We start from the raw sequence: 72,089 nt of genomic DNA, 5'->3' as shown, positions 1-72,089 counted from the left end.
ATTGTGCTCAGTGCCTACGTAGAGGTAAGTTCCATTGTGTTCAATGGGGCTTACTCCCAGGAAAGTGTGGCAAACTCTGCCACACTTTCCTGGGAGTAAGCCCCATTGAATACAGTGGGACTTACCTCTGAGTAGACACTGTCAGTCAGAAGGCGAAGAAGGAAGCATCTCATCTTCGTCACTGAGGCTGCGATCCTATCCACACTTTCCTGGGAGTAAGCCCCATTGAACACAATGGGGCTTACTTCTGAGTAGACATGCCTAGCATTACATTGTCAGTCTGGAGGAGAATGAAACGCAGCCCTGGGACCTCCAAGGGGCACCTCCTCCTTCCAGCTCCAGACTGCAGAAGTTTTTGGAGCTCCCCCTCCACCTTTGATCCAGGCAAGAGGGTCAGTCTCCCAGTGTCTCACCCCACCAGTGGCTCTCCCCAGAAGACTTTTTGCCCCTTAGGGACATCAAACCCCCCCCCCCATCTCTCACACAGGAAGGGACTGAAGATCGCTTATGTCTCCCCGGCACACTTCTCCAGCTTGGATGGGCTCAAGGTCCCCAGTGAGAGGAGCCAAGGAAAGACTTGCCTTCCCCTGTGAAGTGCAGGTGCAGCTCCACGCCTCCTGCTGCTGCTGCCCAGAGCAGATGGGTTGCTAACCCCTGAACTAAGCTAATTACTGGGCTGGGGCACCTTCCTTATGAGGAAAGGCTACAGCGTTTGGGCCTCTTCAGCCTAGAAAAGAGATGCCTGAGGGGGGACATGATTGAGACATACAAAATTATGCAGGGGATGGACAGAGTGGATAGAGAGATGCTCTTTACACTCTCACATAATACCAGAACCAGGAGACATCCACTAAAATTGAGTGTTGGGAGGGTTAGGACAGACAAAAGGAAATATGTCTTTACTCAGCATGTGGTTGGTCTGTGGAACTCCTTGCCACAGGATGTGGTGATGGCCTAGATGCCACCTGGCCTAGATGCTTTTAAAAGAGGATTGGACAAATTTCCAAAGTCCATCACAGGTTACAAGCCATGACATGTATGGTGCAACCTCCTGATTTTAAAAATGGGCTACGTCAGAATGCCAGATGCAAGGGAGGACACCTGGATGAGGTTTCTTGTTATCTGGTGCGCTCCCTGGGCATTTGGTGGGCCACTGTGAGATACAGGAAGCTGGACTAGATGGGCCTGTGGCCTGATCCAGTGGGGCTGTTCTTATGTTCTTAACTACAATTCCCAGAATGCCTTGCAGGTCTCTTGTTATCTGGTGTGCTCCCTGGGCATTTGGTGGGCCACTGTGAGATACAGGAAGCTGGACTAGATGGGCCTATGGCCTGATCCAGTGGGGCTGTTCTTATGTAGCCCTGACCCCCTCTCCCATGCAACCCTGACCCCTCCCCTATTTTAACAGTAATTATTGCCTACTCTTTATTCTATAATTTCAGGGAACAAATGTTCCCTGCCCCCTGCCACAGGATGCAGTGCATGCCCTATTGGTACAGCTGCACTGGCACTGGAAAATTGGATAGGATTAAGTCCTAAATCCTCTTAACTGTAACTTTCCAGCACCAAGTCATGGAGGTTTCCTTGTGACAACGAAATGTTTGTTCCCTTACCTCGGGGCTGCATTGGCTCTGGAAAGTTGGATAACCCTTAGGCTGCAATCCTATTCACACCTGGGAAGCAAGCCCAATTGACTATAGAATGTGATTTGCTCCTGTGTAGGCTTGCATAGGATTGGGCTGCTATTCCCAGTGTCCTGAGTATGGTACAGTTAGCATTGCTCCTTCTCTCAAAGAAAAGTTCCTTTAGGTTATTCTCCCTCCCCCCACGCAAGTGAAATGCCAGGCTGACTAGAAATTGAAGATTTTTTGAACAAGTTTGCAAATTGGGTTTAGGTCTTATCACCTAATGAAAAAGAACTGGAGAAGCACTGGGAAGAACTTGTGATCAGGGTGAACCTCAAAACCTGCAAGGCTTGTTACATGTGCTCTTAATTTTCATTTTTGGGCTGGGTTGTGGGTGCTGGGCACCTACACAGCTGCAACACTTTCGAAGGACTGTGGTGGGGAGGTTCTGCCTCACCTGCCTCCCCACCCACTGCAGGCCCCTGCTTTGCACCCCGTGGTCAGTAGCAACCCTCAAACTTGTGGGAGACTCGCCACTAGAGTAGACCAAAGTGATGGGTATCTGCTGTTGCCTGTCGGAAAGCAACCTAGAAAAATAGTCCCCTCATAGTACCTTTTTGCTCATTAGTGAAACTGTCCTTCAAGGCTGCCATTCTCTCTCAAACCCTGGAAGTCAACAACTCCCCTTGAACTTGTTGGGCTTCTGAGTAGACGTGCATTGGATTGCAGAGTTGGAAGTTGGAGGGGGAAGCTTTAGAGTTCACTGGAATTCTTTTTGGGGCTGGGTGGTAAAAGCAATAGAGCAGCATTTCTCAACCAGTAGTACTCATACTACCAGTGGTACTTGAGGTGGTGCCCAGTGGTACTCATGGCAGGACCCCCCCCCCAGACCTCCACTGCCTGGCAGTGAGACCAGCAATACGATGCAACAAACAGTGGTAGGAGGCTCAGTTCTGCTTTTCTTGCACTCAAAAAAGCCTTCCCATCTACCCTGGGAGCCCAATCCTATGCATGTCTACTCAGAAGTAAGTTCCATTATAGTCAATGGGACTTACTACTAGGAAAAAGTGGATAGGATTGTAGCCTGAGCCTCTCTCTTACCGTGGTTTGTTGCATCATGTCTGGCCTCTTAGTATGGAAATAACTGGTGATAAAGTCATTCCAGTTACTTCCAGTTGTACTTCCCAGAGGTGGGCCATGCAAAATGGTACAGCGGGCGAGAGGCAGATGCTGAGGAATGCTGTAATAGAACAAAAAAGAAGGGGAGATATAAAGATGTTACTATGCTGTTGTTGCTTTTGGTTGATGATGAGGTGTCAGACTATGTGCTCAGTGCACTTTTGCTGACCAGATGTTCACCACTAAAAGTGAACCAGATCCTTGAGAGGATTGACTGCTCTGGTAAAAATCACCAAGTTCCCACTGAGAAGGAAGGTGGCCCAGCTCAAAGCCCAGTGCAGCAAGTTGGTTTGTGCAGATGTGAAGGTGCTATGCTGCTGTGGTGTCTCCAGAGGTTGGTAACCTGGAGCCCTGGCAGTTCCCACCTCCTCTTCTTGGTGCCTTCCTGATTTCATTATACAACTGCCTTGAGAATTCAAGAAAAAATGTCCATGTGAAGTGTGCATGTCAGCCGCATGTTTATCCTCCTTGGAAACTAGTGGCCAGAGGCCTGTAAGTATGACTATAGAGGACAGAATTGCAGCCTTGCAATTTGGATTTAGACATTGGGTTACAGTAACTTGGTTAAAGTTACAGTGCAATCCTATGACTGTCTACTCAGAAGTAAGTCCCATTATGTTCAATGGGACTTACTCCCAGGAAAGTGTGCACTGTACAGTATAGGAGTGCAGCTGTAGTCTTTCAACTTCCTTTGCAGCAGACAATTGAAGCTGAGTTGCTCATTAGGACATAGAACCTGTTGTTAATTTATTTGAATCCCACCACTGGTCCCATCACCAAGAGGGTAGCAGTCTATCTGCAGCTGATGGTGGCAGGTAGACCCAAGAGAGGCTATCCAGTATATTTTATATGTTAGGCAACTATGTTTTATATGGGACAAATATACCTGACTTATTCAGTTGTTATGTATTATAAATCATAGGCTTGTACTCACTACTGTTGTTCTCTTTGTTGTGTTGCTTGTGTTTAAGTATGCCAATAAAGGTATTATCTTAAAAAAAAAAAGTAAAGCAAATAATTAAATAAGCAGAAGTCAGCCCTGGTCCACCAAGTGACTTTGTAGCCTGCCTGCAATAACACCCCCTCCTCCAAAATCAGTAAGGTTTTCACCCTACCCAGTGCCCAGTTCAGTTTAAGACCTGTTTAAACAAGATCACTGTCAGGATCCACCTGGTTTTGCAAGTCTCAAAAAAAGGTCACCTTATCAGTTGAAGCCTCTGTTTTGATCCTTTTTAGTAAGGGGAGGGAGGCTGCCTTCTGGAGTATTTGTTGAACTCCAGTTCCATCAGATCAGGACCATTCTGGTAGCTTCACATTTCCCTTTGCCTGGCCTGACCACCAGCCAAGGCACATTTGCTTACTCATGAGTAAACGCGACTGTGAGGCTTAGTTTCGCTTTCCATAGGGCTAAATACATTTGACTGCTTGGAGGGAGGGATTTCCTTCTCAAGTGTTTCTTGGGGCTGCTTTCATTGGATCAGGACCATTCTGGTGTCGTTGGATTCCTCTCAGTCTGCCCTTTCTGATGGACTAAGGTAAGGTTGCCTACTCATGAATAAACGCGTGATACAATTCAGTTTCACTTTCCATAGGGCTCCATGCATTTTTTTTCCTCCGGGTTTTTGGCCATATCTTTTGATAGAAAGAAGACATTTCATTCTAGTCTTTTGCATTGCATTTAGCTGGAAATTCTGCATCCAACAGTATATAACATGATGGTATTACTCCTAACCACCGCAATTTTAACAGTGCGCGTCAACTCTCCCTGTGCGCGTCACCAGGTACGGCCCTCACCACCCACACCCTCCTAGTGATGCCACTGCCCCAGAGTCTCCTTGGATTTACACAAGCAAAATAGCTGGCATAGGTCTGAGGAGATCCATTGGAGGCCAGGTGGCCTACAGGGAGGGAAGAAAAAGTATTACCTCTTCTGGGTTATCTGGCCACCACCACCACCATAGCATGCAGCAAGTATTCTGCCAGCAGCGCTTTGTGTACTATGGTCTGGCAAGGGATAGGACTAAGCACTACATCTGGTACATGGCAACTGTTATCCTGTCACCTGCTGCCTTTATGTATATGAAGTTACTTTACAATGGAATTGGGGAATTGATCCATCTTGTTCAGTACTATCTCCTTTCACTTGCAGAGGCCCTCTAAGATCTCAGGCAGGAATAAGTTTCAAATCTGTTTCTTGAAATATGGACATTGGTCCCTCACCGTCTGTGGTCTCAGCATCCACTGATTTGATCATCCGTGGCAGACAGGGGACAGTCTCTGGCACACTCAGAAGCCACTTCAAGGTCCAGCCAGACCCCCCCCCCCCCAAAAAAGCATTCCCATTAAAGAAAGAAAGAACGAAACACCATGCTGGCTGCAGGGCAGTTCTGGCATACCAGAAGCCACTTCCTGGTCACACTTAGCCTGCAACCCCCTCCCTTGGCCCTGGCATACCTCAGAATGCCAGAAAACATGCCTCAGAATTTGGAAAACATAATGTGCCCTGAAGATCTATGGCACAAATTGTACTTATACTCTAAAGTAGGGGTGCCCAAACCCCGGCCTTGGGGCCACTTGTGGCCCTCGAGGCCTCTCAATGTGGCCCTCAGAGAGCCCCCAGTCTCCAATGAACCTCTGGCCCTCTGGAGATTTGTTGGAGCCCGCTCTGGCCCGACACAGCTGATCTCAGCATGAGGGTGACTGTTTGACCTCTCACATGAGCTGTGGGATGAGGGCTCCCTCCACTGCTTGCTGTTTCACGTCTGTGATGCAGTAGTGGCAGCAAAGGAAAGGCCAGCCTTGCTTTGTGCAAGGCCTTTTATAGGCCTTGAGCTATTGCAAGACCTTCATTCATTCATATAAGTTCATCTTTAATATAGTCATTTATGTAAACTTATGTAAATTTATTCAAATTTTAATTGTAAATTAATTCTTTTATTCCCCCGGCCCCCAACACATTGTCAGAGAGCTGATGTGGCCCTCCTGCCAAAAACTTTGGACACCCCTGCTCTAAAGCTAGAGTTCTTGGGTTCAGGACCATGATCTGAGACTCTGCCTGTGTGATTATCAACATGAACATCTGATCAGCTTGACCTGAGAACAGCTGAGTAGCACAACACTCAATTTGAGAAACAGGAATGCCTATCAGCCTGTTAAGTCAGTCAGGGCCCAATCCTATCCAACTTTCCAGCACCGGGGAAGCTGCAATGCAGCCCCGAGGTAAGGGAACAAATGTTCCCATACCTTGAGTAGGCCTCCAAGACTGCCTCCCCAGCACAGGAAACAGTGTATACCGTATAGGCACAGCAGCACCAGCACTGGATTGTTTTAGCAAGGCCTGCCAAGACTTTGGAATGACAATCAGCCTGAAGAAAACACAGGTCATGGTTCAGGATGTGGACTCACCTCCCTGCATTACAATCTCTGTGCATGAACTGGAGGTTGTCCATGACTTTGTCTACCTTGGCTCAACTATCTCCGACACACTTTCTCTCGATACTGAGCTAAACAAATGCATCGGTAAAGCAGCTACCACGTTTTCCAGACTCACAAAGAGTCTGGTCCAACAAGAAGATCCAGGTCTACAGAGCTTGCGTCTTGAGTACATTTCTGTACTGCAGCGAGTCATGGACTCTTCGCTCACAACAGGAGAGGAAACTGAACGCTTTTCTCATGCTCTGCCTCTGACGCATCCTCGGTGTCACCTGGCAGGACAAAGTTCCAAACAACACAGTCCTGGAACGAGCTGGAATCCCTAGCATGTATGCACTGCTGAAACAAAGATGTTTGCGTTGGTTTGGTCATGTCATGAGAATGGGCGATGACCAGATCCCAAAGGATCTCCTCTATGGAGAACTTGTGCAGGGAAAGCACCCTACAGGTAGACCATAACTGCGATACAAGGACATCTGCAAGAGGGATCTGAAGGCCTTAGGAATGGACCTCAACAGATGGGAAACCTAGGCCTCTGAGCGTCCCGCTGGAGGCAGGCTGTGCAGCATGGCATCTCCCAGTTTGAAGAGACACTTGCCCAACAGACTGAGGCAAAGAAGGAAGGCCTGTAGCCAGGGAGACACACCAGGGACAGACTACATTTGCTGCCAGTGTGGAAGGGATTGTCACTCCCAAATTGTCCTTTTTAGCCACACTATTCCAGAACCACTTTTCAGAGCACGATACCATAGTCTCTCGAGACTGAAGGATGCCAATTGATTGATTGGATGGGTTAGGGTTCATGTTTCTTCTGGTTCATAGTTCACTGGTTCAGATGCCTGCTTTGGAATCAGGAGTGTCATGAGGCAACTCCTTATCATATGATGGACAGACGTCAACAATAGAGCTGTTTATTTCCAGTGAAAAAGATAGGATTTCAGCCTTAGTTTCCATTCCTATAATCCTCACCTGACCATGCATGGTTCAGTAGTGCTGAAATGGCCACTGCAGTATTGGGGGATCTACTTAAGGTAGACCTCTTCAGCTGGAGGTCTACCTAGGTAAGATACATTGGTTCCCTTATCCGGTGTATGTCCCCCACAGCCCTGATGGGTCTACTCCAGGGGTGCCCAAACCCCAGCCCAGGGGCCACTTGTGGCCCTTGGGGGCTCCCAATTAGGCCTACAGGGAGTTCCCAGTCTCCAATGAACCTCTGGCCCTCCAGAGACTTGCTGGAGCCCATGCTGGCCCAATGCAACTGCTATCAGTATGAGGACAACTGTTTGACCTCTCCCCTGAGCTCTCTCACCTGATGAGGGCTCCCTCCACTACTTGCTGTTTCATGTCTGTGATGCAGCAGTGGCAGTGAAGGAAAGGCTAGTCTTGCTTTGTATAAGGCCTTTTATAGGCCTTGAGCTATTGCAAGACCTTCATTCATTCATATAAGTTCCATCTCTAATAAATTCACTTATGTAAATTTATTCAGATTTTAAATGTAAATTAATTCTTTTTTTTCCTGGCCCCTGACACAGTGTCAGAGAGATGACGTGGCCTCCTGCCAAAATGTTTGGACACCCTTGGTCTACTCTATCGCTGGTGCAGAACCAAGGAGACTCATGTCAGGTTCTAATGCTCAGGATGGGGGATAGGATCCAGTACCAGCTTCTGCCATCATCCCTGCCCCCCTCTCAGATCCAATCCACCTCCTATTCCACCATCCCCTGCACAGTTTCACCTTCTCACTGCCTTTGATTTCTCAATCAAAGTGAAACACGTTTATGGCTGTTATATTGAACACACAAGCATCATTAAATTTAATGAAAGTTAAGATTAGTCTGTAAGACCCATCAGCCTTGATCAGAAAGTTGTAAGGCAGTATCCAACACAGAGAGTTTGAAACACAGTGGCTAAGAGAAGACCAGAAAGTTCTCAGGTCACATATCGCCTTTGCTATGAACTTACTAGTTGATCTTAAGCAAACAATTAACTCTCATGCTTTTCTCTCCCTGACCCTCTACCTACAATATGGAGTTGGTAATAATATTGGCCAACCTTAAAAGGTTGCTGTAAGAATTGTAGGTGTTATGTATGTGACAGGTTCATATTATAGTGGTATAATTAACTCTCACAGGAAAATCAATGGGACTTTAAAGTGCTTAACTTTGGCTAGATTGTAAGAACATAAGAACAGCCCCACTGGATCAGGCCTTAGGCCCATCTAGTCCAGCTTCCTGTATCTCACAGCGGCCCACCAAATGCCCCAGGGAGCACACCAGATAACAAGAGACCTCATCCTGGTGCCCTCCCTTGCATCTGGCATTCTGACATAACCCATTTCTAAAATCAGGAGGTTGTGCATACACATCATGGCTTGTACCCCGTAATGGATTTTTCCTCCAGAAACTTGTCCAATCCCCTTTTAAAGGCATCCAGGCTAGAAGCCATCACCACATCCTGTGGCGAGAAGTTCCACAGACCAACCGTGCTCTTTAATTGTGCTCTTAATTTAATTGTGCAGACCAACTGTGCTCTTTAATCCTTTATCCCATTCTTCCATTCAGTCCAAAAGTTGGTTCATTTCATCATTTCATTGCTCCTAAGTGCTTCAAGAAAATATTTTAGTTCAACTGAGAAGAGGCCCTAAAGATGATCCCCTCTTGCTCAGAGAGCTTCCAATAGTTAGAACTGCTTTGTATTGAAAGACTTTGTATTTCCTTCTGGGAACTTCAGAACCTGGTAGTCGGGGCCAATGCTATTCAACACAATGTGGTCTGCATGTTGAACCGAATGAACAACTTCAGGATGCATGAAAAATGGAACAAAAATGTCTACTCTCCCTTATTTCAAATCACAGCATTGGCTCCTTTTGACACTCCAGTTTGGTTCCCTATCATCATCACTGCACACCCTTGGCAACAAGAATGTGACAGAAATTGACATTAATGCAGTCACTGTTTGCTCTCCTTACAGAGGCAGCTGTCAAAAGCCATCATACATTAAGCCAAAGTACTAGTCATCATGAAGCTTTTCCAGCATTAACATTTAAGAATATAGCTTTGGAGAGTTTAAAGTAAGTTAGGATTGTCACTTTGTGATAAAGAAAGAGACAGACAGAAAGGCAAAAGGGATGGCAGAGTGGATACGAAGTAACTATAGTAAGAACAGTCTCTTTTGAAATCAAACACATGCCTCCTGCCAGTCCCAATCTTCAGAAGTTGAAATGAATTAATTTTAGGGCAGCACTCAATGAAATATTCCATGCATGGATTTATATTGCATGCAGGACATACAATGGTCTTTGTCCACTGGAGATTATGAAATGCCTTTATAGGATTCAAAGGCCGGGAAATATGTGCATCTATTACTTTATTGTTTTTGAAGTAAAGTTGCTAGATTTGCCATCTCAAAATAGTCTAGGATTTTGCTCTTCCAAGAATAAAACTGCACATTACGAGAAAGATGGGGCTGCTATCAAGACCAACAACACAATGGCTGGGTTCAAACATAACAGAAAAACGTTTTGTAACAGAAACCATGGTTTCTGTTAACTGTAATTAGGAACAAAGCATGATTTGAGCTTCAGGCTGTATAGCAGACAAACCATGGTTTATTGTTGCTTAATGCTTTTGTTTCCTATCTGCTCAGAAAGCAGTTCCAAAAGCTCATAAGTTCACTCTTGTTGCTAGAAGTGCCTTTTGAAGGCCTCCAAGACAGCAGCCCAATCTTAAGCCCCAGCAACTATCGGAGTGTCCTTGGAGTAAGGCAACAAATGTTCCATTGCTCTGTGTAGAATTGCAATGGCTTCCGTGGGTCTCCTTGGACCTGTGCCAGTTCTTGAGGTGCGGCAGCAGAATAGAGGAGGCCCATGTAGGGCTCCATGGCTCAGAAGGGGGTACAGGATATGGCAGTAGACTGCTGCCATCTCTGCCCCCTCCTGGACCTCATCCTCCCTCCCTCCACCCAGTTCAATGTATATTATAATTGTTATATAATAAATGTTTAAAATATATAATAATACATTGTTAATGTTTATGATAATCTTATACATTCCAGATAATTTAATTATCCTCTTCCTGAAAGATGCTGCTGTTATTTATGGACCATATTTCCACAGTCCTGTAAGTCAGTTTAAGAAACTGGGAAAAGATACTTGAAAATTTTTTCCTATACACACTACATTCTATTGTTGAAGGTATGCGGCAATATTCCATTTATTAGTTGGCATGTCAGGTTAAATGAGCATTATTGGCAGAGTGTATCACAGAACAGAACTTGGGTCTATTCATTTAAGCATAGGAGAAAGCAAATACATTCTTTCTCCTCATCCCCAAGGCATTATTCTTCTAATAAAGAAGATGGGACCATTTGAAGTGAAAGTCTCCTCAGGGGAACACTTTTGAAAAGGTTGACCAAAGCAGAATGATTACTCTGACAAACAAGAGTAATCCCCAGAGACTCCCCAGAAAGTCTCACCATGTTTGCACTCCTGGAATCAAGAAGTTCAAAAGCTGCTCACAGTGCTTGTAGACCACCTTCCCCACAAGTGCTTTCCCATCCACACCAATAGAGGTGAGACCTCAGTGCATGCAGAGCTGGTCCCTTCACAGAACTAAATGGAGAAGCTCACTTATGGAGGCAGGTGTGAGTATTGAGATGCAAACATAGCTCTGGTTCTGGTCATCAGCTCTCTGACACTTGCATTGCTCTTGTAAATTGGTGATGCCCTGCCAGTTCTGGTTATCAGATTGTGTTCCCCTTTTAGCATGACATCCACATAAAAATGTTTCTCTTCCATCTGAACCCTTTATGCATTATACTTTCTCCTGACTGCAAAATAAAATCAGCACAGCTGGCCATAAGAAATGCTTAGTGTCCCCTCCTCCTGTTTCTTGAGGAAAATGCAGATCCCCTGTAAAAGAGAATGTACCTTTCTGAGTGCTGATGTTCCTCTACTGTATCCATGCATATCAAAAAAATGGTGACAATATATAGAAGGACAGGAAGACTATTAAATATCCATCATGCCACTTCGGATCAGGCCTAATGCAATCAGAAACACATGACTACATCAACTTATCTCCTTTGATCAAATGTGATTAAGTAAGTCATTAATTTTCAAGACAAATAAAATATGCAAGATCATTTTATTATAAATGTAAATGCCTGTCTTCTTAAATGATTTTTTCTAAAGGAAACCTTCTAATACAGAACTTTGTATGCTTCAGAGAACAGTTGTTTTAACATTGGTTTTAATTTTAATGAAAGATTATGTATTTGTATGCATGTCTTCTTTCCTTTTTTCTCACACTGCTCATGTTGTCAAGCAAAATTTGTGCATCAGCTTGATCAAGATAATTTCATTATACCATTGTTACCATTATGACTTGGGCAATTAGTAGTTTATAAGAATAAATTTATAGCAATCAGTGATTGAGGCACATTTGCAGTAGTCAGGGTGTAATAAAGCCCAATCAATTTCTTTCATTTAATATGTAGGCTGTGACCCTAGTTTTGATGAGAACTCTTAGCTATTTCATCTTTAAATAAAAAAGAATGTCTGCAAGCAATTATAGTGGTGTGTTAATTAGATATTCCTTTTTATCTTTTATACTCCAGAATGCATTGCTAACGAAATCCTTGTTTTCCTTCTCATTCCCTTTCTCTCTTCCTCTCTGTAATAAACTGACATTGACTGGTGTATTTTTTCTAAGACAATGGGCCAGATTTTTCATTTTCCGTAACAGTGGGGTAAATCTGGAGTAGCTCCATAGAAGTAATTGGTATTATTTGGGATTTACATAGACATAATTAAAGACAGAATCTACACCGCTGATTTTCTTCTCTCCCTCTTTCCTTTTTCTTAGCTTTAGGATCTTGCTTGACTAGGTTCTTCACCCATGTCTTGTATAACACTCACATGATCTGTCAATTTGGCCCGAGTCATGTTGCAAACAGATTCAGGATTATGGGCAAGGGTATATTTTGGGTTTCCCAAGTACCCCAATAATTAAGTATCTTGGCAATATCAGGGTAAATGAAAAATAGGCAAGTTTAGCAACTATGCTAAAAGAAAGTACTTACAAATATTTATTAACTAATGGAGGCTTACAGCCCAATCCTATGGATATGTTACACTGTTGCCCAGCCTGACTGCCATTCTGCAGCTCACTAGTGAAGTGTGGCAACCAGGAAGCTCCATTCCAAGAGCAATGGACTGTGGATTGCCCACTGAAGCAGGTAAGGTAGCAGCTGGAATGGTTTGAGGAAACACTGGGGCAGGGATCAGAACGGGTCGGGATAGGAATGGGATAGGAGGGGGAGGATCTTGGCGGTAGCTGCACACACCAAGATCCTACCCCCTTTTTTCTGCCCTGAGTCTCCCTGGATTAATGCCATGTGGCCCATGGGATGGTAAGGAAAATTTTTTTACTTATTCCTGGGCTCACTGGTCACACCCCCCCTCCATAGCATGCCATCCATGCTCCATCAGCAGTGCTGCATAGTCTGGGCTAACTAGAGATCGGATTAGGCTGTTAGCTCCATTTCAATTCAAGTAGAGCTCATCTCTCAGATCTCCTAAAGCACTGAGATCCTCCAGCTCTGTCTATTTAGCTGGACCTGCACATGGAATACTGAAAATATCTAAAAATGCTACCCTTGACATCCATCTTCTTGCCTAGGAACTAAAATGTGGCTTCCAGGATTCTCTGACAACCTTTATTCAACATCATTGGTGCTGATATGCTGCATGATTGCTGCCTCCTCCCTGGCACTGAGCACAGCCTATCTACAAACCCACCACTCACATTTACCCCAGAATGCCAGATGCAAGGGATGGCACCAGGATGCGGGTCTCTTGTTGTCTTGTGTGCTCCCTGAGGCATTTGATAGGCCACTGTGAGATACAGGAAGCTGGTCTAGATGGACCTTTGGTCTGATCCAATGGGGCTGTTCTTATGTTCACAAACCCACCTCTCTGTGTTTCTAGTGACCAAACCTAATGATCAAATCACCAATGATCTTAATAATCAAACCACCACTTGAGCCCCCCCCCAATGGAAAAAAACAACACCTTGGCATCAGAGATACAGGTTCATCATTCACATAATCGTTTCCTTCTAAACAAGGGGTGCCCAAACCCCGGCCCTGGGGCCACTTCGACCTTCGCGGACTCCCAATCTGGCCTGTGGGCAGTCCTCAGTCTCCAATGAGTCTCTGGCCCTCCAGAGACTTGCGAAACCTGCGCTGGCCTGACACAACTACTCTCAGCATGACAGCTAACAGTTTGACCTCTCGCGTGAGCTGTGGGATGAGGGCTCCTCCACTGCTTGTTGTTTCACATCTGTGATACAGCAGTGGCAGCAAAGGAAAGGCCGGCCTTGCTTTGTGCAAGGCCTTTTATAGGCCCTGAGCTATCGCAAGACCTTCATTCATTCATACAAGTTCCATCTCTAATATATTCATTTATGTAAATTTATTCAAATTTGAAATGTAAATTAATTCTTTTTTTCCCACCCCCCAATTTAGTGTCAGAGGGATGATGCCAAAAAAGTTTGGACACCCCTGTTCTAAAGTAAAGGATCATTTCCTTCTTCCTCCTTCCCTGAGACTCCCGTTCTCCATGGCAACAGTGGGACTGTCAGAGTGGGAGTAGAATTCCTCTAACACATCCCTGAAAGCCTCATTCACAAACCTCTCTGACTATGGGCCCAATCCTTTCCAATTTTCCAGCCCCGGTGCAACTACAGTGCAGCCCCATGGTAAGGGAACAAAAGTTCCCATGCCTTAAGGAGGCCTCTGTGACTGCTGCCCCACTGCAAGGTGCAGTGCATGCCCCATTAGCACAGTTGCACAGGCACTGGAAAATTGGATAGGATTGGGCCCTTTATCAGCTACTCCAGGTCAGCTACCTTGGTTTCAAGGGAACTTGTTCTCTGACACCCTGGAACTCATTGCACCAAGGACATGTTCACAACTTATGCCCAATAGACAGGTAGTCATACATGTGGAACTTAATGTAATATAATGATTTCTCAATCCTACCCAGATTGTGCTATCGGGGGCAGGGCTTTATGAGAGCAGAAGAGCCTTCCTCAGTCATAAAATGGGTGCTGACAGAGCATGCAGCGCTCTGTTGGCGGCCATTTTGGGAGCACTGCCACAAGAGGCAGCAGAGCCTCCATGTGCGTCACCAGACCTCACAGTGCCTGCTGGAGAAGGTAAGGTAGTGGTAGGGTGGAAGTGGGCAGGGATGGGGGAGGAATGGGGTGGGGAGGCTGAGAGAGTGAGTGGATCCAGCAGCGATGGCATGCGCTAGGTTCTACCCCCTCTTTTTGCTGCTTCCCTGCCCATTTCTTCTCCTCAAACTTGTGCCAGCTACAGAGCTGGTGTAGGTCTGTGGAGACCCATTGTGGGGCAGGAGGCTTATGGCAGGGTAAGGGGAAAGTTTGAAGTTTCCCAATCTGCCCCCTCCCCCCACTGGATACAGTATGCTCCTTTTTGGTGCAGCCATGCAAGGGGAGGGACGAAGATAGGGCTGGAAGAAGCATCCAGTCTGCGTATCTGATTGCGTTTTAATCCAGTCAATCAATCCTTAACTGCTACAGGTGAAAATTTATTTTTTACAATAATTCATATCCTTCCTTTCTGCCTTCCAACAAGGCAATCAAGGCAGCTTACAAGATTTAAAACATATGACAATAATAAACCATTTAAAACAAGACAAAACCCAATGGTTCACATAAAAATAACTAAACATTATATTTAATTAAAATGCCAGTTCATCATGTCAGCTATTGAACACCATCCTGATCTTAAGGCCCCACTGAATGATCTCCAAGGAGGTCATAGCTCCAAGGGAAGGGAGTTCCATAACTGAGTCACCACCACCAAGAAGATCCTATTCCTCACCACAATCCCTCTCACCTCCATCAATGGCAGCATGGTTAAAAAGGCCCCCTCTGATTACCTCAGAGGATGGTTGGATTACAAGGAAGGAGGTGATCCCCCAAATGCCCTGGTCCCAAGCCATAAAGGGCCTTAAAGGTCAAAACAAGCATCTTGAACTGTGCCCGGAAATGAACCAGCAACCAGTGTAGCCACCAAAGCAGCAGCATTGAGTTGAACCAATGAGCCTTTCCAAGCACACACGGGAAGTTGCATTCTATGCTGACTGCAGTTTCTGAACAGTCTTCATAGGCAGCCCTAAGTAGACTGTGTTGCAGTAATCCAGCAGTTCTCATACTGCAGGTAAGGGACACACCAGTGGGTCAGGACACAATTTTTGGTGGTTCATGAATCTGACAGGGTATATTAGACTATGTGCATCAAGGGTTAAACAAGCACTGCTGCCCAGTCACCATTATAGCCACACACCCCTTGGTATTTATAAATCAGGCAGCAGGCTCTAGGGGAGCAATTTTCAATTTTTTTTATCTCACAGCACACTGACAAGATACTAAAATTGGCAAGTTACAGCATCATTTTTTGACAATTGATAAGGCATACCATGTTTCTGGTAGGATGCTCACATCCCTCAAAGGCCATATTAATAAATGACCCTCCCCCAAACTCCCAAGGCACTCCTGAAGGGCATTCATGGCACACCAATGTGCCATAGCACACTGGTTGAAAATCACTGCTCTACAGCCTCTAAAAGGTTTGAGAACCACTGCAGTAATCTATTCTAGATGTCACTACAGCATGGGTCACTGTGGTCAAATCTGAACAATTCAGGTATGGTTGTAGCTATTGGATCAGATTAAACTGAGCAAAGACTCCCATCACCATAGCCACCACCTGGGAATCCAGGAGCAGCTGTGCATCAGAAAAGCCGTAAGTTTCTGTAGAATTAACACCCTAGGAATCAGCTCCTGATAATCAATGCTCTTCCTTGCAGTGCCCTTGTTTAAGTTTCAGATTCAATCAAATCAGGTAAAAAGCAAAACAGTTTGTGAAGTACTCCAAGCTGGGTAAATAGGCAGACAAATAGTAAATATAATTCAATGTAAATAAGTATAAAGTGATGATTTTAGGTCCAAAAAAAGGTCAACTTCAAATATACATCTCTGGGATCTGAATTGTTGGTGATGAACCAGGAATGTAATCTTAGGGTCATGGTGGGTATCTCAATGAAAATGTCAAGCTAATGTGTGGCAGCTGTGAAGAAGGCAAATTTCATGCTAAGGACCTTTAGGAAACAGATCAAGACTCAGACTGCTGATATTATAATGCTCCTTTAAAAATCTATAGTGCAGCCATGTTTGGAAATACTGTATACAGTTCTGGTTGCCACACTTCAAGAATAATATTTTGAGCTGAAAATTATTATTATTAACTTTATTTCTACTCCGCCTTTCTCTCCGGAGGGACTCAAGGCGGCTTACAACAAGGTTAAAACAAATTTTAAAAAGTACAAAAGAAGGCAACCAAAATGATCAAAAACAGAACCACCTTCCTTATAAGGAAACACAAGACTTATTATGCATGGGGGGAAAAAATAGAGAGAGAAGTTTTTCTCCTTCTCTCCCAATACTTGAACAAGGGGTCATCCAATGATATTGATTGGTGGGAGATCTACACTTCTTCACTCAGTGCATAATCAGTATATGATAGCACAAGCCTATGAACGTCTATCAGATATAAGTCCCACTGTGCTCAATGAGGCTTACTCCCAGAAAAGTATACAGAAATGCAGCCTGAAATTCTTTGCCATAAAATATGGTGGCAGCCTCCAGCTTTTAGAGGGGATTGGACAAATTCATGAAAACCAGGTCTATTATTTCATTTTAACCTGATAAAAAGATGTCTTTTCTGACTCACACCCACCCCTACTGGAGCAAACTTTCTTATATCAAAGGAAGGAAAATAGAAACTCTTGCAAAATCTGCTCCCTGAAGCTACTGTTTCATAGTATGGGTGGCCCTGCTCTTTTTTTTAACAAGTGCAAAGGTGGATTATAGGTGACCTTTTACTATGGGTCATTAAGAGCCTTGCTCCTTCTCTCCATCACACAAAACTCCAAAAGTGATAGTCTTGCACCATACAAGAGGTTTTTTGTTTTTTTCCTACCTATCTAAATAGGAATACCAGTGGCTTCTGCAGCCCTGAAAGAAAAAGGAAATGGCTTTCAGCCTGCAAGGGAGGGGATGAGAGGTCCTTTGAAACCTATGAGCTGTTGATTTTTGACAGCAGAGCACAGAATCCTGGTTTTAGAAATGGTGAGCAACCACTGAGGTGGTTTCTTTGATGAAACCACCACCAGCCTCTGTGTAACACTCAGTGGGCGAGGAGAGTTCTTTCAAGTACTGAAACAGGGTGATCATCAGTCAATAATTTTATCATAGAAATAACAGAGAAAATACTAGTTTCTCTTGCTTTTGTTCCTTTTATAAAATGCAATGATAATCGCAACTGCAAGCTTGAACTTAAACTTACTATAACAGCTTGTGTTCCAGTTACAAATGCTGTAGGTAGTCCTAAAAATTAAAAAAAGATAATTATAATATCGACCAGCTTGTTGGGATGCCACTAACTCAAAAAACATATATAAGGAGAAATCAGATAGAATTGTGTGTGGTAGCTAAACATCTAGAGATCTGTTTAAGGCAGGTGTTCAGTAAATGCCTTTGCTTGGTGTTAGGATGCAACAGCTGGAGCTTATTGATTTAAATAATATCTGTTTCCAAGATAGGAGGAAATCAAATCAGCTCTCCTGTTGTCACAGTTGTTTTGTGTGCCTATTGATGTGATGAAGCAACTTTGCATGTGGAATACTGCGCAGCAGCAGCAGCCATTTAATGGAAATAGAATACTTTAAGAAATTGCATGCATAAAAGTATCTAGGTGTTTAAATCTCTGGTCAAATGAGACAATTTATAATGTTAACAAACTTAATTCCAGAACAAGCTGTATCACAATTGGACCTGCCACCCAACTACAAGTAGTTGTCCCTCATGATTCATTATGATCCGGCCGGCTTGACATGTGGACAGAGTGTGGCGAGCGAGTGGGGAGAAGGGAGATAACAGAGATAAATCTAAATTCATTCTGGAAGCAGTCACACTCAATGACATATTCACTGACTTCTTCAACAGCTCATTTGATAATGTTCTTTCTGCACTATTCATTTTTCTGAAAGATGAAAGCTGGCTGAAGATCTCATCTGCTCACTGATGCAGGAAGAGGATTTGAAATTAACACAAAATAAAAAAGGGAGAGAAAGGGAGGAGGGGGAGCCGGGCATGTGTGTGGAAGCAAGCACTTTCTGATTAACCGTGTCTTGGTCCTGACTTGGAAGGCTAAGAATCCTACTTATCAGGTCACCTTTAATTAGATATGCATTATAACTCCATAGAGTGTCAGTGGAATCACTGCGCCTGGCAGAATTGTGTTTGGGAAATGGGAAGCACATTCATCACCATAATTAATTGCTGGAAGAACAGAAACATTGTTTTCTGTCTCAGCACCATGATGTATATTTGTATACGTTTCTGATTAATGCGCTCCAAAAGCCTTACTCGAGGAGGTTAACAATGCAATTACATGAAAATTGTACAATGTGTCAGTGTAATTGTTTCCGAGTACTTTTCCTTCTAAAGAGAACTTGAAGATGAAGCCAGCAGAAGATGGCAAACCAGGCAAGATGACATAGTTCAGTGTTTAGAAACAAGACATGATTGTTCCCTGTTTCCAGAAGTGGTCAGAAGTTCAGAACAACCTTTACAGTTTTCTTTGGTGGAGAGAGACATCACTAGAGATGTGTGTAGTTTTTGTCAACAACTCCAGTATTGTAATAGACAGGCTGAAAAAGCATCACAGAGGTGGAGAAGCACATACACAAGCAGTACCAATTCCACAGCAATTGCCACTAGCTCAGAATCCAAACATCTTAAGGTCCAACTGGGTGTGAATGCAAATGCATGTTTTGAATCCCTGAAGTTTTGTGTTTTCATAAATAGTATGTGTATGTGGGGGGGGGGGGAGATTTGAGCAAAACAACCTGAAAGTATGGCCAGGGTGGGGCTTTAGCACTTAGTCCCGCCATCATTCCTAGCCTTGAATTGTTGTATTTTACAGGCAGCATGAGGAAGGGCATGGAAAACAATCTGACCCCATGGCATGAGGTAGGACGGCTTTAGCACTTGGCCCCACTTTCATTCCTAGCCTAATCACATGTTCTCCATGCACAATTTATAGTTTGAAAATAGCTTCTATTGAAAGCCAATAGAAGCAGGGTTTTTAAAAAAACAAAACAAAAACTATAAATAGCATTTGGAGGGCATGTGATCAAGTCAGGAACCTTCTACCCTTCTACCCCATGCCATGGGTTAAGGCTGTTTTGTGTGTACCCAACTCATGCTACTTGCAAAATACCATAACAGTTCAAGGGTCAAAAACACGCACTGGCGTGCATGTCTAGTTTTGACCACTAGGAAGCTAGATTCCAACCAGATTCAGTTCAGTGCACTTAGGATTCAGCCAGATCAGGCAAAACCATTTCTGAAGATGGGTATGACTCCCTATGCCAATTCCTGAAGTGGCAAAAGGCAAATGGGCTATGGGAAACCAAAGCTCTTCTAGTTTACTATGACTTAAACTTCTGGAGGACAATGATAGCTCTCTCTGTCTGATTCTCTCCCCAGCAACTGGGGTATCATGTATTGAATGAGTTTTGGCAATGTCTTACTGTTATGCAATAAATTTCCTGCTCCATAATAGCAAAATGATTTAAGAAGTGAATTCAGAAAGCACTGAAACTCAGTGGCAGACCTCCCATTTAGTCAATGAGGCAAATGTCCCAGGCATGGAGTTTCGTGCACCTTTAGGACCTGCAGAAGCCTCTTTGAGGCTCCCAACAGGGATCAGAAACTGTGCTTCCAGTGTAAAGCATCAGGGAACCTTAGAGAGGCTTCCCTGACACATCATGGAGTTGCATCTGTGAGCTCCAGGTAAGTGCGGTAGGGAGGTGGATTTGCACATGGGGACAGTGACATCCTGCGGGGGAGGGTGTCATTGCAGACCTTTGCCCCAGGGTGCAGGGCTGGGGAGGTCCACCACTGCTAAAACTTCACTCATACTTCTCTATGTATGCTTTAAGAGAGAACCAGACATATCCTGCTTTATTCTGTTCCTCTTCTAATGCCACTGTAAGACTCCTCCTTCAAGCCACAGGTCCTCACACATTCTATGCATGCAACTGCATGAAAGGGGCTCTGCATAAACAGTGGAACTGATCACTAGTACTATGTCAAGGATCTCAAAAGTAGTACAAATTTAGAAAGGAAGGTTAGGTCCAAAACAAATCGAGTTAAGCTAGTGGTTCTCAAACATTTTTGATTGGTGGCTCCCTTTGACCTACTGAGCCATTGGCTGCAGCTCCCCATTAAGATTACAATCCTATATATTGTATAGAGCAATGGGTTTTTCACGAGGATTCTACGGTTTCCATGGCTGGTTTCCATGGCTCCCTGGGGAGCCTCATCTCATGGTTTGGAAATCACTGGGTTAAGCTAAAAATGGGACACTTTTTCAATATTTTCAACCTCATCCTCTTCTCATTCAGCACATGCACCTACATGCCACCCCATCATGAAAATAAGAAACGCATTTTATCTCAAGGATTCGCACAAAACAGATCAATTAATCAGGCAATCCCATTTGTCATGGTGGCATAGAAAATGGCGTGAGGAACTTTTAAAGGAACTTGTAGAATAAATTTTATCACGTACTAATAATATGCGACTTCTTAGTTGCAAGAACATAGCAGGAGGAAGAAGCTAGATGGGGTGGAAAGGTTAGGCTGGAGAACTGCAAGATAGGTCAGAGAACTGTGACTCTTCAGTTTGGCAGTAAATATGCAGCTAATGCTTGAATTGAACAGGACTGAGTAGAATGACTGTAAATGAACCTACTAATAACGAGGTAAATAATTGACTTTCAAGTTGGCACTACCTACATGTTTTTACAGTGGATGAGAGACCCTGCACATCATGGCACTAGAAGATAATCCTTTAAATAGGCCTCCATAGTGGAGATAGGCTTTCTCATCACAGTCATTTCTAGCATTAATTAAGACACAACACACAATATTCAGTCTAAAATAATGGAGGCGCATGAATTGCAACAAGACAGTTCTAATGGGAGCGCAAGCATTAACCTGTATGCAAACATATGAAATCTGAAGGCTATTGTAAGGCCAGTGTCACAGACAGCAAAGACAGATAATTGCTTCTATCAGTCAAGATGTTGTATTTAGTGTCAACCCGTGTTTCTCCTGTCAGAAAGGAAAGCATGTTCATATGGATTAGGGTCCTCTGGCTGTCTGACACACAGGGCCAAGACTCACTCCTGATGAAAAGGTACACACTCAGAGAAAAGAAACCATGGTGGTTTAGATAAGGCTTGATCAGCTTTAATCCAGTAGTAATTTATTGAGGAGAAAAAACAATTAATACATTCCCGTATTTTTTGTACTAGTTGGTGTCCTGGTTTGGAGTATATGAGTTAATTTGCAGGTTTAGTCTTAAAATTACACTTGTGGAAATAATCAGCTCATCAGACAATAGTTATATAAGAAGCATGTTCTTCAGCAAGAAGTCTGAATCATGCATTTTGCAGGCAAATATATTTACATCTTAATTTGACAATGTAGCAAAGAATCTTCAGTTCTTAACTAGCTGGATGAATAGCTTTAAGGGAATGCCTTGCGATAGCATTGTTTCCCCCAAAATCTGCCTTTTGCAAGAACATCTAGAATAATCTTCTTTCAGCAAACAAGATTCTTAGCTAAAATAAACTTTGGACCAGATTAAACAAATAAGCCTTGTCCCCAGATTAATTCCATATGTGTTGGAGATCAAGCTAGCACCTTCTCCTCACTCTAACAGCCCAATCCTAATCTGTGCTAGTGCTGATGCAGATACTGAATACAGCGTGGGCCATGCAGCTCCACTGCACCAGCAATGAAAAGGATTAGGCTTCCTGTCCGTAATCCTGAATACACTTACTAGACTAGAGGGTAAAACCCACTGAACACATTAAGACACAGGCTACAATTCTATCCTCACTTACCTGGAAGTGAGCCCCTTTGACTATTATGGAGGTCACGTCTGAGCAGACATGCATAGGATTGGACACCTACTTTGGAGTCAATATGTTTATGCTGTAAAATTCCTTCCACTCTGTCGACATCCCTGGACATCCATTGGGGAGAGGTTAAAATAGGGCCTAGACATAATAAAATCCAATGCACACAAGCCCAGATTGTGTGCTACACAGGCGTAAAAGTAGTAATAGATTTCCTTTAAGTATGTCAAGTTTTTACATGTTTTCTCCCTGGGTTTCACTGCTCCTGCCATTGTATTCTCTTAACATATAAGGGAGAAAAATCATTTTCTATGTTACTCAATGGTACAGATGCTGCTGCTATGGAAACTACCCATCATGAGCCAGTAATAAAGACATATCACTGATGTACAGTAAGTAACTGCAATGCAGAGCAGCATTACTTTTTAATTTATTTCATTTAAAATCCAACACGAATACCTGAAACACTGCTTCAGTGCATAATGTATTTTTCTAACAAGCCAGGCAGGATTTTTCCCACTCATTCTACTCAGTGTTGTAAGGTCTTTTGCAGAAGCTGTTGGGTTATCCTTTGAAACATACAAAAGAATGTTAGGTAACAGAAATTGGTGCCTACAATACTACTAATTGTGCCTACACAATTACTATTATGTAATACTTTATATCTTTTTAAAACTGAGATGATGACCATGAACTAGTTCCATGCAGGGATGCTCAAAACTCAAGAAACAAACGAACAAACAAACAAAAGTCCTGATGATTGCAAAGAAACCCGGCTTTTAGCACTGACTAAAAGGGTTCCAGATGATATTGGAGAATGACAAACAAATTACTTGAGAAAAAGGTGATGGCAAACATTAATTGAGCTACAAGAAACTCTAATAATAATAATAATAATAATAATAATAATAATAATAATAATAATAATAATAATAATAATAATAATAATAATAATAATAAATAACAACTTGGTATTTATATCCCGCCTTTCTGGTCATCGGATTACTCCTCTGATTTTATTCAAGGCGGTTTACATGGGCAGGCATTTCTAAATCCCTCAAGGGGATTTTTACAATCACAGAGGTTCTCTCTTTCAAGAACCAACAACATTTCAGAATGGATCTTCCTGGTTTGGTCTCACTTCTGGCCTCCAGTTCTCCCACGCAGGCTGACAAGCAGCTCCATCTCTCACATGGAGGGCAGCCAAGACACTTCTTGCTCACACTAAGAGCAGGTGGAATCACTCAGCTCGGCTTGTCAGCTACTTCAAGGTCTCGCCGGTGTCCTTGAACTGGCGACCTTCTGATGTTTTCGGGCTAACGGAGGCTCTACCTCTAGACCAGACCTCCTGCCCCTAGTGAAACTCTAGTGAAAGGCATTCCTCTTTAATAATATTTAACATGTATGTACTCTTTTTGAGAGTTCAAAACACATTCTGTGCAGAATTTCATCCACACCTATATCCGCTCTACAAGTAGGCTGGTGTAAGTATGATCTTCAGTATGCAGGCGAATGACTAAGAAATAGTGACCTGCCGCAAGACCTCTTCAGACACTTGTTCTACCACAGACAGTGTGGGGGCCCTGGGACTGCATGCCCCTGTGCCAGTGACACCAATGCTTATCTATCAGATTCAGCGTTGTCTGCACAGTGAACCCACCTCCAGAAATGGTGTTGAAAAATCAGTTTTATCTGATCAGGCTGAACACTAAGAAAACTGAATCGAATATGTTTGGAATCAGGTTGTGACCATGAGGAGAACATTCTCTGCATGCAATGTTTGCCTCTGGCAGCAGTACAGCTTTGCTCCAATCGCCGACAAGTTGAGAGAAGCCCAGCTTCAATAGTATGGCCATGTTCTGCGCATCAGTGGCAATACACTGGTGCAGAAGGGCCTTCAGTTGGAGGTCAACAGCAAATGACCAAAGCTGACTGAAGCAGCATTGGCTTGACATGCTGCATGGTGACATGAAAATCATCTGCCTACACCCAGACCAAGCCTGTGACTATGAGAAATGGCGACTCCAATTCAAAACAGCAGACACCACCACCACAGGGGGCAAACGATAAAGAAGAAGAAGAAGAAGAAGAAGAAGATGTCTCTGCAGGTGCATGCACATCCTGGGGTCCCCTCATGCATTCGCTTTCCCTTGGAGAGAATCTATCTGAAGACCTTTCATGAACTTGTGGGTGAGGTAAGATCTGAACCAGTGTGAACAATGCACACTCCTTCAGCTTGATCTTATGCGTGTTTGTTCAAAAGTTTCAGCCCACCCTGAGTTCAGTGGGACTTACCTCCAACTAAGCATGCAGAAGCACTTCACCAGCTCAGGGTGGCATATGACTAGTTGAACTAGGACTTGGAAAACCCAGGATCAAAACCCCTTCAGTCATGAAGCTTTCTCACTGACCTTGGATTAGTCATGATCTCTCAGCCTACCCTAACTTATAGGATTGTTGTGAGGATATAGTGGGGAAGGGGAGAAAAACAATGCCTATTGCTCTGAGCTCCTTAGAGAAATGCTGGGGTAGAAATTTATTAAGTAAAAGAAAAGCTTTTCTTTGCTATATTAGCATCATAGAAATGATCGGTTTGCTGCTTTTGATGAATTTCTCACCTTGTAATATATTTTGGTTGCAATTCTATACTCACTTTCCTGGGAGTAAGCCCCACTGGACATAATGGGACATACTTCTGAATAGGCTTGCCAAGAATTGTACTGATCATCTCAATTTTCTAGCTGCTTATTATCACACTTTTCCCCTCCCCAGTACTGGTGCCTACTCCAGTCCTCATATGCTCTTTTTGGCCAAGATGTTCAGAGCACTGATTCTGGTGCTGTTCTACTGATGTCCACACCAGGACATCCAAGAAAAGAATCTGAACAGATTATAGTCGACTGACCAACAGCAATTGGCAATCGGCGTGAGGAAGGAGAACAGATGTCTCTGAATGAGTATTTGCAGCAACAAACCTCAGCAGAGAAGAAAAAGTCAGAACCTAATGGGAAGTGAGGGTTGCAAAACAGGCTCCTATTACTTTGTTCCAGTCCATGTGCAGCAGCCTACTACTCTGACAACCAATAAGAGCAGCAGCATATGTACTGCCTTCAGCTAAGAGGGTTACCCAGATTGCAGTGCATAAATGAATTCAGGACTGTATTCATTGAATACAATATCATTGTATCATTGAATATACTGTAGGCAAAGCCTCAAGGACAATTGTATGATGTTGCCAATTCCATATGATGCTGCCTCTTGCTGAGTCAGAGCACTCTGGTCCATCTAACTCAGCACTGTCTACACTGACTGGCAGTGGCTTTCTAGGGGTTCATACAGTGGTCCTTTCCAGGCAATGCCAGGGATAGGATCCTTCAGCATGCTAATCAGGTGCTTTCTATCACAGAGCGACCTATTCATCCTATGAAGCCTGTGACTGTTCTTATGAGTAGCACAGGCAGAGGTAGTTGCCTAATTCCTCTCGTGTGTGTACCAGCCAAAGCAGGGCAGTCACATCTCCTAATTGAAAGAGTGGCTCATGTCCTGTGTAGACATGCATCCTTCAAGTCTTCAACAATGCAGCACAGTGGCAAGGGGCATATTGCACCAGTCATGCTCTTTTCCATTAAGTGGGACTCATTTGCCAGCCCTACTTTCGGCTTCTATTAGTCAGTGTTTATAGTCAGACACCAATCCAAAGCATGGAGTTATCCAAACCAGTTTAACCCATTTGCTAGAGAGAGCACAACTTCATTAATACTTCGAGCACTTTAAATCAATATTTAGACATTTAATAATTGTGCTCATTTTACTTGAATATATTAGTGAAGCTGCGTGGAACTATTAGAACTCCCTCTGATTAACATACTTGAATCAGCAAAAGGTGGCAATTAAATAAAAATCTACTTGCTTCTTGGTCTACCATAAAAATTTACATAATTTAGCAATTATTTTATCATTTTGAATATATATTAAGAGTGGGGTTGGAGCATTTTAATTGTGGCCTATATTCTGCAGAGTTTAATGCTGACTGCCTTCAGAACACGCTTGGAGTCAAAATGTATGTGTGTGTCTGCATGAGAACACGCAAGCCTGATCCGGATTTATAAAATTTGAATTGCTTATCTGCAAAAGGTGCCCATAAACCAACAATTATATTAAGCATCATTCACTCATTAATCTGTATTTACAGGCTCCATTAGAATTTTAAGGTTTCAGGAGGTAAAATATTTTTTTCCAGGTTTCAACACTCTTTATATACCTAGGATAGCATTGTTTAATGAGATTTCTTGCTGCATATAGCATGAATATTCCTTTTTCTCAAAATAAATTTTTATCAATATTTTTAGCTGATTGAGATACTATATCTAAATAGTGAAGCGCAGATGTTGAGCTGAAACCTATCAATAGTTGAGTGGACTTTTTTTTTTGGAACTGTGGTTCGGAAGTGAGTTAAGGTGAAGTACCTACGTTTAGGTCCTTTAAATCCTTTTAAAATGGTACAGTCCTTTAAAATAATCTAGGTGGGTCACTGTCATAGAAAGAGTTCTGTGGCACCTTAAAGACTAGCAGATTATTGTAGTCTAAACATTCGTGTTCTAGAGTCCATTTCATCAGATGTCTGAAATGTTATCTTCAGCAGATACACACACATGGTACAAAGAAGAAAATGTTGACAGTGGAGGCCTGTAATTCTTTTTATACATAAGTATAAAGACCTTTAAGTGCCACAATGCTATTTCTCTTTTCTTTTTACAAGCCATACAACTTGTTCAACTGAGACTGGATTCCTACAATTGCTCAGTGAGCAGAAGAAAAAGAAGTCAAAGCAAAAAGGGAAGGCAACCTTTTATTGTTTAATAAGTTTTTGGAAGTCGCTCTGAGGGCCTCACCAGTACTGTAGCTACGGGGGGGGGGGGCAACAGCATAGTAAGTATTGCAGGTGCCACAATGTTCTATGTCAGGGGTCTTCAAACCCCGACTGCGGCAAGCCTCTATCCGGCCCATAGCCAGGCTCTTGTCCCCTGAAAGCCTCTGGCTCTGAAAGCCTCTGAAAGCTGTGCTCTGGTTGTGTCTGGAGGGTGTTCTGAGGGCCAGAGAGGTTGAATGAATGAGCCCATTCATTCATTTATTCACTCATCTACAGTTCCATCTCTAATTTATTTATCTAAAATTTATATTTAAATTTTTTTTTCCAGCCCTCAACACCATGCCAGATATTTGATGCAGCCCTCTGGCCAAAAAGTTTGGAGACCCCTGTTCTATGTAACCGGCCCCTTCCACTCACTGTTGCAGCCGTTCTGGGTAGTGACAGCAATATCTGTTGCTGTTGCTGCCCAGACAGCTCTGACAGCAAGTGGGAGGGACCAGTTACATGGCATGATGCAGCACCTGCAATACTTAGGGTGCCGCCCCTCTGTAGCTATGCTACTGGGCCTCATCAACTGAAAAATGTGGTACAAATGCTTACAATGAATAATTGTATAATGAACTGAAGCTGGGAGTCAATTTTCTATATGATGAAGTATGCATAAAAAAAAATCATTTGAAAAGTCTAGGCTGAATTACAGTGACATGGCCCAATCCTATCCAGGATTGAGCTGGCATGTGGAGGGATTTACAACAGCGGAGCACAGTCCCACTGTTGTAAAATGGCTCCTGGCATCCATTTTAGGAGCACTGCCTCAAATAGCAGCAGTATAGGAAGACCACTGCTGGACGCAGCAAGATCTCCGGCAGCAGCAGTGGCAGAGATGGGTGGATACCCCATTGGCACAACTGAATCTGCTCTGGGGGAGTTGGGTAGGATTGGGCTGCTAAAGGCCCAACACAGTATAAAAAGCATTATGGGTAGGTTCTATTGAGCTATATACACATTTCATATTCTGAAAAGTTTTCACATCAAAAAGTCAGGGCTGACCTTGGGATGTTCTTTGTGCTATTTATTAGAGCCCTCACATAGCATTTACTAGGTGGAAGCATCTTAGCTTCAAAAATGTTCTGCAGAGATATACAGTATGTATGATGAGACAGAAGCCTACTTTGTAGCTGTAGCTCCAGAAAATTAAGCCATTTGAAACGTAATTTAATTTCATAAGGGAGAAATACACCATCAGACCTTTGCAGGATTTGAAATCAGAGATAAAAAAAATAGTTATAAAATGTTGGGCTGTAATGAAACCTGTTATATCACAGGTTGAAGTCTCTAAATATGAATTTGCTGTTATTTATTTAAGATGCAAAGCCTTTGCATATGCATCAAAGTCTTTAGCTCCGTAAAACCGTGCCGGTTGAGATGGAGCTCTTGAAGTTGGGCTGTTTATAAATAAACAATTTTAACACGGTGTTCGCTGTCAGGAAGCTTAAACTAAAACTGGTCAGAGACCTCAAGCAGTGATCATGGTTAAACATTTATGCAAATATTTAACAGCTAGTCTAATTGTCAAAGGCTGAATAAAAGGAAGATTTTTCTTCCCTTCCTTTCTTATAAGACAAGGACCACAAGAAGTTGGTTAGCAGAAGCTGCAGGACAGGGAAAAGGAAAGTCTTCACATAACTCATAATTTTGACATTCATGACAATAAGGTATGGTGATGGCCACTCTGCCATTAAAATGGGCCATAGTGGGTCACTTCCTGTTGCAGAACAGTTGGGTTGAGCTTTATTGGGAATCAGCCGGGAGAACACTGAAAGGCTGGGTTCATGTATAACACCAAATCATAATCAAAACATGGTATAGAGTTATTGGCACCAGAATTGTGGACATTTGCTGTTTCCTGGTTTAAAACAAAACACAATCAATTATAAATTGTGGTTCATTCAAACTGCAGTTTGAAATTGCACATGAATTTAAATGTGCATGAATTGAAACTAGGTATTCATAATTAGTCTTCTTTGGAAAATATCAGATTCTAGCTTGAATAGCTAATAAAAAGATTAGAAACATTTCTGAAGGTTCAATCAATCAGTGGTCTGGATCTAGGACATTTTAAGGCAGAATGAGGTGGCCCAGTTTATTACAGGGGCAAGACGGTTTGATACTGTTGAACCACTGCTTTAGCAGCTACCATAGCTGCCCATTCGTTTCTGGGCCCAATTCAAGATGCTGGTATTGATCTTTAAGGTCCTTCACAGTTTGGGTCCAGGCTGTCTTAGGGATCGTCTTCTCCCATACATTCCAACCTGTCTTCTTAGGTCATCTGAGGGAGTTCTCACTACTTCCCTGGATCAATGTGTCCCCAGTCAAAGGTGCGGCAATGTGTGTTGGGTATTTTTGTTGGTCTGTTGGGTTTTAATGTTAGTTTGTTACTTATTGTTGTGATACATTGTACATTTAATTTTGGAGCTGTGTATGTCACCTTGGACATTTGCTTCAGCATGGGAAAGACAGCATATAAATTTTTCAGATAATTTAAGAATGTTACATTTGTATTGTATTTAACTGTTTTTTAAAATTGCATTGTAAACTGCTCTGAAGCTGACAGAGAAACAGATCATAATTTTTAAATTAATAACAGCCCAATCCTGGGCTGCCAGAGCGCCCAGGCTCGGCGGCACCAAGGAGGGCTGCCGCCAAATCCAGCACCTCCCACGCTACTGCAGGAGGCGCCTCAGGAGGACATTCATCCCCTTCCCCCGAGTAAGGTAAGCAGCCCTGCAATGGGGCTACTCACTTTAGTGCTCGTGTAGGGTGCGCAGCCCTCCATGAGCGCCCTGGATCCTGTGGAGCACAGCTCTGCGGATCTGCCTCCCACCCACCCTCTCTCCACCCTCCGCTGGCCTCCCCCCTTCCCAGAACGCCTCCTCCCTGTCCCTGTATATGCCCTGCCTCCCGTTCCACTGCTCTGCGGTCTGGGAGACTACGGAGCCACAGAACCTGGGCGACCACCCCACGCTAGCCTAGCACCAGCTGGCGCTGGGCTAGCACCAGCGGGAGCCCAGTGGTGAGCCCCACAAATGTGCCTTATGGCACATTTGCGATTGTGATCGGCAGCACAGCTCCGTGCCGCTGACCACAGGATTGGGCTCTCAATCAGTGATAATTAATAAATTAATTAATTGTTAATTAATTAATTACCTCCATGTTCAATACTTCTTAATACTAAATGCTGAGAATAAACAGGGCGAGGAAGTTATATCCACCATGTTCTGCTTGTAAGATGTTCATATGCATTGGCCTGGCCACCTTGGGTAAAAATGTGCTCTCTTGCCTTTGTCTGATTTGGTAGTTAAATTATTAGAAAGATTGATTCAGAGCTAACTTGAGGAAGAAATTCTACCCAATTCTACTGATGGCCAGTGACTCTACCATACACAAAAGGGAACAGTCACAAGGGACTATGATGGTGAGGCACAGTAAAATTAATACAAATAAATAAAGCTTCATTGGCTTAGCCTGAAATAAAAAAAAAGTGAAAAGTTACTCTTTAAGTTAAAAAAAAAAAAAAGCTGTGATTAAGGAAATACAAGCTGCAAAGGAAATACAAGAATTTCTTGTGAAATTAAACAGTGTTTTGCCCCCACCCCTGCCTTCACATCCTTGACACGAGAGGAAGTCAATGAAAATGATAGACTGACGTTCAAGGGACATAACTTGATTATTCTAGCAGCCATGAAAAAAGAAAATGTTGCAAATAATTCATCAGTATTCTGGAGAATCAAAAAAGTGCAAAAGAAAAGCCCATGACAATATATGCTGTATATTTTGGCATGATAAGTCACTTTGGATAGCAGATAATTTATCCAACTGTGTGATACATCTCATTAAAGAAGCAACCAGCAAAAGTAACTTTTGATTTGCAATGTGCAGCTCCATCTATCAAAGAACACCCCCCCCCCTTCCCTATAGATGGTGGTACTGTGAGCACTCCTGGAACTTGGGAGGTTTATTTTGAAACATCTTGTAAAAAAAAAAAATGCTGTATTCTTCAGTGTACAAAACACATTGTTAACTGAACAACAGAATTGTGGCACATTTTAATCAATGCAACAAACAGGGATGCATCTCATTGATTTGGGGTGGGAGGGAAGCACACTGCACAATCAGGTGTGGGCTGCACTTAATGCTTTTTTGTCAGACAAGATCAAGATGTTGACATGATCCCGCCTTTCAGATGCCTCATTAATATGATGGATTGGAAAATACAAGACAGTGGGGGAATAAGATGCCACACTCCAATTGTGTAAGGTTTTGAGAGAGAGAGAGAGAGAGAGAGAGAGAGAGAGAGAGAGAGAGAGAGAGAGAGATCAACTATAGTAATGGAAGAATAGCTTGTGCATGAATTTTTTTGGAGGGCCACAGTACTGCACCCCTTCAACAGCAGCAGTCTGGATACACATTTTCTATAGAAAACATACAACAAACTACTAAGTACCTGAAACTGCAACATGAAGAATTGCCTGCTCTTTCCCTCTGGATCACCTTATGGCAGCCTGATCATTGTGCAGCAGCAAGTGTGCAGCCTGTTTAATGGTTCCTCGATCTGGACTTATGCAATGTGGCTTTCCCTTTTCAATATCATTACCTTTTCCATATAGCACATGTGCTACAGTGCACATTGTATGTTTTGATCAGTATGTTTTGTAATTGCTCTCTGTTTTCTTGGTGCCTACTGTGTTCAGATCCCACTGCTGCTGTCTGGGAATGAATTTTCTTTTTTGGACTTTTTCTTTCACAGGGCTGACTGTAGGGTACATGTCTGTCTGTTGTGGGGGGAATTCCTATATGACCATAGGCTTGCCATGCTATGAAGATTTACCTACATGGCCATTAAATGTGCATGCTCACTGCCTGACTTACAAAATAGTGTATTGACTATAACAGTCCGAGAGAAACTTGGGATTCCTTGGAAGTTTATCAGGGATCCTCAGTAAGAAGATCCATAATGATCAACTATCTTCCCTAAAAGACAGCTTTCCCACCACAACTCATTTCCTCCTGCAGTGTCTGTGCAGTAAAGTTCATGATCTCAGTTCAAGCAATGCAACAGTGAGGCTTGATCAGGGAGAGCTTGGCCAGTAACCTGCATAAAATAAGTGTTCACCCTTGAACAGTGATGGTGAACCTATGACACGCATATCAAAGGTGACATGCCACGTTTTGATGACATGCCAGAGTTCACCAACAACAATTGAGTTTGTTTTAATTGCATTTCATTTCTGTAATTATTTGACATTTCTTTATAATACTTAGCACCACACAATTGGACAGTGTTTTTTTTAAAAAATAAATAAATGAATGAATGAATATGTAAAGAATTGTTTCTCTTTTGTTCAGGGGTGTGGGGTGGGACATGACAGCAGAATCAAGTTAAGCATTTCTGAATTTTTGACACACTGACCCAAAAGATTTGCCATCACTGCCCCTAGAATATGCTACAGAATCATCTGCAATGTGCTTTGGCTCCTTGGCAGATGAGTTAGTATGGAAAGGGTTTCTTGAAAGTAGATAGTTTGAAAATTACATTGTATCTGACATCAGTCAGAGGAATTGGGACTGGCAGGAAGGAAGCAGGCAGGCAAGGGTGATTTATAGGGCTGGGAGAGGTCTGTATCCTAGGGAAATATAGGGGCAGGCTTGCTAGGTCCAGACCTAATAGAGGAATTTAGCCAGTTGTAGCTTCTACTGGTTACTTACAGCATTGTGACTGGTAACCTTAAGGGTGCAATGAGGGGCAAAAAAAAAGCAGGTGGCAGTAGCAGGGCTAAATTTCTCAAACTGATTTGAACTAACTTGGCTGCAGCTTCTAGTGCAGATTAAAATCACGTACAATTTAAACAAGAATGAAGGCAAAGTCAACTTGGATGTCAGACTTATGGAAAACAGGGGCACTACTGTTCACAATAAGTTGTTTGAACCATAGCAGCAATTGTCTTGCTCCCCAGACATTTGGACATGACTGGAAAAGTTCTGATGGTACTGGTCTAACAGGTATTCTAATGATTTTTCTTTTAAAATGGAATTAGCACTGAAAAGCTCCATACAATACAATATTTGCCACTGTTCAAGTGTCTGATATTAGCAGGAACACGAGTCCGGTGACTCCTGTCCAAGTCACAAAAACACATATTTTTTGCTGACTTATGTACACTCAAGCCACTTGTGTCGATGACTCTGGCATTTACTTGAGTCTGAGGCCACTGACTGGGCACTTGGTCCCCGCACATGCAGTCTGTGACTGGGTGTGCTTGCTTACATTTTTCATGGGGTGAAAATCTTTGTGGGGTCATCATTCAGACTGGGAAATTCCAGCCAGGAGCAGGGGAGGGCTAGTGTTTGCTTCTGAATTGAGCAGGAGGTGGGGAGGCGGGACTGGGCTGTTTTTTCTGTCTTTGAAGGAACCAATGGTTATTGGAAGAAGGATGGGTGGTCTGATTTTTTTCTTTGGATGAGGGAGGACAGGAGGAGGAGCCCCAGAGGGTTCTTGCCTTAGAATTGGCTGGAGAAGCCTAGGGAAAAAGGGGGGAGGGGAGATTCGTAGCAATCCTGCTTTCCAACCTCATGGCTACTGTGAGCACCGTTGTTACTTGGGAAGAGGTAGCCCCATTGAATGGCCGGTGCAAATGGAACTACTTCTGAATAAAGTTGCAAAGGATTGGGTCATCCTCGTAAGCCTCACAACTGCAGTGCGTGACCCTCTTCCCTCTTGCCACTTCTGTCCTGGCTCGCATGCAGTCCGTCCCATCCCACCTTGCTTACATATAGGATGGGGACATTAGGGGAGTGATTAAACAGATATCTGACTCACAAACACACACACCGGCAGCAGCTCCCTTTTTTTCTGTGGCACAAGATCCAGCTTATTAAAGGAAAAGACTCAGAACTTGAATCTTTTCAAGTCAACAAAATGCTCGGGGCAATTTGGAAAGTCCCCCCGTTAGGACTGGTTTTCAACTCAAGTCATGGGGGAGGGGTGGAGACACATGTTTTGAGTCCGGCCGTGTTGGACTTGTCCATCCTTAGATATTAACTATTATTATTAATATTATTATTAACAGTATTCATATACTGCTTTTCAACTAAAAGTTCACAAAGTGGTTTACAGACAAAATCAAATATCTAATGGCTCCCTTTCCCAAAAGGGCTCACAATCTAAAAAGATGCAAAAGAACACCAGCAGACATTCACTAGAAAAGACACTGCTAGGGTGAGGTGGGCTAGTTACTCTCCCTCTGCTATCAAGAGGAGCACCCACTTGAAAGAGTGCCTCTTACCCAGTTAGCAGGGGTTATTGCATTTCTCTTCTCTGACTTTGTTACACATTGAGAATGAAATACATGAAACACATAAGACTTCCAGCTCCTTATTTTGTGCATATGGTGTACAGCTTTACTTCCTTATATGGTTTGCTTTTTGTTACAGATCGGGCTTTACAGGGAAAGTGCAATTGAAGCTCCATTATGTTCAAAAAAATCAAGACTTTCAGTTATGAAACATAGAACATATAATTAACTTTATTGAGCAGAACAAAGCATTTTATAAAAACTCACTCAAACTGAATTAATATAAGGATACTTAGCATAATGTCTATAGTTTAAATTGCTGCCTACTAATCATCAGGCAGTTGAGTGGTAAAGTTGTTAGACTTTCAATTTGCAAACAGTACTGCAAGAAAAGCCCTGTTTTACTTTTTGATGATTTAATAGCAGATAGCACTGACTGGTCTGTCTGGAATAATTTTTGGACTAAATGATCTGCCTCTTTATTTTATAGAATTGCAGAATAATCGCCTGTAGTTCAGTCTTCTGAAGAGGGTTCCAAATTCAACACGCCAGACTGTTTGGTTTCTCCAGATTAGATTGCACATGCCCCAGTTCGATTCTCAGCCATGCTGTAGCATGGAGTTGCATGCTATGGGGGGGGGGGGGGAGAGAGAGAGAGAGAGAACAATCAAGATTCCCTGATGGAGGTGTAATTTTTGGTGATAACAAAATCACACATAACACACAACACCGCTTTCTGCACTTTACTTTTTAGAAAAAAAGAAAAGAAAATGCCACTCAAAATTTGCAAAAAGATAAACTGGGAAATCTGTGAAAAAATTAAACATAAATAAGGGGCTGGACTGGGGAGGGGGTTCATGGGTAATGACTATGGCTGCATCTGTTGACACTATGCCACCTATGTCATACACCTAGCACACTTTTACATGATCATTATTTATAATTATAATTTAAAATATAAAAATGTGCCCTTGGAATAAAAACACATAAAATAACTTTCTGCACTTTTCCTCCTGGACTGGCTGACTAAAGTCTGAGAAGATCCAGGGGGTGACGTGGGCCAGAAAAATGGGTGATAGCATCCAGCATTCATGACTAGCACTGGATTCACCCTCTCCCTCCCTGACATGCCCTCAGTTCTTCCCCCCAAATGTCCTGTTACTCCACTCCCTGTCCATTGCCCATCCCCACCATCAATTTGCCTCTTCTGGTGGTGCTTCTGCACTCCATGGGCATGAGCGTGGTCGCCAGCCATTTGTGCTGGTGGCCCCATTGCATGTGTTGTCGTTGCATCCTCAGCATTGACACAGAGGGCCCTTCTGTGGACAGAACGCTAGTGTGGTCAGCAGAAGGCACCTATAGGATTGGTCTCACAATCAAGGAGCAAGAATTATCTTAACACATCAAGTATAGCAATCACCTAATGAAGGCTAAATTTTTGCTAATAACACAAAAAGAACCTCTAGGAATTTGTTGAAAAATTACATGTTACTCTTGGGTCACATGTGTTCAACTGAAGCTATAAACCATTTCTGGGTGCTAAAAATCTGAGAACAATGAAATGTTGAATTACATTATTATTTGCAGATGTCATTTTGGTACAGATGTATGTTGTGTGTGTTTATTTTAAAGTTGCAAGGAGGCAAGCAGCAAAAGTATAAGTTTTGTCAAAAGTAGCTACAGGGCTGAGATTGGCTGTGGAGATGTTTAGAAACTGAACTCCCCCAGTTTCAAATCCCAACCCCCAAACAAATTGAGCCCAAACTTCCTCCCAAACTTGGCGTGGATTTGCTGCCAGCAAATTTGAATTTGCCACCAGCCAGTGTTTCCTACCCCTAATCCCCTGCCAAGCAAACTTTTTCCTTGTAAAGGGAAGAAAGGAGGCAGCAGGAGATGTTATAGCCTCATACTTAAGGCCTCCCAAGCAGGTTTCAGATCATTTCTTGCCAGGGTTCATGGGAATTGTATTTTCCTTACTTTCCTGTTCAGCGCACCCCATTCAGGCCTGAAGGATGGTTCCTCACCTGAGCAACTCCTCCCCACTCCTGATTTTCTCTTCCACATGAACATGTTACACTGTGCATTCACTTGGGATGGGGGGAACTGGCAAAGAGATCCAGGGATAAGCTCCTGTAGTTTGAGGAAGGTGTCATCTTCTTGTGTTGGTTTCCAATTCCATACTCTCTGTAAAAATGCCAAAGAATGTGCGTTGTATTTTTCCTCAGAACCCATGAAACCCCTGCTGCACCTTGTTGCTTTAAAACACTGTCTGAAAAATGCTGAGACACTGCAGTCTATTGTGATGCGCTCAGACATTTTCACCAGCAGACAATGAGTTTCGCTGTAATTTTTTTTCTTGCAGCCATGGGGCAATGAAGGTTCCATGTTATTTGGCTTGTTGCATTTATGTAAGGAGTAATTTACATGGAGAACATTACTGTATCTGTCATGTTCCATCCAGAAGCACTGATGCAGAACTGCTTGGAGACAAGCTGCACTGTGCTATCGATGCCCATGGCAGAAGAGAGTCACATACCATGAAACACTAATGGTGTTAGCGACAGAATTCCTCCTCACTTCACGTCAGTAGAAAGGAGCATGTAGACGTAGGATACACCGAGGGAAAAGGGGGAAAGCATTTAACTCTCCACAGTGGCAGAAAAGCATGGATTCACCTGCTTGCACTTAGCTGTGCCAAACTCTTCCCCCCCCCCCATCCTGAGTGCAACAACACTGTATTAGTGGATAATGAGAACAGAGTTACAAATAATGAGAGGGAGGTGGCAATTCTGCCCCTCGAAGATAAGTAAATTGGCAGAGACCAAATTTGCATAAAAAGAGAACTGACTATAATGCCACAAAGCCCCCGCTGATAATTGGTTCCAACTTCGTATAAGACTTTCCTGAGGAAAACTGGAAGTAGCTTTTGGAGGGGCCATAACGGCCATTCTGAAGCCTGCAGATGCTCGCAGCCTTTGTGGGCTTCAGAAAGCCTTCTGAGGTGACAGGGTTGCCTTCAGAGGGTTTAAAGAGCCTAAACTGCAAATTTGCTTCTCTGTGGTTTTTGGTATCCACAGGGGTGGGTCTGAAAATGGATTCCCTGCAGAAATCGAGGCCCCACCTGTACTTCCAGTCCCTAGACTCTTTTGCATGTGAGATAATTTGTATGTCTCCCCTCCGGAGTGGGGAAGACCATCTGGAGTGGGCCCTGAGAAACTCTCAGAGGGGAGACTAGAAGCCTGATGTCAAGGTGTGAAGGAGGTGTAGGGAGTTTTAAGGGGAATTGGAATTAGACGGGATTATTTATAATAATAATAATAATAATAATACAGGTATTTATATACCGCCTTTCTTGGTCTTTATTCAAGACTTTATTCAAGGCGGTTTACATAGGCAGGCTAATTTAAATCCCCGGAGGGATTTTTACAATTGAAAGAAGGCTCTGTCTTTCAAGAGCCACAACAAATTCAGATGTTTCGTTCTGATCTGGCCTCCATCCTCCCATGCTCAGAGCAGATGGAAATAGCTCGGCTCAGCTTGTCAGCTGCTTCAAGGTCGCCTTGGCCTCGAACTGGCGACCTTATGGATGTTATCTTCAGGCAAATGGAGGCTCTACCTCTAGACCAGACCTCCTACCCCTATTTAATAAATAAGAGGGTGATGGGACAGGTAACTGAGGGAGAGTACTTAACATAGAGGGTAAACATGGGAAAGGAAGCTATGCCTTTGAAGTTAGAACTGCATAGTTAGGCAGAGTGATGGAGTAGAAAAGGTCTAAAACCTAAAAGTCTAAAACCTTTTAGCATTCTTTGAAAAGGTCATCAGGCTTGTGGCTGCAGAACCCGTGGACATTATATATCTGGACTTTCAGAAGGTGTTCAACACAGTCCCTCACCAAAGGTTACTGAAAAAACTCCACAGTCAGGGAATTAGAGGGCAGGTCCTCTCCTGGATTGGGAACTGGTTGAAGACCAGGAAACAGAGAGTGGGTGTCAATGGGCAATTTTCACAATGGAGAGAGGTGAAAAGCGGTGTGCCCCAAGGATCTGTCCTGGGACTGGTGCTTTTCAACCTCTTCCTAAATGACCTGGAGACAGGGTTGAGCAGTGAGGTGGCAAAGTTTGCGGACAACACCAAACTTTTCTGAGTGGTGAAGACCAGACGTGATTGTCAGGAGCTTCAGAAGGATCTCTCCAAACTGGCAGAATGGGCAGCAAAATGGCAGATGCGTTTCAATGTAAGTAAGTGTAAAGTCATACACATTGGGGCAAAAAAAACTTCACATATAGGCTAATGGGTTCTGATCTGTCTGTGACAGATCAGGAGAGAGATCTTGGGGTGGTGGTGGACAGGTCGATGAAAGTGTTGACCCAATGTGCGGCGGCAGTAAAGAAGGCCAATTTATGCTTGGGATCATTAAAAAAGGTATTGAGAACAAAACAGCTAATATTATCCATTCTACAAATGGTAAGGCCACACCTGGAGTATTGTGTCAAGTTCTGGTCACCACATCTCAAAAAGGACATAGTGGAAATGGAAAGGTGCAAAAGAGAGTGACTAAGATGATTACGGGGCTGGGGCACCTTCCTTATGAGGAAAGGTTGTGGCATTTGGGCCTCTTCAGCCTAGAAAAGAGACGCCTGAGGGGGGACATGATTGAGACATACAAAATTATGCAAGGGAAGGATAAAGTGGATAGAGAGATGCTCTTTACACTCTCACATAACACCAGAACTAGGGGACATCCACTAAAATTGAGTGTTGGAAGGGTTAGGACAGACAAAAGAAAATATTTATTTACTCAGCGTGTGGTTGGTCTGTGGAACTCCTTGCCGCAGGATGTGGTGACGGCATCTGGCCTGGATGCCTTGAAAAGGGGATTGGACAAGTTTCTGGAGGAAAACTCCATTATGGCTTACAAGCCATGACGTGTACGTGCAACCTCCTGATTTTAGAAATGGGCTATTTCACAATGCCAATGCAAGGGAGGACACCAGGATGTAGGTCTCTTGTTATCTGGTGTGCTCCCTGGGGCATTTGGTGGGCCACTGTAAGATACAGGAAGCTGGACTAGATGGGCCTATGGCCTGATCCAGTGGGGCTGTTCTTATGTTCTTATGTGTGAAGCAGCAGGAAGGGGGAGGAAGAGTTAACTTTGAAGTGGAAAGTAGAAGAAATTCAGAAGGCCAGATGGCCTTGGGAAGGAGAAGAGCAGCACCAGGGCCCGGAGATAACACACAGCTGCAATTGATGAGATCACGCTATGGAAGAGAAGATATGTGCAGGGGTTTTGATTGGACTGGTGGCAAAAGCAGACCCAAGTACATGATTGGTTGAACAGCTTAAGCGGGACGAGCATGACTCAGCAAGATGTTTGCACATTGGGGCAAAAAATCAAAACTTTAGATATAGGCTGATGGTTTCTGAGTTGTCTGTGACAGATCAGGAGAGAGATCTTGGGGTGGTGGTGGACAGGTCGATGAAAGTGTCGACCCAATGTGCGGTGGCAGTTAAGAAGACCAATTCTATGCTTGGGATCATTAGGAAAGGTATTGAGAACAAAACGGCTAATATTAAAATGAGCTGTTCTTATGTTCTTATGTTGAAATGATGATTGGCGGGTGGGGGGGGTGAAAAAAAGCTGTGCAGAGGCTTAGCTCTTGGTCCACTTTGGGGCTGGCAAATGCCAAAGGGAGATTCTGCTTCTCTTCTTCTTCTGCCGCTGCTGCACTCAGAGGTCTACCACAGCTTAGTAGAAGACCAAGATCAGCTGCTGTAGAGGGAACAGGGGGCAGCAGTCACATTGTGAAGATGCCACCACCTTTCTCTGAACTGGGAAGTGACATCAAAGCATTACGTGATACACGATGTTGTGTGATGCCATGACATCATAGCCCTGGGCACCGCTGCCCTTGGTTATGACTCTTCTGGTCTCTGTGCCTGATCAACAACTTGAAGTTTTACTTTTTTTCTCAGTAAAGTCATTATGTTAAACAAGTTTCATAGTGTTTCAAATTTTTCAGAGCCATTCTCTTTTAGTAGGCTGATAATGGTGATTCCTACTGCTAGACATCATATCAAAAATGACATCATTATGTTCAGTCTCACCTAAGGGATTCATTGACAGGGTCAGCACCAGATTGCAATGGATCCTGGGGCACAATTTTAAAAAAATTGCTGCATACAGCAGTGGGCCTCTCTGGGGTCATGAGCCCCTAGCCTATGACTCATTAGGCCCACCCACTGGTGCCAGTCCTGATTACTAAGAATATCGCTGAGATTTTAGATAACCAAAAATGTGAATTACTTGAGTTGCATCAACAAGCGTATGTCAAAAACTGTTTACTACTTTGTAATCCAAATTACTTTACTTGATTACTTTAATTACTTTAAAGTAATTAAAAGTAATTACTTTAATCCAGAATGTGGAATTGAGGTGGTCCTGAAAAGTTGTGGTCCTGAAACTGGAAAACTTTTCCAATAAAATAATCCTAAAGATTGAAAATCAAAATTAAATTGAATTTTGCATAACCATGTTTCTGATTTAAAAAAAAATCCTGACCCAGTATTGATGCAAAAATTGAAACCTATGAAAATTTTGATTAGTACCAACCTAAACATATATGAGTTTCCCAGGAGGAAAAGAATCAGAAGCCCAGTTTGACTTTTTCCTTTCCATGGGACAATAGTTTGTCAAGGTGTCTTGCAATCCTGCCAACTATGCCAATTTGTCCCATACAAATATTCCATCTCCCAATGCCCACTTTTGGGGTAATTAACACCCCCTCTTATCTCTAGAAAGAACAGCTGTGGTGTGCAAAGGAATGAACACAGAACTCCTTATCTATATCAATTAAACAAATGTATTGATACGAACACTCTCCCTGCACTTCCTCCTGTCCAGAGGCTTTCCCTCCCCCAAACAGCACTTAACTTAGTGGGTAAAGGTCCAAAGCCCCCAGTCCAAGTCCAATCCAGTCTCCAAAGCACAGTCCAGTCTTCCCAATCCAGTCTTCTGCAGCAGAGTCCCTCCTCTGTATTCTCTCCATCAGAGTCCTGGCAGTCCCCTTTCTCCTGTAGGTCCTGGTGCATCCGTGTCCCGTAGGTCTGGGGTCTGGACGAGGTCTGGACGAGCAAAGGTGGGAGAACTGGAATGTCTGGTGACAAGGGAAAATATTGACATAGTGGGCATAACGGAAACCTGGTGGAATGCAGAGAATCAGTGGGATACCACAATCCCGGGCTATAAACTCTACAGGAGGGACAGGCAGGGGCGTGTTGGAGGTGGGGTGGCCCTTTATGTTAAGGAAGGGATAGAATCCAGCAAAGTAGAGATTGAAGGTGGGTCCGACTCCACCGTAGAATCTCTGTGGGTTAAATTACCAGGCTTGAGCAGCGATGTAATACTGGGGGTGTGCTATCGTCCTCCAGACCAGAAATCTGATGGGGACCTTGAAATGAGGAAACAGATCAGGGAGGTGACAAGGAAGGACAGGGTTGTAATCATGGGGGACTTCAATTATCCTCATATTGACTGGGTCAATTTGTGTTCTGGTCACGATAAGGAAACCGGATTTCTTGACGTGCTAAATGACTGTGGCTTAGATCAGCTAGTCACGGAGCCCACCAGAGGACAGGTGACTCTGGATTTAATTTTGTGCGGTACGCAGGACCTGGTTAGAGATGTAAACGTTACTGAGCCATTGGGGAACAGTGATCATGCTGCGATCCGTTTTGACGTGCACATTGGGGGAAGAATACCAGGCAAATCTCTAACAAAAACCCTTGACTTCCGACGGGCGGACTTCCCTCAAATGAGGAGGCTGGTTAGAAGGAGGTTGAAAGGGAGGGTAAAAAGAGTCCAGTCTCTCCAGAGTGCATGGAGGCTGCTTAAAACAACAGTAATAGAGGCCCAGCAGAGGTGTATACCGCAAAGAAAGAAGGGTTCCACTAAATCCAGGAGAGTGCCCGCATGGCTAACCAGCCAAGTTAGAGAGGCTGTGAAGGGCAAGGAAGCTTCCTTCCGTAAATGGAAGTCTTGCCCTAATGAAGAGAATAAAAAGGAACATAAACTGTGGCAAAAGAAATGTAAGAAGGTGTTAGGGGAGGCCAAGCGAGACTATGAGGAACGCATGGCCAGCAACCCTAAGGGGAATAATAAAAGCTTCTTCAAATATGTTAGAAGCAGGAAACCCGCCAGAGAAGCGGTTGGCCCTCTGGATGGTGAGGGAGGGAAAGGGGAGATAAAAGGAGACTTAGAGATGGCAGAGAAATTAAATGAGTTCTTTGCATCTGTCTTCACGGCAGAAGACCTCGGGCAGATACCGCTGCCCGAACGGCCCCTCCTAACCGAGGAGTTAAGTCAGATAGAGGTTAAAAGAGAAGATGTTTCAGACCTCATTGATAAATTAAAGATCAATAAGTCACCGGGCCCTGATGGCATACACCCAAGGGTTATTAAGGAATTGAAGAATGAAGTTGCAGATCTCTTGACTAAGGTATGCAACTTGTCCCTCAAAACAGCCACGGTACCAGAAGATTGGAGGATAGCAAATGTCACGCCTATTTTTAAAAAGGGAAAGAGGGGGGACCCAGGAAACTATAGGCCGGTCAGCCTAACATCTATACCGGGTAAGATGGTGGAATGCCTCATCAAAGATTGGATCTCAAAACACATAGACGAACAGGCCTTGCTGAGGGAGAGTCAGCATGGCTTCTGTAAGGGTAAGTCTTGCCTCACAAACCTTATAGAATTCTTTGAAAAGGTCAACAGGCATGTGGATGCGGGAGAACCCATGGACATTATATATCTGGACTTTCAGAAGGCGTTTGACACGGTCCCTCACCAAAGGCTACTGAAAAAACTCCACAGTCAGGGAATTAGAGGACAGGTCCTCTTGTGGATTGAGAACTGGTTGGAGGCCAGGAAGCAGAGAGTGGGTGTCAATGGGCAATTTTCACAATGGAGAGAGGTGAAAAGCGGTGTGCCCCAAGGATCTGTCCTGGGACCGGTGCTTTTCAACCTCTTCATAAATGACCTGGAGACAGGGTTGAGCAGTGAAGTGGCTAAGTTTGCAGATGACACCAAACTTTTCCGAGTGGTAAAGACCAGAAGTGATTGTGAGGAGCTCCAGAAGGATCTCTCCAGACTGGCAGAATGGGCAGCAAAATGGCAGATGCGCTTCAATGTCAGTAAGTGTAAAGTCATGCACATTGGGGCAAAAAATCAAAACTTTAGATATAGGCTGATGGGTTCTGAGCTGTCTGTGACAGATCAGGAGAGAGATCTTGGGGTGGTGGTGGACAGGTCGATGAAAGTGTCGACCCAATGTGCGGCGGCAGTGAAGAAGGCCAATTCTATGCTTGGGATCATTAGGAAGGGTATTGAGAACAAAACGGTTAGTATTATAATGCCGTTGTACAAATCTATGGTAAGGCCACACCTGGAGTATTGTGTCCAGTTCTGGTCGCCGCATCTCAAAAAAGACATAGTGGAAATGGAAAAGGTGCAAAAGAGAGCGACTAAGATGATTACGGGGCTGGGGCACCTTCCTTATGAGGAAAGGCTACGGTGTTTGGGCCTCTTCAGCCTAGAAAAGAGACGCTTGAGGGGGGACATGATTGAGACATACAAAATTATGCAGGGGATGGACAGAGTGGATAGGGAGATGCTCTTTACACTCTCACATAATACCAGAACCAGGGGACATCCACTAAAATTGAGTGTTGGGCGGGTTAGGACAGACAAAAGAAAATATTTCTTTACTCAGCGCGTGGTCGGTCTGTGGAACTCCTTGCCACAGGATGTGGTGCTGGCATCTAGCCTAGACGCCTTTAAAAGGGGATTGGACGAGTTTCTGGAGGAAAAATCCATTATGGGGTACAAGCCATGATGTGTATGCGCAACCTCCTGATTTTAGGAATGGGTTAAGTCAGAATGCCAGATGTAGGGGAGAGCACCAGGATGAGGTCTCTTGTTATCTGGTGTGCTCCCTGGGGCATTTGGTGGGCCGCTGTGAGATACAGGAAGCTGGACTAGATGGGCCTATGGCCTGATCCAGTGGGGCTGTTCTTATGTTCTTATGTTCTTATGGGGTCCTGTAGGTCGGGGTTGGGTAGTTCTGGGTCAGGTAGCTCTGGGCCAGGAGCCCCTGGGCCCCTCTGGCCCCAGACCCAGACCTGACCTGGGTCAGGTCTTCTGGGGCTTTGCTCCTTCTGAAGCTGCCTTTTATTCCTGTATGTCCTGTTAAGTTCAAGATGCAGCTCAGCTATGAGCTACCTCATTATCCCATGACCGTTCAAAGTCCCATCAAGGTCAAATGAAGCTCAGAGTCTCCACTGGCCTTGATTGATTACAGCTATGGAGCCAGCCCTGCCCTTACCAGCGCTGTCAACCAGCTATCAAAACATGGGCATTGCTGTCAACACCACATCATCCACCTGATGATCTTCTGATCTTCCATTACACAAGGGTTGCAATCCTATACACGCTTTCCTAGGAATAAGCCCCACTGAACACAAAGGAACTTCTGAACAGACATGCATAGGATTGTGCTGAAGGTCTTTTGTCAGTTATCAATCAATGTTATGTAGTCTGCCTGAAATAGCAATTAGCTCAAAATAAACAGTGCTTGTTTTTGCTTGTCTCTCACTCATGTTTTATATTTTATTGCATTTGTTCAACAGCTAACTCATTGGGGCCTGATCCCCCAACAGAGACCTCTAGACTCAAATGCAATTAAAATGGGGTAGGGGAAGAGGAAGGAATAATGTTTACACATCAAAGGGAAATGAACTTCCAAGTCTGAACTGAATCAGAAAAGACAACTGTACTATGGATCAGTCCTTTCAGGTAATTGCTTACTGCATTCCACAAAGACATTGAATAAAACAAACATTTCAATCTTTAAAACAACATCTGTCTATTCGTGACAAATTAGCTCATTGCAAAACACCTGAATTCTTTACGATGTGCATTCTTATACGATTAACATCTTTCCATTTGTGTGAGATTTGCAGTTAGTATTTTGCATTTTCACATAATCCTTACAATTTTAAACATGTCCTTTAGATATTCTCTGCTTCTTGAACATCTTACAGCTGCACCTGGTGAACTTCAAAAAGTTATGCTTAACCTATTTATATTTTTCCCAAGAAAACACTATGGCCTGTATATTTCTTTTTCTTTGAGAAAAGAAATTGTGGTTTTAACCACTAATGGAAGATGCACTTTGCTATTCCTGACTACAATGACATGAAAAATTTTCAGGGGAAGTCAATATTAGATCAATTTAAGAAAGGCACTCAGGAGGGCGTAAAAGGCACCCAACAGGGTTTCATTGTGTAGTACTTTAAGTACTGTGGTTCACTGGGAACATTTAAAGCTATTTGGCTTTGACCTATGAAGAGACTTTTAAGTGGAGAAAGAGAACTTTGTAACAGGTACAGTCTTTCTACATTAATTTTCTGATGTACCATATCTTTCCGGAGGACATCAGGACAAATGCTGAAAGTTAATGGAGGGCATGCTGTGATGATGTGTATCATCTGTATCACACTGGTGACAAGCAGCCATGGGATGACACTTGGTAGGAATGACTGCACATTCAGGCTGGCGCATTCAGGCTCGATCTTCTAAAAATCAGACAACATTGAGAAGAGGGTGCAGATGTATTCAGGGCAAACTTCTGGAAACAAAGTATATTATATTCCAATCTCCTGGGGTGGGTTGCAATAGTTTGAAACAAATACATAAAAATGGAGAGGTGGGAAAAATCTCAAATAAATATAAAAATGTGCATCTTTACTCAGAAGTAAGTTCTGCTTCTACTGTCTGTGAGCCCAATCCTATCCAACTTTCCAGCACTGATGCAGCCACAATGCAGCCCCAAGATCAGGGAACAAACATTCCCTTATCCTGAAGAGACCTCCCTGTCTGACTCACCACAGCAGAATGCAACATACGCCCCATTGGCATGGATGCACCTGCACTGGAATGTTTGATAGGATTGGGCCATCAGTCTCTTGGGCCCCTCGCCTAATAAAATGAACAAGCCACCCCTGCTCCCATCTTTCCTGTTTATTTCCTCCATGCATCCCTATCTCCTAACTATCCATCTGTACATCTTCCCTTAACTATTATCTATCTACCAGTATATCTGAGAACAGGATAGGCAGATGTTTCACAGCTGCCTTTTGCTGAGCCTTCAGTTTTTTCTCAGCTCTGATCCTTTGAAAAAAAAAAGTTCCGCAGACATCACCTGAGCACTCTACTTACCTACTGAATTTATATTCCACTTTAACTCTCCAAACGTATTCAAAGCACTTGCAAGTATAAAATAACATTAAAAACAATATAAACATTAAGATTTCTTAAAAACCACAACCTTTAAAAATACTGTCAGTTCTCATTATCCGCTAGGGTTAGGTTCCTGGAAAACCTAGTGGATTCCAAATTAGAAGATAGTGAATCATTGAGCCTATGATGAAAACAAGGTTAGGTTCCAGGGGTCTCTTTTCACCATACACTCTATGACCTTTATGAACCTCTTAACTTAAAGTATATGGGGATGGGTGATAGTGAGGGATCATCAACATCTCCAACATCTGATACTTTCTCCTCCATGCTGGATACCTCTTGACACGTGGAAGGTTTTGGCAATGGTGATGGCAATTTCTGAGTGCTGGTTATTCCTCAACTCATTGCTGGCTCAACAGGAGGCCTCAGAGATCAGCAGTTAGGAGGAGGTTGTTTTTCCTGACCCCCTCCTCGATCTCTCTCTTGAGTCCTTCCCTTGGCTTACCCCAGCCCCAGAGCAGCGCTCTGGTTGCTTTCCAGAGATCACTCATCATCAGCTTCTCATAATCTCCAGGGTTGTGAAGGTTCAGCTGGAGTCCCCGAGATGGTGCCAAAGATGGTAGGCAAGTCTGGAAACAGACACAAATGAATGCTCCACAGGACAATACCAATGCCCATTTGATGCAACACCAGCACACTAATAGCAAATAAAGAGAATCACAGATAACTAGAGGTAGGTGGTAATTCTGCCCCTCACAGGTAAGTGAATTTGCAGATAGCAAATATACATATAAAGAGAACTGAATGTATCACATTAAAAGCCTCCCCCCCCCCCAAAAAAAAAAGGGAAAACAAGGAACCAACAGCAGTACTGACTCACCCACTGACTGCTGCTTACTTCAGATGCACACCAAAATCCCTATTCCGGCCCCTGGCCTGCACAGAACCTGCCAAAAATAATGATAGCACTGGCTAGAAAGGAAAAATCCAACCAAACCCAAAGTAAACAGTCTTGGATAGACCAAAAAAAACAATCTATCAACCAAGGCCAATCAGGTAGACAGTGACCAACCAGCAAAAAAGTCTTACCTGGTTCCATAGGGAACCAGTTCCACATAGGTGAAGAACAAAACAAGTCAGCTAATGGCTGGGAAAGCCCCGCCACCCAAACAGAGCACCCAATAAAGTGCCAGGATCTCTTCCCCTTGACTCACATGATGGTGGGGCCACAGTGGCAGCAGTAGGGCAGCATACTGCCTTTCAACACAAAAATGCACAAATCTGGTTGACATAGCAAGAAGACCAGATGTTCATTTTGTTCAGGGTAGTAATGTAGATTTGAACTTCAGATGGATAATCATCTTTCACAAATTTTCTTTTTGTTATATTTGACTTGGATGTTCATCATTCCTCAGTAAGTTCCTTGGTTCTTATCATGTGTTTCTCTTAGTCTGGATTTTCTGGCAGTGGTGTAGACTAATATGCCATGTCTACATTAATTCAGTTCTTTGAACATGTCACTATGTTCTCTGTCAGTTACTACGTTGCTTTTTCTGTCTTTTCCTCTATGGGGAAAAGCCACGGGTTTTTTTTTTGGTTTTTTTTTTGCATACTTATTAGATTATCTCACGTACAGTAATTGAATTTATGTGTTTACTATAAAAACGTGTTGTGAAATACAAAATATCTGCTATATCCAAATGATTACGCATTAACCTAAAATCAGGCCTGTACCAGGATTCTAGAGGTGGGGGGGGGAACCATTTTTTTCAGGGGCGGCAATTATATCAGGTATCTATACTGGTGTGCAAAATGAAGGATAAGTATGGAGAAACATCAAAGACCCATAACTAACCCAAATTTCATTAGGAGGAAATATTTTGGGTTGTTGTTTTTTTTGAATGATGCATTCATTATCTGTAAAGCAATCTAACAATGATCTGCATAGAATAAATGCATCTCTGTATGCAATGTAAAATCCATTTGTCTACATAGAAATAACATGCAGCTTGTCCTTTCGTTTTGCACACCAGTGCAATACACAGATTTGCAACACGGCAAAAGTAAAACATATCACTATGATACAGGTAGTATTTACTTGTATTGAAAGCCTTTCATTTGCTGATGACAAAAGTAAATTTACTTTACCTAAAAGCAAGAGGAAAGATATTGAAGTAAAATATAGTAACGCCATGGAACATTCGTTTTTTACATTATTCATTACTTTTAAAAAGCAAGGTACAGAAGATTTGAAACTACCTAGTAGAGCTGAATTCTCCTATCTTTCTAAGAATTGAATCTTCTTAGAACCTTTTCCACACTTAAATTCTTGGTTCTCTTTAGCTCAAACACTAGGTATACTAAATTAGCCATTCTTGAGTGAGACATTGATAGTCTTTGAGGTCTGTTAATTCATGTAAGCACTGAGAAGGTCGATTCACAAACTGCTGTGCTACATGCAAAAGTTCTTACTGCCACTTAATGCTCACCTCCCTGCATTACAATCTCTGAGCATGAACTGGAGGTTGTCCATGACTTTGTGTACCTTGGCTCAACGATCTCCAACACTCTTTCTCTCGATACCGAGCTAAACAAGCGCATCGGTAAAGCAGCTACCATGTTTTCCAGACTCACAAAGAGAGTCTTGTCCAACAAGAAGCTGATGGAACATACCAAGATCCAGGTCTACAGAACTTGCGTCCTGAGTACACTTCTGTACTGCAGCGAGTCATGGACTCTCCGCTCACAACAGGAGAGGAAACTGAACGCTTTCCACATGCGCTGCCTCCGATGCATCCTCGGCATCACCTGGCAGGACAAAGTTCCAAACAACACAGTCCTGGAATGAGCTGGAATCCCTAGCATGTATGCACTGCTGAAACAGAGATGCCTGCGTTGGCTCGGTCATGTTGTGAGAATGGATGATGGCCGGATCCCAAAGGATCTCCTCTATGGAGAACTCGTGCAAGGAAAGCGCCCTACAGGTAGACCACAGCTGCGATACAAGGACATCTGCAAGAGGGATCTGAAGGCCTTAGCAGCGGACCTCAACAGGTGGGAAACCCTGGCCTCTGAGCGGCCCGCTTGGAGGCAGGCTGTGCAGCATGGCCTTTCCCAGTTTGAAGAGACACTTGGCCAACAGACTGAGGCAAAGAGGCAAAGAAGGAAGGCCCATAGCCAGGGAGACAGACCAGGGACAGACTGCACTTGCTCCCGGTGTGGAAGGGACTATCACTCCCGAATCGGCCTTTTCAGCCACACTAGATGCTGTTCCAGAACCACCTTTCAGAGCGCGATACCATAGTCTTTCGAGATTGAAAGTTGCCAACATATATTCAACAACATATATACTGCCGCTAACATACTGTAACAGTCTTCAAAGGCACTCCGTTGTTTGTATATTTCACTGAAGAAATTTCACTTTTCAATTTTGTTCTTCTCAAGGAAATGTTTTACTACTTTCATTTCTTCTTTACTTGGAATGGTAATATTGAAATCTTTTAGATAATTAAGCCTACCATTTTCATCATCTAAATTTTCTGTTGCAATTATTGCCTGAAGAATCTCACTGTTTCCACAACAATGAAGAGATTGTGGAATCTTCTTTTTATTTTGGCTAGCACTACATCCAGAATTTCAAAAAAGTCAGAAGCATGCTTACTGTGGGTGTCACTACTTGATGCTCTTGTCACCTGCTGTTTCAGACACCACATAATCATCAAGTAAAGAATTAAATTTCCTTTTCCTTGGCATTTTTACTGCTTCCTCTTTAGCCAGTTTTGATGTTTCCTGCAGAATTGTTTTCAAAGTCTCACTGTTTCTTAAGTCTTCTAGTGAACTTTCCCTTTCCCCTTGACTTAAGAACTGCTCCCTCTCTTGAAACTTTGTGGCGAGGCCTGAAGACCCTTCTGTTTAGACAAGCCTTCTGAGTTCCTGGCCTTTTTTAACATCTTTTCAATATTTTTTAATATCTTTTTAAATACCTGGTTACAGGCCTGACTCTTTTATGATTTGCTGCTCTATGCTCATTTTACCTGACTACTTTTTTATCTGACTACTGTTTTTATGATATGTTGTTAATATGCTTTTATCTGTTTTTAAATTATGTTTTTAATTTGTTTTAACCTTGTTGTAAGCCGCCTTGATTCCCTCCGGGGAGAAAGGTGGGGTAGAAATAAAGTTAATAATAATAATAATAATAATAATAATAATAATAATAATAATAATAATAATAATAGAATTAAGTTATAGGCCTGCTCGAGTCCCTTATCTACTGGAGAACGAATTTCCAAAATATTTTTCATTACCACTAGACAAAATCTAAACTCTTGCTTCCACATTAAAAGATGGAGACCAGTGCTAAGAACCACATCTTCCCCAGCAAAACTTTTTCCATTATTTATTGATATTAGTTCAAGAGCTTCTGATATATGTTTGTATTCTTCAAAAATCGTCCTTCACACCTGAAAATGTCCTGACCATCTCTGTTCTGGCAGACGAGAAAGAGCTTTGCCTTCATATTCAGCACCTACTACCCCACGGGACAAAAGGTTGTATAATTCCACACATTGTCCAAAAAATTCCCTCACCATTGGCACAACTTCAGCTGCTCTAACTACAACTAAATGCAGCCTGTGGTTAAAACAATGGACGTATGGAACTTCTTCAGTTTTTTTTTATTATTATTATTAATGCCTGGACACCACCTTTCTTGCCACTCATAACTGATGCTCCATCGTAACATTGGCTCAACAGATTGTTAGAATTTAAACCATACCTTCGGAACGTATCAGCACAACAAAGTTGTGTTTGTAAAAGTCTCAGCATCCAAAGCAGTTGTTGTTTCTATGGATAGTATGGATTCGTAAATTTCACCATCTTTAACATATCTAGTAGCAATTGCTATATTTTCTCTTCGATTTTTGTCTTTTGCTCTATCCTCCAAGACAGAAAAAAATGGGACATCTGCATTCTTTATGTCATTGGAAACTTCCTCTTGAATGAGATCAGTCATTACTTTAACTATTTCATTTTGAATTTCTGGGGATTGGTAAGTGGCATTCTTTGGAATAATTTTATAAGATTCAGCTAGTTTTGGGTCCTTTCTGAGGGTTTATTTGAAAAGAATGGATGATGGCCGGATCCCAAAGGATCTCCTCTATGGAGAACTCGTGCAAGGAAAGCGCCGTACAGGCAGACCACAGCTGCGATACAAGGACAACTGCAAGAGGGATCTGAAGGCCTTAGGAGTGGACCTCAACAGGTGAGAAACCCTGGCCTCTGAGCGGCCCGCTTGGAGGCAGACTGTGCAGCATGTCCTTTCCCAGTTTGAAGAGACACTTGGCCAACAGTCTGAGGCAAAGAGGCAAAGAAGGAAGGCCCATAGCCAGGGAGACAGACCAGGGACACACTACACTTGCTCCCAGTGTGGAAGGGATTGTCACTCCCGAATCGGCCTTTTCAGCCACACTAGACGCTGTGCCAGAACCACCATCCAGAGCGCGATACCATAGTCTTCCGAGACTGAAGGTTGCCAACAATGAATGAGAATGAGAATTTGAAAAGGTTTTTAAATAAACTTTCCTCCACATATTCTTCTATGTTGTATATTCCCCTCATTGGAAGCTCATTAGCTACAAGAAACTGAATAATTTCAACAATGCTTGAAATGTAATACCTATGTTTTTCAAGCACATTGTCATTAATTAGAGTTGAAATTGATGTATTTGAATCAGTTCTTTGGTTTCTTTCAGACCACATTAACATAGCCTGCACATGGGTCTCAGATGAAGCATGCTTGAAAAGTCATGATTTAGTTTTATCCAATACAGCCTTGCAATTGCTAAATCCCTTTTTTATGTAAGCTTGCTCTTTAGTAAATGGAAGAAATTGGCGACAGGGATACCAAAATGCAGCATCTAGTTTTGAAGACTTTTCCAGTCACTTAAAATGTTGAAACCACTCGGATCTGAATGATCTGCCATCTTTGTTCTTTGGATATTTATCAAGTTTAATTTGTTTAATAGGCTCTCCTACTCGTGCTAAATCATCAGGAGTCTTCTCATTAATTGCCTTACTGGTGCTAGCAGAAACAATGATATCTCTATCTCTACCTGTTGTTTCCAAAGTTTCTTGATTACACTAGTTTGAAGCTCGGTTTGTTCTCACAACAAAACAGTCCATGTTGGAAGATTTCAACACTAATTCTTTTGCACTCAGGTTCTTCAGAGTAAATGTCTGTTTATTTGGTGGTGTACATACACAAATTCGCACCTGTCAACAAACCATTGCAAAAAATCACACTTTTAATTAAAATATAACAGTTTGCAGGAGCAAAGAAGTCAAGTGTTCAGTGATCACCCAACTTATACACAGGAGAACCACACCATATATCAGGCATGGAGTTTAGGGCCTAGATCTATGTTATTCAAATTTACACTAACTTTGAATTCCAATACCCATAAAAAAAAAAACTCTGAGATCTCTAGGAAAGATTCAAAATCTTAGAGGCCAAACCCTTGCTTTCCTCTCCCACCTCCCAAAGAGAAAGGCCCTACCAGACCCAAACAGCAGAAATGGCCCATCCAAAATCTCAGATGCCAGAGCCATGCTCTTCTCTCCCCCCAAAGAGAAAGGCCCTACCAGACCCAAACAGCAAAAATGGTCCATCCAAAATCTCAGATGCCAGAGCCATGCTTTTCTCTCCCCCCCCCCAAGAGAAAGGCCCTACCAGACCCAAACAGCAGAAATGGCCCATCCAAAATCTCCTGCCTGCTCACCCCCAAATGATGCCAGAGTCACTCAGCAGCAGCCTCCAGGGTCCTGCAAAGTGCCTGCACAGCCACTCAGCTCCCAGGAAGGTGATTGAAGGCACTGAGCACATTCCCACCAGGCTTTTCATGTCTGGTGTCCTGTGACTATCAGACTACCCTGGCCACTATCAGGGGCCAATCATAGCCAATTGCAATGATTGGCCCCTAAGGTGGGTTACTAAGCATCAGCAGCCTGAGCTGATTGGAGGAGGCTGCCTGCAGGGAGAGGCTGAGCTCTCAAGGAACAGGAGCTAAATTGGAGGGCATTCAACCACATTTACATGACAAATGTGGAATAAATGCCAGGGGGGCAAACTGCTGGCTCAGGGGTGGCAAACCCCCCCTACCCCCCCCCCCCCCAGCTACGGCCCTGCCTAAAATGCTCTTTTTATTTGATCCTTCTTTAATTCTCAAGGGATGCAATGTACATTTTGTGTTTTGGAAATATCTCCACAAGTGTACAAAAAATACATCAAATGGATTATTCCCAGAATAAACCCACATCTTTTATAACAAACATTGGAATATTGACAATTTGTTTTTCTTGAGTAACATGGAAGTTGGACTGAACTAGAAAGGGAGAGCTGTTCACAACCATTTTACAATGTGAAAACCACACTTCCCCTTTCAACAACCAAGTTGCACCAAATCCAGGGTTGACCATTGTTATGAAGAATAAACAAAACCTGCAATATGTAACAATGTGTATTTGCAGATCTACAGGGCATCATGAAGGCAATATCACACTGCCTTGTGCATTGAAATTATGAATTTCAATTTCAGAAAGGGAGAGGATGCTTTCTTGAAAGGTAACCCCAGCTGGGAGTTAGGGGTGGGGGAAGGCATGCAACAGGGGGAGGGAGCAGACAGGGAGGGAGGTGGGACTGGTGGAGCATTGCTCCACAGGATCCAGAGCCTTCACATCAGGCCCAGTGCCAGGCTCAGCGCCAAAAGGTCAGTGGTGAATTGAGTAGCCCATTGCGGAGCTACTCCCTTTACCTGGGGGGAAGGGGACAAAAGTCCCCATCTCCCAAATTGCCCAATCCTATCCAGCATAGGAGCAGTGACTCCAAATGGCTACCACTGGATCATGTGCTGGATCCAAGCAGGCTGGAAGTCTCCTCAGGGGATGGGGACATTTTTTCCTCTTACCTGAGTAAAGCCCCAGCCTGCTCAATGGGGCTTCTCAAGTCTGCACCAGTTATTTCACTGGCGCAGCCTCAAAAAGCCCTGTGTCAGGCCTCCACCAGTCCTACCCCCCTCCCAGGCCTGTCCCTACCTCCCTCCCACACTCCTGCTTACCTGCTCACTGGTGGAAGCTGGGGGTCAATCTGCAGCACTAACTTGGCAGTGCAGGTCTCCCTGCCAGCACTGGGGCTGCATTGCCAGCAGTATGGCAGCCTAGGATTGGGCTGCCCAACATCTAATACTATTTTAAAAATCAATTTTTAATTTCTTAGAGCAGCCTCTTCACCTATTTATTAGTTACTCCTGCTTTTAAACTATAGTTCATTTAAAGATGTAGTTCATTTCATCCCAGGCTCCTGGATTACAATAGTTTAAATCAAGTGTATAAACACTGAAAAAATGGAAATAAAATTATATATGATAAATATGAAATGTATACTCACCTCCCTGCATTACAATCTCTGAGCATGAACTGGAGGTTGTCCATGACTTTGTGTACCTTGGCTCAACGATCTCCAACACACATTCTCTCGATACCGAGCTAAACAAGCGCATCGGTAAAGCAGCTACCACGTTTTCCAGACTCACAAAGAGAGTCTGGTCCAACAAGAAGCTGACGGAACATACCAAGATCCAGGTCTACAGAGCTTGCGTCCTGAGTACACTTCTGTACTGCAGCGAGTCATGGACTCTTCGCTCACAACAGGAGAGGAAACTGAGCGCTTTCCACATGCGCTGCCTCCGACGCATCCTCAACATCACCTGGCAGGACAAAGTTCCAAACAACACAGTCCTGGAACGTGCTGGAATCCCTAGCATGTATTCACTGCTGAAACAGAGACGCCTGCGTTGGCTTGGTCATGTCGCGAGAATGGATGATGGCCGGATCCCAAAGGATCTCCTCTATGGAGAACTCGTGCAAGGAAAGCGCCCTACAGGTAGACCACAGCTGCGATACAAGGACATCTGCAAGAGGGATCTGAAGGCCTTAGGGATGGACCTCAACAAGTGGGAAACCCTGGCCTCTGAGCGGCCCGCTTGGAGGCAGGCTGTGCAGCATGGCCTTTCCCAGTTTGAAGAGACACTTTGCCAACAGTCTGAGGCTAAGAGGCAAAGAAGGAAGGCCCATAGCCAGGGAGACAGACCAGGGACAGACTGCACTTGCTCCCGGTGTGGAAGGGATTGTCACTCCCGGATTGGCCTTTTCAGCCACACTAGACGCTGTGCCAGAACCACCTTTCAGAGCGCGATACCATAGTCTTTCGAGACTGAAGGTTGCCAATACTATTGGAATGCTAACCTCTGCATGTTTATTTAGCAGAAATTCCCACTGTGCTTGCTAGGCCTTACCAGTTGAATTTGCATAGAACTGTAACCTTAAAGTAGTGTGTGCTTATTTAAGAAAACTGCCACTCCTTTTTTCACGTCAGTGGGGGCCCATGGGAAACTGCATATCATGCTGACTACTCCCTCAAACTAGCAAAGTCTTTAGTGACTTACCATGCTAAGTTCCATCGTGCACAAAAAAATGCTGGTTCTGTGTATACATTAATTGAAGTGACAAACATACATAATCACCAGTGAGGAATTCATTTTGATGAGAAAGAGTGCATAAATAAGCCCTGGTTTTGATCTCGTTTCATTGCTAGGCTATGTTTGTTTGGAGTCTGATCCTGGTCCTACAGACTTCATGAATTCAATTTTAAGTTCACTGAGGGCAGTAAAATTGGGCAGGGGACACCTTGATGAATAAATGGCAACAATGAAGTTTGTAGTGATAGACATGCAGACAAACATCGCGGTTGAAGAAGCTAAATAATTCAGAATGATCCCCATCATATATTGATTGGACAAAAAAAAAATTCTTACTAGCAACAAAACAAAACATGGACTGGGGGAAAAAATTCTTTGTCATTTATTTTTCTCAATGAAGCCCAAAGCTTTGTCTTCGGGCTTAAATTTAGCTTCATTCTCCTGCAGGTAAGTCCTCTGCAAATTCTAGCCTGGGGGTATACTTTTTTGCTTTGTATTTAATGCTGTTTGAAGCTGTTTGCATGAAACTTGTGAAATTCCCAACATCACAGGAGAGGTTGTGTTTTCCACTTAACCCCTGAGTTCTAACTTGTGCTCACAAATTGTCTGAAAGACTGGCAGCTACATGTAACTGTTTCCACATGCTGTCGAGGACCTTGGGCTCTACTCGGCAGCTGCAGAGTTGATATAGTGTCTGTTGTAGGTCATATTTTGCTATGAATATTTTTGGCCATATATAGAAAACTTAACATGAAGGTTGACTTTAGTGGAAATCAATGCTGGTTTTAACTGGTGCACCCCCCCAATATATGGGCAGTAAGAAAAGAAGCATGTCAGTGAATATCCAACTATTTATCTAAAAGGTGCAGAGTTTAAAAAAAAAAAAACAGTGGGGTAGATATTTGGCAAAGGGTTGAGTACAGAAGTGTTATTTTCACAGTCCAACTGAAAGGTGTACAACAACAAAAGAGAACTCAATGTACTCGCTATATTCAAAGAAATCATACCGGGAAGTTAATATATTTTTAGCACTGATAAAACAAATGTAACTTAAGATTTCTCCATGTGCTGTATCTACTTGGCATGCTCTACAGCTTCCTCCTTGCTGCTGTAAGATTCACAGCCTATAGCTTTTGGCAGTCCCAACAGAGTAAGCTCTTTCCACTAACAAAATACAAAATGCAAAATTAATAAAAGGACCCTTTGAAACTGACAGATGTGCCTGAGGCAAACTATCTGCCCAGCAGCTGGTTAAATTTTAATCAGTTATTTTCCCCCCCTTATTCCTGTATATCTTTTGTATAGAGATTCCCTAGCCTGAATGTGGCCAAAGTTTGTTAAAAAGAAATAATGGGTGAATCCCAGTCTCTCTCTCTCTCCCCCCCCTTCCCCTTCCCTCCACACCTTATACTGTATGAGGTGCATTTTTATTTTGCAAAATTAAATAACTTTGTACTACTCAGAAACTGAAAAATTACTTATTAATCATTTGTTTTACCTGTTTTGTGGTTTGGGAGTTGGACTCAGACCTGGAAGATTCAGGTTCAAATCCCTGCTCAGCCATGAAGCTTCCTGGGTGATGTCGAGCTAGTCACTATCTTCCAGCTTAACCTACCTCACAGGGCTGTTGTGAGGACAAAAAGAGAGAAGGAACTATGTACACCACCCTGACCTCCTTAGAGCAAGAGCGATAAAAAAGGTGAAAAATAAAATAAAATTTTAAAAAGCATGACAAAGGCTATCCTCTCATCTGCATCACAAAGCTCAACAGAGCTCTTTTCCCCCTCCTCCACCTTTACAGCTATCCCTGGGCACATGCATACCAACTTTTTACAAAGAGAGACCTTGTCAACACTCTTCTCAATTTACCCATCTCTCTTTCCCAGGGCCCCAGCCAACTGTGAATGCATCCCAGATCACATCTACCAACTGAGGGCGCAATCCTATGCAGTGCATGCCAGCTCACCACCAGCACACATTGTTGCAAACGTGCCATAAGGTACAGTTGTGGTCGTTAGTGCCAGTGGAGCACTGGTGCTTGCTCAGCTCTGACTGGCACTGGACTAGCGCTGGTGGAGCACCGGTGCTCCATCGCTCGGCAGTAGCACAGACCACCAGGCAGTGGAGAGGTAGGTGGGGGTGTGAGGGAGGCAGGGAGGAGGCGTTCCAGGATGGGGGGAGGCAGAGGGAGGGCAGGGAGAAGGCGGGGGGAGGCATGCAGGAGGAGGGAGCAGGGCGAAAGGAGGTGGGACCAGTGGAACTTTGCTCCTCTGGATCCTGAGCTTCCATGTCAGGCCAGCCGCCTGACACAGAGGCTCTAACTTCTACACCGACCCTTGGTTTCGCCGTAGAATCAAGTAGCCCCATTGCAACCCGGGGGAAGAGGACTCCTGAGGAACTGCCAGCGCTGCCTGCTCAGTGTGCAGGATGCAGCAGCAGCCATTTTCAACACCGCTAATATATATTAACCTTCCCTAACTTTTACAGTCTAGACCAGGGGTGTCCAAAGTTTTTGGCAAGAGGGCCACATCATCTCTCTGACACCTTGTCAGGGGCCGAATGAATTTACATTTCAAATTTGAATAAATTTACATAAATGAATATATTAAAGATGAACTTATATGAATGCATGAAGGTCTTGCAATAGCTCAAGGCCTATAAAAGGCCTTGCACAAAGCAAGGCTGGCCTTTCCTTTGCTGCTGCTACTGCATCACAGATGTGAAATAACAAGCAGTGGAGGGAGCCCTCATCCCACAGCTCACTCGAGAGGCCAAACAGTTGCCCTCATGCTGAGAGCAGTTGCATTGGGCCAGTGTGGGCTCCAACAAATCTCCAGAGGGCCAGAGGCTCATTGGAGACTAGGGGCTCCCTGAGAGATGCATAGAGAGGCCTTGGAGGCCGCAAGTGGCCCCAGGGCCAGGGTTTGGGCACCCCTGGTCTAGACAAATGAAAACGTTCTTACCTTTCAACTTAACTACTTTCCCAGTAATCTGTGAGGCTGACCTGCAGGATCTACAGTTGTATTTGGCAAATTTCATTTCTCTGACCCAAGTTTCAGGGATGGGAACTCGAGTAGATGACTCGAGTCTGAGTTGCTAAAACACATTTTATGCTGAGTTATGCACACTCTAGTCACCAGTGTCAATGACTCCAGCACTGACTCAAGCCACTGACTAGGAAATGAGTCACAAATGTGAACAACTCGAGTCAGTGAGTTAGGCTATGTTTGCTTACTTTTTTCCATGGCCATCCCAAAGCCAGGAGGCAGGGAAGGTTAATGTTTTCCATTTGCATCGAGCAGGAGGTGGGGGGGGGGAGGCTGGAGCAGGCTCTTGTATCCATCTCTGAAGGAACTGATGATCATTGGATGAAGGATGTTTTTCTTTGGATGAGGGAGGACAGAAGGAGGAGCTCAATAGGGTACTTTCCTTAGAATTGGCTGGAGAAGCCCAGGGAAGGGGGAAAAGGAGGCGGGGAACCAGGAGGGACGTGGTTTGTAGCAATTATGCTTTCCAACCTCATGGCTCTTGAGGGCTTCATTGTTACTTGGGAGGAGGAACCCTCATTGCATGATTGGCTCAAATGGGACAGTTTCTGAGTAGAGCTCCAAAGGATTGGGTTATACTGGTAAGTCTCCCAGCTGCTGCACACGACAGTCCTCCTGCTTGCCACTTCTTCCCAGCTCTCACACAGTGTGTCCCACCCCCTCCCATCTTGCCCAGTCCTTTTTGGTCCATACCTTGGCATGCCTGACCCATACTGCAAGATTCGGGCACTGACTTGAGTCTCACCATGGTGCCAAGTTTCCATCCCTGCCAAGTTCTGGGTCACTTAATCCCAAACTAATCAATGAAATTACTTTCACTTCCCAAAGAACAGTTCTACAGTATACTAGATAGAGTTGGTAGGTGCTGCTTGCCCCTCTACATGTACAAGTGATTGCATGTGAATGCAAAATGCTTCATAACCAGCAGTCATGCAAAGGAGAAACAATCCAGGGATCTATTTATGAAGCAGTAATTGGTTGACAGCCCAATCCTATTCTCCACCCCCACCTCTAATGCAGCTGCAGCAAAACAGCATGTGCAGCATTCCGTAATGGGGGGGCCAGTGGCAGACCTCCCATTATGGGCAACGGGGCAAATGCCCCAGGTGTGAGCCTTTAGGAGCCTGTGGAAGCCTCTCTGAGGCTCCTAACGGGGTTGGAAACTGTGCTTCTGTTTTTCCGGAAGCAGTTTAAAGCCTTGGGGAAGCCTCAGGAAGCTTCCCTGATACAATCTGGTCGCATTAGGCTTAAGTGAGCGGGGGACGATGACGACAGATTTGCGCATGGGGGTGGCAGCATGCCGCAGGGGGGCACCATCTTGGACCTTTGCCCTGAGGCACGAGGCTGGGGAAGTCCACCATTGGGGGGGGCAACCCAAGGGCTAACATGAGGTAAGTGAAATTTATTTCTGTTTACCCCCACATCAGGTCTGGGGCTGCATAACAAATATTATGCGACATGAAAGCAATTGATTGATGCTTTGACTAGTTCTTAAAATAGAACTCAGCCCCTAGAAAAAATTATGAACGCTGGTCATTAGAAATCAGATCAAAGTAACTTGTGTTAATCACATCATGTTTTTCAAGGTGCACTTATTTCTTGCAATTCTAATACAATTCAAAGGGAAACTCATTATATGACTGAAGACCCAACATTATGAGGGTCTTAGGGTGGCAGATTTCTCAACCTTCCAATCCAAAGCCTAAGATGCTGTTGCACCGTCATTGTGTGCTTTGCGGCCATTGGTGCAGGCCACAGGCCTTGCATGCATGATAGACTCCCAGACAACCCTTGGAAGCAGGTAGTTTGGTGACAGGGGTGCTTTGGAATGAGGAGTTGTGCAGATAGGGGGTGGTTCGAGAGCAGGAGGTGGAGGATCCCAGCAGCAGTGGTGCATGCCAAGATCCTTCCCTGTCCTGAATGCCCCCCTCCCCAGATCTCCTTGGATGTACACCAGCGAAATAGCTGGCATAATTCCAAGGAAACCCATTGGAGGCCAGGCAGTCTATGGGGAGGTAAGTAAGAAAAAGTTTTACTTACCTCTCTGGTCATCCTCCTCCCCCAGCACGCAGTACAAACTGCTGCTGCAGCACTGTATGTTATGGACTGGCATGGGATAGAAGTGGGCTGTGAATCCCACATAGCTGAGAAAACTCCTTCGACTCCTACACGCCATGGAACGACATGTCAGCTTAAAAGTTTCTTTATCTGACACAGGTAGGTGAACCAAGATGCTGCTGGTCTTTCATCTGCCCTTTCTCATTCACAAACCGGTTCAGTCCTGAAAAGGGAGACCTGTATGGATGGTAGTCCTAGTGCAAGCTCTGTTTTGTCTCAGCATAGTTGGCTTCTAAACACAAATGACTAAACACAAATGACAAGTGACTGAAATTAACCTGACAATAGTATATCTTCATATTCTGCTTTTAAAAAATATTCTCAACTTCCCTCAGTATCTTACTCTACCATCCAGTCACACTTAAACTGATGTCAGAAAGTTTTGCGAAAATGTGCTTACCTGAGCAATCAAGACCTCATGACCCCATGAAACCAGAATGATATCCCTGCAGTTCCTCATTACTTCAAGGGGTCATAGCAGTTTGTCTTCTGAATATAGCAAATATTAAGTTGGCTTCACATAACGACTTACTTATCTGGAAACCACATTTTTATTTGGAAGGGTGATATATCTGCTTGGCTCTGCGGCTGCCAATTTAGCCCTCAAAAATCACAACAAATTTATGAGGAAACATAGTACAGGTAATTGGTTTATTAGACTTACTTACCTAATGTTTCCACAGCAGCAATGAGCAAACTTGCTTCAGAATAGGATATTTCTATATAATGCTGTGCCTGAGGCGTTACAATAAGCTCAGAAAGCCCCAGGCAGAACGTTACTACACTTCGACATACAGAAACTCAATTTCAGGTGGAAATACTTTCAAGCAACTACTTACCTTGAGTTAATTGTATGACTTTGTCTAAATTACCCTGATAAAATGGTCCATGAAATCTCACTGACTGCATAGTTTATGCACCAAGAACTGGAGATATTTTCATGTCCTTAACATCTTTTCTTTACAGTTATGATTCTCTTCTCACTTTCAATAAAACTTTATTAATTACAGAGCGTAAACCTCAACAATTAATTCTCAGGAAAGGGATGAAGGAAAAATATGAGTAATTCTCACTCACCATAATTACAATAATAGTGCTAAAATAAATTTCGAATAAATAAAACTACATTTGGAATTGGAGGGACGCACAATTATAGAAGAAATATTAAACTCACCCATAGAAGGTACACAAGATAAACTTAGATTATTCTTTTAGCAGAATTTTCAGTTTTTTGATACTTCAGCTGAAAGTATAACCCAAGTTTATCTTGTGTACCTTCTATAATATTTCAATATTTCTTTCTCTTATTGTGTATCACTCCAGTTCATGTGGGCCACTAGATAGGTAATAGCCACTGGTGCAGGGGGACACAGGATGTATCCAGCACCATGGAAAGATCTGGATAAGTTGGCATATTCCCATATCAGTTCCAACCTATGTACGTACACACTTGCACTTTCTACATAGGTTGTGTTCTAGATTTGGATAAATCTGCGTATGTGTGTGTGAGATATCTCTGTGAGTAATTCTGTTGTATCACAACCTCTGTATTACTGTAGTGAGGCTGCAAGGCTCGGATACACACACTGAGTACAGTGGGACTTGCTGCTGAATAGACATAGGATTGCTCTGTAATTGTGTGATACTGTAAAAATATTCAAAAGTTGAACTTTTTGTTTTTGTTTTAAGGGTTAAATCTGGAATATTTTGGGATCCCAAAGACAAATCTGAAACACTCTGCTGCTGGTAACTGGGCAAAGAGAAATTTTTAAAATGTCAATTTTCTTATATTAAGCAGAGAGGTGGCAACTGCGTTCATCCCAGCAAAATAGGTTTTCCAGAGGCTCCTTGCTGGTGTTTCTCATGTCTTCCTTTAAACTGTGAGCCAGCCCCTTTGGGACAAGAAACCTTTTTAAAAAAAATATACCTTTTTTTTGCTATGTAAACAACCTTATGAATCATTTTGTTGTTTTTAAAAAGTACTTCATAAATATTCTTGATGGTGATGATAAATCTCTGCCGTACAAATAATCAGAACCCCACACTTTGCTTTGACTGAGTAGAAAGCAATAGATTTTGGCAAACTGGCATCTTATATATGTCAAGTGAAGACCCTGGAGCAGCCCCCCCACACACACACACACACAACCCCCCTTTGGGCTTTCAAATCTTATAATTACTAACTTGCTTAGATCCTATAGTCTTTGTGTTTTATTCAGTGCTTTTCCACAGGTGCTGACTCAAACTGCATTAGGTGTAATGGTCTCACTGGCCCTGGCCCTACCCCTCAAACACACCCTCGGAAGAGGAAAAGTTTGTTGAACAAAAGGTGGTTTACAGGTTTTGCCCAGAGTAAACTGATGTTCAGTCCAATCCAGTGCAAATTCCTAAGCAAGGGGCCAGTGCAGGCTGAGCTGCATCCTATAGGGGAATTTTGGAGCTCTTGAGGAAAGGAGACATTTGTCCCCTTGCCAGTGGAAAGCCCCAGCCCATGCAATAGATCTACTGCCATCAGTCCTGCCCCCTCCTAGACTCAGTCTCTTCATCCCCTGCCACTATTGTCTCCTGCTCCATTACACCCCTCCCTGCCCTCTGTCTTCCCCCACCCCCATGCTTCTCAGTATGGAATGTCTGCATGGAATGTCTTACCATGTCTGTGGCACCTGCTGCTCCTTCTGCCAGGGCACACAGGACAATGCATGCCTTCACACCAGCACTGGCAACTGCAAAGCTGTGACAAAGTGCTTTACAGTACTTTTGTGATGGCAAGCACCAGTGCAGCGCATGCTATGGTCAGAATAGTGTTATTTGCCTCACAGTGAACTCAGTCTCTCAAAATCTGCCTTGCCAGCCCATTTATAACCCTTCATTTTTTATGAGGGAGGGCACCAGGATGAGGTCTCTGGTTATCTGGGGTGCTCCCTGGGGCATTTGGTGGGCCGCTGTGAGATACAGGAAGCTGGACTAGATGGGCCTATGGCCTGATCCAGTGGGGCTGTTCTTATGTTCTTATGAGCACCCACCCACCCTAATGTCTGTGGAGTCTGCTGCTTACCTTGAATTTCTGTTTCCACTCTTGTCTGTTTGCTTGCCTCCTTCATGTCTGTCTGCCCTGGGTGTCCTGATCTTATCAAGACGTACCTCTCCAGTCCTGATCATGTTAATAACACTTACGTCCTGGCTAGTCCCTGACAGTGATTTGAGGCTGCAGCAGCTGAAATGTGACAATGGTGAAGTAATTATCCATTTGAATATTGGTGTACAATTAAAGCACTTCAGCATTCTCTTATCTCTGAACTCAGAATATCTCCCTGGAATGATGTTGCTTGCCATTTAGCAGTATCTTGAAATGTTAATGGCTTTCAAAGGGTACTAAACCCTGTGTCAAATGAATGGAAGCAAGTTTCAAAGGAGTTAAATAATTTCAGGGGGGGAAAGATTAGAAGTGCTTGAAAAAGTATAATGATAGGCTTGATAGCTATGTGAATTATCCTGTATTATAACTAGAGGTTGAACAGCTACAAACCAGACACCCCCCTATGAGATCTGAAAGTTTTGTGATCAGGTAATTATGCAAAAGAGGGTCAGGTTAATTCATACACTTAACCTAACCATTGATTTATCTGAGGAGTGAGGTGATCCTGAACACACACACAGGTGAATACAATAAATGAGTGTCTTGATTAAGCAAATATATAAAAGGTAAAATTATAGAGACAGTAAAATATAGAGGCACCAGTGGGAGTTATCCCACAAGGGATTCCATATCTATTTATCAGAAGTGTTTTATGCTGCAAATCACAATAATTTTTTCAGCGCATATATCCAATGATAGACCCCATGCTTCCTGTTTGATAGTGCTTCCCATTTAATAGTTTGATAGTGGATATTTGATAGTGAATATTTTCACTGGTGTTCCTGGAGGGGGAGCAAAACATTAAGGGCGCAATCCAAATGCATCCTTGGGCTGCAGGCGCCAAATGCCTGTGTAAAATGACCCCTCCCCCTCGCCAGCAGGGTGCAAACATGCTGCAAGGCATATTTGTGCCTCCTTGAGAGGAAGCTGGGCCGGCGCGCCAAGAAGTGCCGGCCTATGGAGGCTGACGCAAACCTCTGCGCCAGCTTCCTCTCTCAGACTTGTGTTGGCCTGACACAAGAAGAAAAGGTGTCGGAGGCGGGAGGGAGGCGTTCCTGGGCGGGGGAGGGCAGGTGGTGGGCGGCCCTTGGGCAAGCGAGGAGCAGGAAGTGGGGCTGGGTTCTGGCAGTTATGTTCTCCCAGGGAGAACAGAGCAGCTTCAGGCCTCAAGAGGTGATGCAAGTTCGAAGAGACCCATAGGCGCCAGCGGCCCTTACCCAGAGGTAAGGGGAAATGTTTCCCTTTGCCTCTGGCTGAGCCGCTTGTGGCTACAATCCGCGCTGGATACAGTGCAAGCCTCTTGGCTTGTCTGTTCCAGCGCAGGATAGGATTGCGCCTTAAGTATTGCAGCCTCCCAAATGCCTGTGTAAAGCGACCCTTCCCCCTCGCCTGCAGACCCAGTCACAACTTGGACCCAGTCAAAGCAAAGGCCTCCTCCAGGAACACCAACGAAGAGTTGTTTGATAGGGAATATTCAGTCTAACAAAAACATTTTAAAATAACTTTACAGGAGGTGTTGATATTGTGTATAGAGAAAGGGGGGGTTAGAAAAGGGATGGGATGCACCTAGTCCAAACCTCCGAGGAGCCATAAATTAGCAGTTGAGAACACATTTTATACACAGAAGTTCCCAGGTTTAATCCCTGCTTCTACAAAATCTATTTTATCTGTGCTGCTTTCCTTTTCTGTGGTGGTTTGCCTGTTTCTCTGTGGAATAAAGATGTGGATAAAGTGTCTGCTTTTACTCACCATGCAAGACAAAATAGGACAGCTTGACGTCCAGTTTCTCTTCTCCTTCTCCTTCTTCTTATTAACAATACTTGGTTTAATATTTTACAAATGAAATTTTCACTACAGTCATCTTGTTGTAACCCTTGTTGTACTTTTTTACCCCATCCCCTCCCCCCCCCCAAAAAAAAATTATGCTGTTGAGTATTTTACTTTGGCTGGGTTTTACATCTTGTGTGTAAATAGTTGAGCCATAAATATCAATAGGAGATAAAATTAGTAATATAGTAATTTAAATGCAGGGAACATTAAAATGAAAACCAAAGAATACAGAATAGCCTTAATCTTTACACTGTAACAGTTTTTATCCCAGCTTGTCTCAGTAGCCACTGTCACCATACCTAAGAGAGGGATATTGCATATAGAGCAAAGTACTGGAGAATATATATATATAGCCCCCAAACCACAGACACTTATTTTATTAGCATATCTGAGGTGTACATTCTTTTAGTCACCAACTTTGTGCCTGTAGTGCAAAAGAGACAGGTATTTAAGTTACAATCTAAAAGTATAATTATAGAACATTTGCATATCTTTCATGCCTTTTCTTCTGCAAAATGAGGCAGCAGTGGCAGTCCCCAGTCTGTCCTACACTAGTAAGCTTTTCAAGTAGTATATTTTAAAAACAAAAAAATGGACCCCAATCCAACACAGCATTCAGTGCGCTGAAGTCCACTGAATTTCTTGGACTCAAGAACACCCAGCTGTGTGTGTTGGATTGTGGTCAAGATCGTGGTCAGGATAAACATATTCTCTTTGTCCATTCTGTATAAATAAAATGTGTGACTAACAGTGCAACCTTATACACATCTCTTCATAAGTAACTCTGATTGCGTTACTTGGCCTGCTCTCAAGATAGCTTATATAGGATTGCAGCCTAAGCACATAGTACTATTGTTCCCCCCACTGCCACCAATGCAGTAGTGCAAAAATGGCTACTGCTGCATCCTGCAGTGGGGGGGCTGTTGCAAAGTTCTCTTCTGGATAAAGGAACTATCATTCCCTTACCCAGGAATAAGCCTACAGTCCGGGGGGGAGGGGTTCTGCTTGGACTGGTGCTAGCTAAATAGCTGGCGCAGGTCCGCATGGATCACTGTTGCTGCCAAATCTACCCCCTTCCCAGACCCAATCTATCTTTCCCCTGCCCTTCCGCACCCCATTCTGCTTTCCTCCCCTCCCGCCACTCTTGCTGACTTGCCTGCACCAGCAGGTGGTGAGAGAGCCTATGACGTGTTGAAAGCCTCTGGCCTTCCAGTCAGCATCCCTGGAAGCATGTTGAGTAGCACACTGTCGGAGCGCCTTTTATAACTGCCCTGACTGCTTTATGACAGTCAGTGCCAGCTGAAGAGGAGTATTGCCAGCAGGCAGCTAGTATAGGATTGGGCTGTAAGCCTTCTAAATACATACATGAATGACTGTAGGTTAAGATATTGGTGCCACCCAGAGTGTTCCTCAACAGTCAGTAATGTACCAGTATGTTCTGAGTAGACATGAGCAGACATGAGTATTGGGCTGTAAATTACAACAGGAGAGATTTTGATTAAATATAATCAAGGAATTCCTGAATGTACAAACTGTTTGGTAGTGGAACAGCCTACCTCAGGTCAGAGGTAGCTACTTTGGGGTTGCTACTTTGGGACAAGGCCTGGGGTGCAGGAAATGTCACACCCTGATCCCAAAGAAAGCTATGAGCATTAATGTGTGAGTGGCACCAAGATGGCAGCTGTGGCATTCAACGCAACCCCGGCAGCTGCCACCTCCTCAGAAAAAAGGGACTTTTGTTCCCTTCCCTCACATAAGGAAAGTAGCCTCACAATGGGGCTACTCGATTCTGCGCCCACTATTGAGTGGACTCAGAGTAACAGAGTTCTGAGTCGAGCCAAGAGGCTTGATGCCAGGCTCAGGATCCCCCCCAGCTCCACCCCCTCCCTCCCAGCTCCACCATGCCTCCTCCCCACCCTCCGCCTGACCTCCACCCACCTTCCCCTGCCCCAGAACACCTGGTCTCCCCCCACACCTGGAGGCCAGGTGTGCCTCTAGGTGACCTCTCTGCCTCCAGGTGGTCCAGGTGACCACCAAGTGGTAGACCACTGGCTTCCCACTGGTGCTGGCCCAGCGTAGGCTCATGCTGGGCTAGCTCCAGTACTGGGCCGGCACTAAGCCCCGCAAATGTGCCTTATGGCATGTTTGCGACAGTATGCGCTGGCCATAAGCCAGCACACAGAACTCAAGATTGGGCTCTTAGACTGCAATCCTAGTCTAGTTCCATTCTAGTCAATGAGGCTTACTCCCAGGTAAGTGTGCATAGGATTTCAGCCTTAGCAGTGAAAGCAATTTAGAAATGAAACAGATTGCTGAGGAAAGTGGAGGGTTCTCCCTCACTAGCGGTCTTCAAGCAGAGGCTTCAAAAGCACCTTCTGGAGATGCTCCAGAGCAGTGGTTCCTAATGGGAGCAGTACCACCCCTTGGGGCAGTGGGGCAGGGTGCTAAAAGGCAAATGGGCAGTATGGGGTGCTGGAGGTGGTGAGATTATGGCACCATGCTGCCAATGTTGTTCCAAGCTTCTGCCTCAGTGTAGTGCTGAAATCTGGAGGAAACTATCAGAATTTTTAGTAAGTATACCACCAGAGCTCTAGTCAGACCACTACAATTTGTCTTGAGAAACTGGTATCACTGTGTGTCTTTCTGTCTCTTGGTCATTGAATAGAAATGGAGAAGTTAAAAAAAAAGAAGAAGAAATGTAGACAATATAGTTTGGAATATCTGAAGTGTGGATTTATATCAGCACCAGTAAATTAGCAGTTGCCAATGTGCCTAATATGTGAAAAGGTCTTTTGTAATAAGGCAATGAAGCCTTCCAGGTTGACTGAACATTTGAAGGTACATCTTGACAAGGCAAACAAGAACTTAACTTTTTTTCAATGTCTTCATGATAAATTTCAACAGTAGCCAACACCGTCAAGCATGTGCTTCATGACAAAACACTGATAGTTTGCGTGCATCATACATTTCCTGGTAGATTGCTCTGGAAAACCACATACAGTTAGTACTCATCCTACCAGCAGCTAGTGAGATTCTGGGTACTGTTTCACATCAGTCACGATGCAACATAATTAAGACGATTCCTCTCGGCAACAATTCAGTGCAAAGATGCATAGATGAAATGGCTGCAAATGTGAAAGACATTGTACAGCATATTAAAGACAGCAGAATTTGCTTTACAGCTGGATGAGTCAACTTTGTCAAGCAATGAATCTTTGCTTCTTGCTTATGTACAAATTATAAAAAATGAAAGCTTGTTTCAAAACTTGTTATTTGCAAGGCAACTAAGGATACTAAAGGGGAGTCAAGGTTTCTGAGCAGTTCTTCAAAGACAAAGAAATTCCACTTACATATTTGCTTACATCATCAATGATGGGTGGTTACTGTGAAAAAAGCTGAGCCAAATCTCTTCACCATTCATTATGTTATTTGTCACCAACATCTTGTTGCGAAAAACTTTAGTGATTGCCTGCACAAGTCATTGCACACGGTTTACTACAGTGAATAAAATTAAAGCCCATGTTGTTCAGTGGTGGTCCGGGGGAGGGGGTCAGGGGGGAAAAAGCCCCAAGCGTCATGCCTGTGGGGGTAGCACTGCTGCACCCACTGTGCTGCTGCTGCCGCCTCTGTCCTCCCTCCATAGCCATTCCTCAGGCTGGGGAGGCCCCACATTATTTCCCCAGGTGCTCTAAAAGCCTTCTGAGGCCTCCCTCTGGAGCTCTGTTGAACAATATTTTTTGTTTTCCAACGAAAACCAGATGTACTATTTAACAGCACCCCAGAAGCCTCAGAAGGCTTTCAGAGCACTGGGTGATGTCACACAAGGTTCTGTACAGTTGGGGGAGTCTCTTCTGGGGGGTATGTTGCAGGGGGGCAGCATGTTGTGGCCCTGGACCCTGGGATGACACAGCAAAATCCTACCTTTATATGTGAATGGGATAGCTTCTTCTGCCACATCTATGGCCAAACTACACGTTCTTTTACTATATAGTTTAAACATTTTTGTGCTTTTAAAAATACAAACAATTAATGTGGCAGAAATTCCTACTGGAACTACAATATGGGAAAAGTGGGACTGACTCTTTTCTCCTACTGTGGTCCATATCTCTATTGGGAGTCTCTGCATATGCTGTTGATCCAGGAAACAGTTCCCATTGATGTCAACTGGGAGCAAACAAGGAGGGTTCTGTTTTCCTTGCTTCATGCAGGATGTGGGGCTGTGCAAGGAGGCCACTGCTTGAACTGCAGTGTGGATGCATTTCAAGAGAGTGTTTAAAGACTGAGGTTTAAATTGTGTGAAGACACAGTTACACTAACTTATGCCCATTGCAATCTGTGGTCATGTGCCTCAATTCCTACGTATTTTGCACATGCTCAATTAGTCATATTTTATATTCTCGTTTTCTTTCCTTATTTCCTTATGTCAGTTGTAGGGCTAGTGAAAGAGAGTAAACAATAAGAACTACCTCTGCAAACCAAAATGAGACAATATATGGTCTATTAAATGGGATTCTTCTAAAAAGTGCTAACCAAACTATTAAAAAAAATAGCAGCAGAATTAATTTGTTTTCATGAGTTTTAGGTTTGGGAAGCCCCAGGAGCACATGATATCCTAAAAGTATAACCTCGTTTCTCCCAATTAAAACAAGTATATGTTTTATGCTTTATATGTACACACTGACAATATTAAAAATATAAATATATTTATATTAAAGGGGGCACTTTACAAAATGTAAGCATCATTTTTCGATTTGTAAACCTCCGTTACACCATGGGTCCTTTCCTTTGGGATTGCTTGTTTTTCCTCTAGTCTTTGAATCTTTTAAAGCCTCTCTCATTATTTTTGTTGTCTGAAGTTGGGCAATAATGTTACTGTGATTAATTAAGCAAAAAGACGTGGAAAGGGGGTGGGGTAATCATCAGATAATAAAGCCCTTTGGGTTTTGCAATGCATGAGGTGCAACCAGGACCCATTATCCCCAGAGGTCTGATTATCTCCAGGAAAGCTACACCTCCTTGTGCTTGCTGTATGGTTATTATGGAATATCTTTACACTTTATAAAGTAAATTACTTTAATCACTGAAAATTGCCAGTGTTGTGAGGTTTCAGCTGTGAGGTTCACAGAGCTTAATCTGCCCATTTCAAGTCTGAAATAACCAATAATTGTTCTAATAAAAGCAAGAGTAAATCATTATTTAAATGGTGCGATCGTCCCTTCAGAATGGCAGAGACACCTATTGAACATGGGGTGACATGGGACTCTTAGACAATGGCTCCAAAGTGACAAACCATAATATCCCCCTTCCAAGAAATTCTTTTCAGTTTCATGATTAAGACAGCTCTGTGCATGTTTACTGTGCTATTGATATTTGTTCTGAGGGCACAGAAGCATTCTTGGAAAGTTGGGGGGGGGGGTCTAAAAACAACTGAATCTCACAGAAGTCTGTCTGTTGAAAACAAATCATCTATTACTTCTCTTCTTATCTGAGACTTTCAGTTGAATAAAGGTAGCTTGCAAGGTGAGGTTAACCTCAAGTTACATGACATTAGTATAGTTGAACATTGGGTGTTTACACTCCACA

This window comes from Tiliqua scincoides, chromosome 1 (assembly GCF_035046505.1).
Source record: "Tiliqua scincoides isolate rTilSci1 chromosome 1, rTilSci1.hap2, whole genome shotgun sequence".
NCBI lineage: Eukaryota > Metazoa > Chordata > Lepidosauria > Squamata > Scincidae > Tiliqua > Tiliqua scincoides.
The sequence above is the reverse complement of the archived record's forward strand: the minus strand, read 5'-3'. Positions refer to the sequence as shown.